Source organism: Simochromis diagramma, unplaced genomic scaffold (genome assembly GCF_900408965.1).
Source record: "Simochromis diagramma unplaced genomic scaffold, fSimDia1.1 OVJJ01000753.1, whole genome shotgun sequence".
NCBI classification, from domain to species: Eukaryota; Metazoa; Chordata; class Actinopteri; order Cichliformes; family Cichlidae; genus Simochromis; species Simochromis diagramma.
The window spans coordinates 3504131-3576219 of NW_024387523.1; the positions used below are offsets into that span (position 1 = coordinate 3504131).

Genomic DNA, 72089 nt, shown 5'->3' on the forward strand with positions numbered 1-72089 from the left:
TCTATGATTGAAAGATCCCTGCTAATCGCTTTCAGTGTGCATGTAGCTTAATAGCTACTGGTCCGAGTTTGTTTCTGTTGTGTTACATCTATTGTTAATGCACTGTGATGTCTATTCTTCCACTTTAAGGTTGTCTTACATTAAATCTAAGAGAAATGCTATTTCACCTTTACTGTATATAGAAAGACTGACAATGAACACATGTCTTGAAGGTTGAATGATCTTCAGTATGAAAGCCAGGTCAGTTTGAGAGAGACGCTCATGTTTGAGGTCAATGCTAAAACTCAAGGATGTCCAAAACAAACTAATGGGCTTGAAATGTGATCCTGGCCTACAGTCCAAGGCTCAAGGACTCCACAGTCAGAATTACCGAGCCGGTTAAAGACAAGAAACAGTTGGTTACTTAAGGAAAGAAGCAATTAATTGTGGGTTACTCTTGTATTTCCTAAAGACAGAATTTCCAACCACCTTGATAGGCTTTGTGTTAGTGAGGAGAGAATTTCCACACGAAGTCCTGGGAATACAACTTTCAGTCTTTTCCTTTCCAAGGAGTTGTTGCATCCATCAGGCTGGCCTCAGGGTTCCTCCAACACTCTGGACTAGAGTGGCATCTCGAATCCCTGTGCTGGTTTTATTTCATGCAGGTTGCTGCTTTGTTTTGTCTGTCTGCAGGTAATACCTGCTTGACCCCACAGGACATAAAGTCTCTTTTATAAAGCTTTTAGTAGAGCTGCAGTGTCACCTCTATTGCTGAGAACCCTGTTTGATTTAAGAGAATGACTCTTTAAACCGCATGTATTCAGAGTTTAAAAGACAAACGACAGAAAAGGATCAGCTAAGTAAGCGCACTCATATTTTTTCAGTAGTCGTCTTGTCTTGTGTGTTTTGTGCATTCCTTTGCTGCTCCTCGGACACGAGGCTGCCATAGGTCACAGGGACTGGGTGGAGGTGGTGTTGGTGGTGGGGACTCGCCTGTCTGAGCAACAAGGGTTGGTGGAGCATCTATAAATCTGCCTCAGCTAGTTTACGAGAGTTTGAGGGACGTTTTTTCACGGGGAGCAGTGAGGGGGCTATCTCAACCTGGCCTGCACAGAAGAGCTTTTGTCAGGAACCACCAACACCTCCACCTCCTGCTCCCGTCCATCCACCCAAGCAGCAGTGAGCATAGCCCCCCACCCCCACCCCTCATGATCTCTACTTCTGGCTGCTCTGCACTCTGATGAAACCTGGGGCCGTATCTGCAGGGGTGCTTATGTAACCAAAACATCACAGACACCTGGCGGAGATGAAAGGCGTCCGGCTCGTTTTTCACCCGCACTATTACCGGCTATTTCCGTGCTGAAATGTGCCGTAATAACACTCTGAGACCTCTGCAACTCCAGAGATGGGAGGCCCTTTCAGCTCTTGTAATACAGTAGGTGAGAGGCCACAAATACTGCAGCCATGGTGGCGGTTGTCATGGCGACTTGAGCCCTTGATGCCAGTGCAAATCTTCCCCTGGCTTCTCTGCTTAGATCCAAAAGCAGGATCCTGGGCTGCAACCAACGCTGAAGAGGATCATTTTTTTTCTCTTATTCGCTCATTCCTGCCAATGAGCTGATGATGCATGTCGGGGTAGAGTAAAAGCCAGCTGAAATGGCACGCTCAGTCGAGACTGAAGACTAATGGACTCATTCAGTGCAGCCAAATGTTGTGCGAAGAGGATAAACAACCTTTTTGGCTTTTTTCTCTCTCTCTCTTTCAGGCTGCTTTCTTCCCGGCGCTGATATAAACAGATGGGAAAATGAGTTTTGTTTATCATAGGAAACAGGTGCTTGCATGCACATAATCACATGCCATACACAGAAGAATAGCCCCCCCGTGCCCACTTGTGGCTCGGAGAATGGGCTCCAGCTGGGCATGGTGTATGTTTCACAAACGAGTGTTTTGAGCGCCCTTACAGGAGCCATTCATCTGAGGATATGACTGTTCACGGGGGACAATGAGAGCCGATAGGGTCCCTGTGATTGTGATAAATGAGCTGACACAAATTAGAGCATGAGATGCAGGCTAATTACAGGAGATTTCAGCCCCTTTAAAGTAATAGCACACAGGTCCACAGAAGGCAGCCCACTGCAACAGACAGACCTCCACGAGCCCTGCTGTCATAGCGAGGGGGCTTTTTTCTGTGTGGTGTGTGTGTTTGCGTGTGTGTGGTGTGTGAGGTCACGAGATGCACATTTTGAGCGCATGCGAGCATAGGTGTGAGAAAAGAGAGGAAGGCTTTCCTGCTTGTTTGTCAGCTTGTCAGATATCATACTGGGTGTTTTTTCTCACCTCCGTTACATTGGAGCTCACATTAAAGAAGTGACATCGCAACTTCGTCTTTCCTTCGTTTGGGGTAAGCACAAAAGTTAACCTTAAAATAATGTAAATTGACCTTTTTTCTGGCCTGTGAGGACAATAAATTGCATTTTGGTGAGTTTTAAAATATATTTTTATGGTATCTGAGTATTCTGAGTTGCGATAGTTTTATAGGGAGCCAGTTTCATGCATACAGAGACTTTTTCAGACTTTAGCAATGTTTTACTTTTCATATAAAGCTTTTGTGACTTACAGAAACATATATGGTAAGAGCTGCTGGATCATACTGCTGTATGCACTGATCAGTTTATTTAATTCTTCCATTAAGGTGATTTATTGTGTTTACAGTCAAAAATAATCAGTCATTGTTTTCAAACTGTACGAAACTCTTTTTGAGATCATTCAGTCATGACTGAATCTGAAAACTGTCTCCTGTCTGCATAGCTAAATCATTCCTACATACGTTTGCACTTGAGAACAGCCGTGGCAAAAGCTATTCTTTTTTCTGTTTATCTATTTAACAGAAAGATGAAAGTGTTAAGAAGCAGTTTTATTAGGTGTTGCCATTCTGAATTTACAGTAACATCAAAGCACAGGGGAAAATGTTGCATAGTCGCAGTTTCCTGACACCCTTCTGCTGTCACCATTTCTAAGAATAACAACCAGCACACTTTCTTCTTGCTGAACTTACAAACGTGTATCAGCAGGATTGTGCCACATGTTAACTATAATGGAGAAAATGTTTTTAAGTTGGATGTATCTCCAATTTTTTCAATTTACTTACATTTACAGAGTGCAGGCAGGGTGGGGCAGGTGGAGACGAGTGTCAATGGTGATTTGTGTCAGAAAGATGGCCGCAAAAGTGATAGAGAAGATGTCTATGATGTCTAGAAGTGGCAGAGTTGAAGATGTTGAAATTCTTATTGAGAGTGACCAGGATGGACAGGATTAGAAATGAGTACACAGTACACGGTTACAGCTCAGGCAGATGATCCACCGTGCTGATAACTGCTTGTCCAGTTCAGGGTTGTGGAATAGCTAGTCTATCCCAGCTGTCACAGAGCAATAGGCTCTAGCTTTCCCATGACAAATTAAGAGTGAGTCATAGGTTTGACACAGAAACGTAGACAGCCATTCACACCTACACCCCACTAGTAACCAAAGCACCCACAGCAGGGCCCCAAACAATCTGCAGATTCAAAACCAGAACCTTCCTCTTGTGGGATAACACAAGCCACCCTTTTCTTCTTTCGTTCTTCAAACTTTAAGGGTTAGCTAAGCGGATATAGTGGTTTATTATACAAAAACTCTTTTCTCTCTTATTTATATTTGGATACATTTGGATGCGCTTTCGTAAATTGTGTATCAAGCTACCAGAATGTGTGGCCCCCTCATATCTGATAAGGATCCTGCATTATTGGTATTCACATCAAGCTATGCAACTTTGATGAGACTGGAGTGATTGTTCCCTCTAATTTTCCATGTGTATTAGCCAACGCACAAACTCCCTGAGCGGCCCCTTGGACCACTGTGAGCAACAGGAGACGTGTGCACTGTGGTCATCAAATCCATCCAAATTACATGGTTGATTAAAATAATCAAATTACAGCATTTACATTTATGTTAGACTACTTTTAATTAACTGCTTTAGCCTACTTACAATGAAAATGAAAAAAAATCTTGTTCATGACCTTTGTAGTATATTAACACTATTGGAAGTAAAAATAACTTGAACTCCAATTTTGAAAACACAACTTTTTTTTTTTTTTTTTTTTTAATAAAGCTCTGACTTGTATTATGAGTCTGTGGTCTGGGAGAGAGTCTGTAACTCTCTGTCTGCAAAATACAGTATATAATGACCAGTGTTGGGCAATTAATTATATAGTTACTTCTTCAAAAAAGTAACTGAGTTATGCAAACAAAGTTTTTTGCAGCCGTTTACCTAAAAATGCAGCCAAGGTGTTTTTTAAATAAACATTTAAAACTATTTACAGAACAATCAGCTGTTCTGCATCAAATCTGATGCCACACAAATTATTTGTGCCGCTCCAAAAAATCATTTCTGTCCACTATGAAATAAAGGAGAACAACAGCCTCATACCTGCAGGCAGAGTTGGTCAAGTTACTTGAAAAAAGTAATAAGTAACTAATTACTGATTACTTCCCGCCAAAAGTAATCCCATTACTTTACTGGTTACTTATTTTCAAAAGTAATTAATTACTTAGTTACTTAGTTACTTTTTAAAAACACGATTTACAACTGAATAGGTGATAAAGCAATAGATCTTTCAGCCCAATTCTACTTTTTCTGCATAATCCATCATACAAAATGTAATCAAATGGAAAAGTCTCTTTTTAAAACTTGTTTTATTAGTTTTAATCTTTTAACTTTATGGATCAAGCAAACATTAAATTATATGCAACATTCTCTGACTGGAAGAAATTTGTTTAATATTTAAACCTATTTTCCGCACATTCCAGCACATAAAATAAAATATCTTTTTGGTGTTTACACTCAGTCTTTCAAATAGATGCAAGTAAAACACAGCAGAAAATAAATAAAGTCAAAGACTAGCGGTCCTGTTGCTCTATTTTCACCTGTAAAGTAGGGTAGGCGGAGGTTTACCCTGGTGCAGGTGTGCTGCAGCGGTCAGTGGAAGAATCTGCGAGTTTCTCTGTGAATTTCCCATTACGTTGTAGCGCACTCTGTGTTTGCTTGGAAGTTTAGGGTTTTTTTTCGCTCTCCCCACTCCATATATTATCCATTGTTGATCTGCACACAGCTGTTGTCACAAACTTCGCACTCACTTAGGTCACTGTCATGAGACATTCTCGCAAAAAACTCACGGTTTTAGTAACGCAGTAACGCAGCGTTCCTACGGGAATGTAACGGTAATCTGATTACCGTTTTTGCAATAGTAATCCCTTACTTTACTCGTTACTTGACAAAAGTAATCGGAGATGGGCAGTAATGCGTTACTTGTAATGAATTTGATTTAGTTCTTTTGTCTCCTGCTCAAGCTGTGGTTTGCAGTACAATGTTGAATTTAACACTAAAAAGAGTGTAATAATGAGCGCCTCATGTAAAGAGGACTGGTAGCAAACTATTTACTGATTCTGTTTGGGAGGTAAAGTTTTAAATGTAGTGACTTTAAGTTAGTTATTTAACTCATGTCATCAGAAATGATGGCCAATGTTGTAAACTTTATGCACAAACAAATATGCTAGTCTGTAATTTCTACAGGTGCACAGATGATGTTAAAATAACTCTTTTTTTAGAGACTGTTGTACTGTACTTTATGCAGCACATTTGTGGTGCACTTACAGTATACCATAACAAAGCGTCAGGTAGCATATAATTACTTAGGCTTCCATGATGGGACAAGTGCAAGACAAATGTTGGTGACTGGTAATGTTTCATATGTAAATGTATGTGTTCATTAATTGATTCAGAAAAGCTGGTCACAGTGATTTTAGCTGTACCATCTTTAAGTGATACGAGAAACTTAAATATAGATGTTATACATTATATATGATATCATAGATATTTCTCGTTCGTCTAGACAATTGTCTGTTCACACTGTAACTTATAACGATTGCATTTTTGTGGTGTCTTTTATTAACTTTTATTAAAAAAAATAAAGATCACTTTATATCAGTTGTAAATGTGCAGAATAAATGGAGAAAAAAAAATAATGCCTTTTTAATGATATTTTGTTTTACGCCTGGCATTAAGTTATGCTACAATTAACATTTCTATACCCTGAAAAACCGACAGAAAGTTGAGAGAATAATTTTTTTTCTTCATATTCTACTGTTTATTATTATTTTTATATAATATTTTTAGATTTTTAGAATTCTTGTTTTAATTCAATTTTTTAATTTATTTTTTGGCTATTTAATTTTTAAAATATTTTCTTTCTACTCTATTTTTTTCCTTTATTTTATTTTGATACGACGATGACGTCGCAGATTTCTAGCAGACCGTAAGCGGGCGTGGTTAGAGGGTTTTAGTTGGGCCAATCAGGAGCGCCTAATGTTAATGAGCTGCAGGAGTCGGTGTGGTGAGCGGTTCTCCGGAGTAGAGGAGTAGAAAGCTGCGGACTGGAGTCAGCTAGATCATTGCGTGTTTCTCTGCATATGAATCTCTGGATGGCTGGTTAACCGCACAGGAAGAAGAAGAAGAAAAACTCTTAATAGTGCCTCCGGTTATTCCGACGTGCCGCTGTTTGTCGCGGTAAAGCGGATATTTCTCACTTTAACTGGAGTCAGAAAGAAAAGCGGCAAGATGAAATACAAAGTAAGTGAAGCGCCGCGGGCTGGATTTGATGCTACATCTCAGTTTTTTGTGTTATTAAGGCTGGATATTTGTTGTGTTGTTTAACCTGGATAATGACAACAAATCTTGATGCTGTCGGAGACTTCTTTTTGAGTCGACGTGAATGTGGAATGTTAACGCTTCTGTATTCGTGGCGGTAATCACAACTTATTTCAGTGAATACATCCGGGTTGCTTTTTTCTTATGAACTGGTTAAAAAAAGAAGGGGAAACTGCACTAATGACTTGCTGAAATGTGCCTTTTTTGTTTCTGCTTGATGTGTGTGTGTGTGTGTGTGTAAATGTGCTGCACAAGTCAGTATGCGTCACTTTAAATCTGCAGGTTACGTTTTCCATCACAGGGGCGTAAAGAGAATTAAAATGAAAACAACTTTGAGGCCCCCTCCTTGGACTCACCACTACATTAGATTAGACAATGTCAGAAAATTGTATTTTTTTGAAATCTAAAACCTGAAGATATCAGGTTATGACAAAGAAATTTGTGACAAATACACATTACAGGAGGTGTAATTAGCAAATACTTAGAGATATTGTTTAAAAATGTTTTTAAAAAGGAGTATTGGGTTATGAAAGTGGTTGTAAAAAAATAAATAAATTAAAAAAATATATATCTTTAGAGAAGATTCATGGTAGTGGATGTGGAGTGACATTACATTGTTGTTTGGCTTGGCTCCTTGGAGATCAAAATGCTCAGCTAACCGCAGGTCATTTCCACAACAGCTGAAAGCCCCCCGCAGAGATATTTAGTTTAGTGCTATAAATCTGTGATTCTTATCCTGTTTTTGATGCTGTGGATGTTTTATGGTAGTGGGTTTTCTTTTGTGAGTAAAGCTCGCTGTAATGTGGTTTAGGATGCTGTAAAATCAGACCAGCTCTCAAACAGACAGAAAAGACTGTTGTTAATGCTGTCAAATGCAGTTACTGGGATTAAAAGGGAAAGTCACCTCTGCATCATCGGCTACAACCACAGGTCTTTACATCAGGGTGTAGACAATTGGAGGCTTCGACAGTGATGGATGGAACAGCTGGATGTCACTTCATCAGGAGGAAGCTTTGAATTTATTCTGGATGTGATTGCATTTTAGCACTTTTCCTTTGCTTCATGTTCTTGGGTCTGAGGTCTTCCTTCCCCGTTAAAGGGGCAATAGTCTTTGTGAGGATTTTGGGGGTTTTGAGGGCACTTGATTCAGTTTTCACTGGCTGTTTTCTGATGTGTGAAGTAGCTGTTTGCCTCAGTGTTGGCTGGGATTCTCTCTGCTATGAGGTTTGGCTTTTTTTCTTCAGTCTTCTGGTCACTCTTCAGCAGATTTGTGACTGGAGGGCGTGCTCGCTGCATATGTGCGTCATGCTCACTGACTCATTGTCCTGTCAAGTACACAGTTCACAGAGCCAAGGGTGATAGTTTGGGTGTGAGGCCAGAGGAGGATTTGAAAGTGGGGAAATAACTTCGAGCATGTCTCCACGGTCACTGTATTCACCCTGAACAATGAGACTGATCAGTGCATGCTCATAAATATGATAAACACCACCGTTTCAGGCCGCTATCAGCCTGTAGGGAGGATATCTGTGCAGTATACACACTCCGCTCTCTGACGTCTGACTCCTTTGTTTGTCACATTCAGAAGATAGCCAGAGCACAGAGATCATGTAGACGGCGCTCTGTGTTTACAATAAACATATCCACGTTATGCAAGGCTGTGGCAGAGGAAAGGAGGGTGGGAAATCAGCCCAAGGCTCCGGTTAGGTGACACATTTCACGTCACTACTGCGATTATCTAGTTTCAGCCGGTCACAGCTCTACTGCATCACATCCCGACAGCCACTCGATATTTACAGCTATATTAAGAGCGTCCCTGTCCTCGCAGAGTGGTAGTGTTTCAACACATGCTTAACAAGCGAGGCCGACCCCTCCCCGTCATGTGGTTCACGTGACCTGAGGTGAGGCGCCGCGGTCTGATCAGACGCCTCTAGAGATGGTTTCCAACAGGTGTTCAGGTGTGAAACAGAGTGCCTTTTTCCATAGGTCACCAAATGTGTGTAATCCCCATGATGATCCTCACAGAGGCGGAGCTCTTCCAGGGAAATGGAGGACAAAGAAAGATGAGACATAAATTAGTATGAAGGGGACCTATTTTGCTTTTTCCTTATTTTCTGTCTTGTCACTGTTACAGAGGCGGATGGTTATATTTTTAGTTTCACTTAATGAGGTCTGTGTTTAGTGAGTAATCCCTGTGAGCCAAAAGTTCGGGCTCTAAACGCTCAGATTCAGACAGTTTTTTTCTACCTTTGGGTCTGAGTGATGTCATAGAGCGGAGATATTCCTCTTACAGCCACCACAGTCACACAGCTATGGTTCTTAGTACATAAAGCCCCACCCACCTACAGTTTGAGCCTTCTGTTTGTGAGGGGCAGCCAGTCAGAACAAAGTTGGCCTCAAGGGGGAGGAGCTAAAACAGCTCGTTTCAGACTGAGCAAAGCTGTTCTGTAGAGTTCAAGAACAAAATATGGAGATAGAGAGGATCATGAGAGATTCAATTTGCTTATTGGCTTGGAGATACTTCGCATACCATAGTATAACGACTGGAAACAGGAGGAAACTGCCAGCCAGGCTCTGTCCAGTGCTAACAAACGCCAACAGTAACGCTAAAGCTCCATAATTAACCTGCTGCTTTTGTGATAACAGGTAAAAACGATCAACTTCTTTAATGCTTTTGAGTTAAAGCTCTCTATATGATGCCTTAAATGAAAGATGTCCCTGCTGGAAGTTGGACTTGGACATGGAGAATGTACTTGCCCAGAACTGTCCTTTTAAAGGGTCGTGACACAGTTTTAAACACCCAGGTCTCATTCCTTTGTAGCTGATGTAACCGTTGTAGAAATAGCTCCACAACCAGAGTGAAGAGTGATTAGATGAAGCCAAACTCTGGCCCAAAATGTGCTTTTCAAAGTGTTTGTATTTTTTTTTAATGGGTTCAGGTTCTAGGCAGTCAGCCAGCACTGAAGGGAACAGGAGGAGAGAGCATAGCAGACATTGTTCTAAGAGTGAGGAGGAGGATCTGTGGTGCTGAAAGGGCCTGCAGAAAATGAAAAGGAGAGGAAGTTGCGGGAAAAACGAGAGGGCAAACAGAGTTGGCTGGATAGTGGGGGTCGAGCCGTTGGGGTGGGGTTGATGGGAGTCGGGGAGGTCGAGGAGCGCCCCGTGAGAATGAGTGCATTCCAGGCGATCGTGCATGGGAAGGTTGTTCAGAGGATGCACATGATTGTTTCAAGGTGGCCCTTCACATTGATAATGAGCCTTACAGCAGGGGTTCTTTTCTTTTCCCAGCTTGTTTGCTTACGCAGGGGGTGGCATTGTGTAGTCCTTCCAGAAAGAGACATTTGTATTCTTCTGAAAGAAATTCCTTGAGAGGAACCCAGTGCCCTTTTCAAGAGAACTCTGCAAGTTATATGCACTTAAGCATTATTTCACATTGCTTTTTCCCATCTTAACTTCAAAGCATTTATTATTCTGTGCCTGCTCAGATGTCTGAACAGTGACATGTAGCTTTTGTAGCCCATGTGTGTCAGCGATTTCCTGTCCCTTTGCCCAACTTTGCTCCTGTGTAAGATTTTCAGATAGTGCAAAGAGCTACTCCCCCAATGTCAATGAATAGCGACCCCCCAACCTCCCCTCTCTGCACCCTCGCACCGTGAGCCAGCCATTAACATTTGAAAACAGCCAGCGGGGAGACAGACTACAATGTGGACTCGTTTTAGAAACAGACTCACCAACAATGCAAAGAACCATTTCCACGGTTGAGCTCCTCCTTCCTTCCCTCAAGGAATGCCAGCTATTTCACAGGGTCATCCTTCAGGATCTAGTGGGCTCCCGTCAACTCGGTTCGACTGCACGGAGAGTCTGTTTAATAGCTGAGCTGACCTGTGTGCGCTCTGGATATGTGTAGGGTAGAAGCAAAGGTCCTCTAGCAGGCCGACAGCATCGTAGTTTTAAAGCATGTGAGATTGCATTAGTCTTCTTTGTCATGTGGCGAAGCTGAGCAGTGTGTAGACAGTCGTTTGGGGGAAAAGCAATTATAAGAAGCTGCTGTATACAGGTAAAAAAAGAATACTAAACATTGCTAAAGGTTTTAAATAAAGAGGTCAAAGTGTATATAAATTACATGAATTCAGAGTACTCTAAACAACCCATTGGAGGTTTTTATTCGCTGTCCCCCCCCCGCTCTGTATGATGGAGGATGATATGTCCAGTACAGCCATCTAAGGTAAATTTAACTGTTTGTGAGTGCAGAAGCCCCACTCGAAGGGCAGCCAATCAGAACTTTGTTATAACTTAGTTCACCCAATGTCTGTTCTAGACAGTGGGTGAACTAAGGGGCTACCCCATGGTGGAGTCTAAGATCATTATTATTTTTTTATGCATGAATCATGTTGTTGAAATAAACCTAGTAAGTCCTCTTAAACCACTTCCTTCATCCTTTTAAACAGTTACTCATTCATTTCCACACACATCATTTTCAACGCTTTCCCTTGAGCAACGGCCACAGAGACGTGGATGCGGACGAAGAAAAGCAGAATCAAAGAAAACAGAATCTGAATGTTTTTCTACACAAGATTCGTCTATGAAAGTTGGTATAAAATGAAAAGACGGCTCATTTTGGGAAAACAATCTGAAGTTTACGATCGATAAGCAAGATAACTTGACATATTCATATGTCATTAAACTTCTTTTTATCAGTCAGGAAAGTTGATGTTTATTAATGAAAATATTCCTGATATTGCCTTTTTGGATTTTTTTTTTCCCCATTTGTTGGCCAAAACAACCCATAGCTGTTGGTTATTGAATCTATTTGACATTTCATACACCAAATTATCCATTCAAATATAAAAATAAATATATATATATATATATATATATATATATATATATATATATATCTCATCTAATCATAATGAGAGTATCCCTTAGTTTAAAAAGCACTTAATCAAATGCAGTAAAGTGTTAAAAGGGGGAATCTTTCTCCTTTTATCTCTGATGCCCTTCATGTTTCAAAGGGGAAAGATGGCAGCCTCTGTTGTTTGGGCTGTGAGATCTTTGTGTGGCGTGAAATCGAAGGGACATTGGAGTGAATCTCCATCTCATTGACTATTCCTATATGTAAAACCAATCAATGTGGCCCTGCAGAGATACCCCGAAACATATTTCACATGTCGGCTAATGCCCCCTGGAGGGATTAGTGCTCTTGTCTCTGGGGGTTACTATGATGCACTCATGTACCCTCGCTTGGCATCAGCACCAAGCTTGGAAGTAATCCACAAGTCTCCTTTGCCAAAACTGAGCGTCTGTTGGCTGGAGGCCCCGTGAATACCATTTGTATTCACAGGACTGTTGTACATTTGTGTTGCCGGTGCTCCTCGACCCGTTTAGGTGCAGTAAATTATATTTTCAGGTCAAAAGTCGGTGTCAAGCTCGCAGTTATTCACCGCTTTGCTCAGGCGCTGAGCCAGACTCGCGGAACAGTTTCCTCTCATAGCCCTGGATTGTCCTGGCAGAATGCAAAAGCTGCACAAGCCGTTACACTTTTGAGAGAATATCTCCAGTTTCAGGCCTAATTATAGGTAAGGCTCCAGGACCACAGCGAGGGAGTCCAAGATGTGACAAGATAGCACAAGCTCGGTGGTAGCCTGGATCTATCTGGGTCGTGCAGGAGCCAGGAAGCGCTGCAGGCTAAGGAGTGGGTCAGAAACGCAGGAGATGTCAGGTTACCTTATAGTTTGTGTGACAGTAAAAAACAAAAACAAAAAAAAGACAACTGAGATGAATGGACAGAATAAGGAGGAGCCGCGGGATAACAGTCATTTTACCCAAGACGTTACACAAATCAGATCATTTCCTGTGACCTCACCTAAAGTGGTTGAGTGTTGCAGTTGAGTCCTGCCCACGTTGTATTTCATCACAGTTTTTACTGCTATAAATTACTGTGAGTGCACTCAAAGTAAACAGAGTGGCAGACGTACTGCCGCAGGAATGAAGAGACTACAACAATGTAACAAAGCATTACTGTTTTAATAACCTTAACATTAGAAGCAGAAGCTGGGTGAAAGCCACACCCCCTTAAATCCCTAATCTGCATTCAGTGACCTTTTTTATCTGCTTTGGGCAGCAAATAACAACTAATAACAGTAACTAATAACATTCTCATTACTATAATGATGAGTCAAATTTCTGTAAACCTGGTGAAGTGAAACCCAAAATCGACAACTCCTAAGTGTACTGGTTCTCTAACAGCTTTATTTAGCTCTTTAGCTTCATGTGGTTATCAGTTTTTGTGACATTTGGACAGTTTTCAGAGATATTTGTACAAGAAGCAGTCGTCCATTGTGTCTAGTAGTTAATAGTAGAAAGAAATGAAAGATGATTTTGACTTAAATAAAGGATCAAACTAGCTTGGCAAAAGGCTTTTGGGCAAACTTGTAAATCGTACGATTTACAAATGTGTCTGGAAAGCATCTCAGTAATCCCAGGTCATGGCAGTCTTAAGAGTTTAAAAAAACAAAAACAAGTATCTGGACTTCCTTAAGTTTACCCCCACTAGGGTTTACATATCTGGGACTCTTCACCTTAACTTAAGAACACAGACAGGAAGGCGTCCAGTTATCTTCTTTCTTTTCAAGATCCTAAGATTATTACTTTTCCACAGTTCAGAAGCACTTGAATGATTTATATCGAGCACAATTCTTAGCAAATGCATCTAGAGAGGAGAAAGTAGCTGAATGCAGTGAAAATATAAAAGCTTTACTGTTGATTATGAATGTGATCGTCATCTCCTAAATAAGAGTGAAACTGACATTTTCCAGGGGAAGGCCATGATTGTGACACACTTTTCATCATTCTCTGACTAGACAGTTCAACTGAGATATTTTTTGAGGATCTGAGGTTTGTTGGAGCTTGCGGCATCATGGCACATCACATCCCATCAAAGCTGCAGCTGCCATGCTGTTGCTGTTTATGTTTTAGGGTGTGGAGATTTCCTCGCAGCTCGTGAATCATAAATGAAGGAGAAGGTGTTGGTGGTGGGGGTGTCATATTTACACTGTGGATACAATAGTCCTTTTTATTCAGCGCTTGGCAGGTTGAATTTACCCTTCTTTCCACATCTTCTGGCAGAATTAAAGTCTTTACACAAGAAAAATGAATGTTTACAATCAGTCACAAAGAACCCCTGAAACAGTTTGTTCTAACCACAAAACTAAAATAAGCTATCGATTGATTACATGCAGCTACAGCGCCCAGTTGCACTGTAACTGTGTCGTAACCGTGTATTGATTTACACTTGCTTGCATAAGATATCAATCATTGCGAAGCTGCAGGGAATGTGCTGGGTCACGTTCCCCTGTGTGCTGGCTTTAAATGACACCGGCCTTTTTCGACAGGATTTTCTCAGAAATAGCCGAGGTGAGATTTCACCGAGCCTGCTGTGTAATTATGTTAATACACGGCCACTGGCAGGGCTTGTAAGGAGGCTGTAATCAGAGGGTCAACCTTCCTGAAAACTGTCCAAATGAAGAAATTACCATGTACTCTGAGCTCTGAACCGCTTCCCATGAGCCCTTCCTACCCAGAACCCAACACACGGCCCATTTATTTGAACTGGCTCTCACCCGCAGCAGGCCGCGCTCTGAGGAACGGCTTGTAAAAGTCATCAGGTCCTCATTACCGTCATTACTATAATTATTTTCTATATTTAACCATGCAAAATGAGGCCAAATGAGCGTGTACAAACCACCCCGGGACACGTGTTACAGTGGTACGGCCCTAATTGTGGCACCAGTGTTCTCACAGTCAGAGCGTACCACTTTTTTTGGAGCAGGTTGTTTGTTTGGGCTGAGAACGTCCTCGTCGCTTTGAAAGCCGAGGCACTCTCATTGCTGTGGGGACGCGGGTTTCTTCTATGTGGTGTGGCTGTGGCAGTAAGGGAATTCAAGTATTTGTGAGCTTGTTTAGCCAAAGCCACCTTCATTATTATTAGACTGATGTGTACCCCGGAGAGGCAGAGCCAAAACCACCCAGAGAGCTCTTACTGAAAGCAAAGGTGGGGCCCTTTTCAGCAAGTGGTGAAGTTACGTAAGGGTTTTTTTTTTTTGTAAATTTCGGGAAAGGTCAGAACAGGCTCGCAGATGGGATGACGTTTTAAACTGCTTGTGTTCAGGCAAGACACTGATGGGAAGAGGGGAAAGAAAAGCCTTGGTGATGTAGAGGTTTGAGTCAGAGGGGATTCAGACAGACTGGACAAACTAGGACAGACTAATAAAACATACCAGATGGGAAGGAGAGCTGTTTTAGTGCCACATGTTTTAAAAGACAGTAAACAAAAAACAAACATGTGGAAATAAAACAAACCTGTCAGCCTCAACATTAAAACACCTTCCATGTGAAGAAAAGACATCAACCATCTACGCACCTATGCAACCCTTGCATTGCATTGCAGTGATGCACCCCAATGGTAGTGGTCTCCCTTTTCAAGGCATTGCACCTCACCATGCATTAAAACCTGAATCCCATGGCACTGATCTGGCCCCTCAACTCCCCAGATTTCAATCTAGTTGAGCACTGGAAATGTCCCGGAGCAAGTCAGATACATGGAAGCTGACGTCTGGGTCAAAGCTGTTTAGGCACAGCAAAGCTGGTTGGTCTTTCTACTTGGGTTTAGTCTTTTGACTTTAGATACATTTTAGGGTAGTTTAATTTTAAGGCCTTTTTTGTTTGTCCTTCACATTTTATTCTCCTGTGGTAATGCAGTAGCAGCTCTCTGCTTTCTCAGAGTCCAGACCAGAATTTGCTCACTAAAATACAATTTCTTCTGCTTGTGATTATTCCGGTTTGTCAGCAAGATTGCAAGTTACACCAAAAAACTCATTAAAGAGGTGGAGCACGGGTCGAAGAAATCACCCATAAAATGTTGTTGCGGCTCAGATTACTTCCTTGAACTTGTTAAACAGGACATTAGCCCTCAGCGACCTTCTGCTTACTGTCTGGCTTTAGCTAAAGATACACTAAAAAGTTGTGATGTGGTGGATGTCAAACCTGACACTGATGCTTTTTTTTCTTTGTTTTTTTTACATTAATCTTACATTTATATCATCTTATACATAAACTTGGTAAACTCACCAAACCAACTGTTCAAACCTTCTGTTTGTAAGAGGCAGCCAATGAGAAGAAAAACAGCTAAAACAGCTAGTTTCAGGAAGATGATGATCTGAGGGGCTGTAGTATAATAAGGATTATCTTAAAGTGATGATTCAGGGTTCAAGAAAAACTAAACGTGGAGTTGGGGTCATCACATTAGGTCCGCTCTCAGTGTCATCAGTATAGACTGTACCTGAACAAGGTTTCGATGACTCATCTGAAGCTGTATGCCAATTAAAAGGTCTGAAACTACGCAAATATAGATACATTACATAAACAAATAGATACAATAGTGATACATCTAAGTCACTGCTTCAAGACGATTCGAGGTCATGAGCAGAAATGTGGTACTTGCAATAGGAAGCAGCTGAGCGCCTTTCGCCTCGCTGAGTGATAACTTCCTGGAAGCTCATACACATGTGTGTGTGGATGCAGCAGAAGCACCCCTCTCTGACACATGGCAAACACACGTGTTTACAGGAGGATCAGTGGCAAGCGATGGAGTCTCCGTGCTGCGGCTAAGTGCTGTTTATGACGCCCGGTTTAATAGCCGGGTTCACCTGCTCTGGGTGAAGACAAAAACACGACTCTTCCCCTTCTGCATCACTTCAAAAAGGGCCCGCGTGTAGCTGGCAGTCATTACAGCCGACAAGCTGTTTGTTTAGTGTGATTAAAGGTCATGTTTGGTGTCTCGCATGACCCTTCACATCCCAAATACCATGCTTGAAATCTGCTGTGGCTCACTGTTTTTCGACTCAGATGCTCTTTAACCGTTCATTGATTTATATTGCATGAATCTTTACAGACAAGCTGCGGCACTCTAATGCGAAGTAAACTGCAGCGTGTGTGTGAAGAGGAGGGTGTGAAAATGTGTCAATCAGGCTGCTTCCTGTTAGGATCTCTGTGGTACCAGGCTCACCACAACGGATGATACATATATTTATATATATATATATAATATATAAGTGTTCATGCTTTTTTTTCTACAGTATCACAGTCATGTCAGACTTCCGCAGAATCCAGATGCAGAAGTTTACTCACAGCTTCCACTGATCACTAGTTATTAAAGTGCAAATGTTTGCAATGCTTATCAGTCTATTAGTGATCCTGTGCAGCCTCTGGGAGCTGGCAGTGGTACTGTGATTATGGTAGCTTCTACTATTACCCCTCTTTGTTTTGTTAATATTACCTTTACTTCCTCATGAACTTTTGCATAACTGGAAAGAACAGCAATAGAAGGGGAAAAATCAATGTGTTTTAAACTTCACTAACACCTGTGACGGGTGATAAGTGAACATCATTTTTGGTAAAAGGCTGGAGTACCATAGACACTATCACCCCTTGGTGTATGAAATATACTTTGAAGCCTCCAATTTGGTATTTGTGGCTGTTTCAGTCATGAGTTTCTTTGTTTTTAAGAAAACACAACGTTACTTACATTAGAAGCAGTCCTTAGAAACACTGTAACCACCTGTCATCCAAGAGAGCCACACCCCTAAGTTTGTATTACTTTAAGCTTTGATGGCAGTAAAACCAAACGATAATACACAAAAGCAGGTGAACAATCAAAGATGCCACACAGGTATATGTGTCATCATCTTGCCTAGCGACCTCTTATCAGTAGGCTAAAATGACCAGTTTGTGGCGTTTATGCACCTATAATGTTATTTTAATTTCACGACAGTAACATTTAATTTGTATCTACAAAACATGAATATTAGGATATGTTTCATATATGATGATACCATCATGTTGCCAGGCAACCATATAATGGCAAGCTAAAATGACTTTTCAATAGTAGAGCAGGGCTTGGGCTTGGATATTGCTGTACAGCTATTACAGAGAAGCGAATCAGCCACAGAGACCAAAACAGTTTCTTGCAGCAGGCTGTAAACGTTTTTATTTCTGCTGTAAAGTTGGACTGTCTTTTAATAACAGAGTCTGTGGGACTGACCTTTGGAGCCAGGCTCAAGTGGCCACTAGTGGAACTGCAGTCAATCACACTTCTTTGTTGGGTTTGTTTTTTTAGCTCTGATGGCTACTGCTTGCATCATAAAATTAAAGTCATAGAGACTTGTGGTGAAATATGTTTTCGATCTGCTAAAGATTTCCCGTTAGGGTTCATTTATGTCCTAAGATTAGTATTAAATCTGCACCGAAGCCTTATTAAAGCATATGTACGAACTACAAAAGGCAGCGGAGTGTGGTTTAGACGACAGATGCAGGGTGACAGTTCCTGTTGCACATTTTCCTCGACCGGCTTGCATCTCTGCAGACTGAAATTGCTGGGTGTGCTCATACTGGTGGTTTTCAGTACCTTTTTCACGTGAAGGCACGGCTCAGTTTGTGATCATGCGCGTATGCGGTCTGCAAAACGGGTGCTTTCATTTCGGCAGCTGGTCACAGTGATCACTAATTAGCAGAGACAAAGGAGCACGATGCGTGCAATTCTGTCTGTCGGGTGATTTAATTTCTCTTCTGAGCATCAAACACAAAGCAGTCAACCACAGCAGCAGACCTGGCCTCATGCAAATACCTACAGCTTTGGCCTTAAGCTGAAAGACGACGACTTATTTAAGATCTAAGTTAAATAAAACCGTGTAGTTTGTCTGCTATGGCTTCCAAATCATCTACACTGTGACCTAATTTAAAGAAAAACAAAAATCTAACCACAGTATGGCTGTATTCATGTCTATCAGATCTTTCATTAGACGGTAGCCACAGCCTTCTATTGCTGATAGAGCAGGTGACACCACAGTAGCCACAAACGACCTAGATCAGTTTTCCTGCTGGGGTCACTTTTTTATTTTACTCTGGTCTTGAATATTAGGCATGCAACATGCAAACAGATCTGCAAAGGACAAGGAAAGATCACGATTCTAGAGGCTGCTCATCAGATATTCACAGCTCTCAACAATAAAATGATAAACTCAAATCAGTGTGTTTGAGCAACCTATATAATCCTATTTTAAACCTTAACTTTATGGACTCTGGACTTTCAGTAGTAATAAAACTGTAAATATTCAGCACTCTATTGTGCTTTCGACTTGTCTTTGTGTCCAAAGGTCGTCCTTATGGGGCACTTGTTTACTCTTTTTGTGTGTGGCTGTTTTAGAGGCCAAAGGCAGTGGAGGAAACGCTCATTCACTGTTACAGCAAATGTTCATAAAAACAACAGTCGCCATTCGTTTTAAATAAAGAGGTCGTTGCACGTGCAAGCGATTAGTTTTAGACTGCTCTGTTTGTGCTTACAGAAGCCCCACCCACCTGTTGTTCTTACCTTGTGTTTGTTAGGGGTAGCCAATCACAAAAGGGTTGGCTTAAAAGGAGGAGGAATGAAGCTAGATAGTTTTCCTTTCATTTTTTACACACAGAGGATGGAGGAAAAAAGAAAGGATGGAGTGGGCGATAAATAAGCATTATTTTTAAGTGGCATGCTGGTATAGTGTGTTTTCCTTGTGAATCAATGAAAAAAAGCAAACACTTAGAGGTTTAAACAATCTAACAGTAATCAAAAGCTTCAGTTCAAAATCTGTGCTGATCTAGACGGCTGTATTTCCTCATATATTCAGACTTTAATTGGAGCGGGAGCAGTCATCAGCATTTTTGTTTCCTCCTGGACAACTCTTGGACATCCAGGTCTGCTCCCGTTGGATGGCATTGACCTCTAGGGCTCATGCTCAAGCTCTTCGCAGCTAGTTAGGTGGCAGTGGGTGATAGTGAGGGTGTAACTGTGCTCTGGGTGTTGCTGGCTAATGGCTCCGACAGCACACTGAGACAATAGCCAGGGAGGCCCGCCCCACAGAGAGCGAGAGAGATAACGATGTTACTAACAGCGAGTTTCACATGGGAACTGCTTGAATCGGGCTGATAGGAAAGAGGAAGGCCGAAGAAGGTTCAAGAAAGCCCCAAAGTAGAAACTGCCACAAAGTAGGCTTCCTTATTCCCACGGTGAACCGATGAAAGGTGAGATACAGAAAGAAGAGATCAGAAAAAAGGTGGAGTGGAGAGATAAACAAGAACTGAGTGGCTGTCCTGTGTGGAGCTCTGTTTGGCTGCTTGAAGTCAGTTTTTAATCTAAATGGGCATGTAATCCAAATAAAAATATCATTTTCATCCTCCAATCAGCTCGTTTCATCTCATGTAAATGTAATCCAGCTCAGAAAGATTATAGCTGGTGCTGACTCGGAGGCAGTCAGAGCTACTTTATCGCTACTGTGCCTCTGTTGGTTATTCATTACATATTTTTTTCATTTTATCGCTTAAGAAGAGTCATAACTGAACAAATAGGAGGCGTGTTGCTTCTTCTTACTGTGTTATGAGGCTCATCTGACTGGTGAAGGTTTTTGTTCATGAACTGATGATTTTGAGTTATTTTAAGCTGTTATAGAAAGTTGTGGACTGGCTTTGTTTGTCCCTAGTTGTTGAGTTTTTGTACTTTTCATTACTGGGAGATATATTGTAGAATACAGAGGCACTGCTACAGTCTTTGAGCTTAAAATGGAGGTTGGATTGGCATTTATGAAGTACTCCTTTAATCTTTTTGACCATTCAAACATGGTGCATAAGCTAAATTTACCCATTCATATGTGTAGGGCTTTAGTCTTTGTACTTTATCCGCCTTACATACTTAACTACATCCACATTAGAATCCCCATGTAGGCTAACATGCATATCTTTGGACTTTTGAAGAAAGCTAAAGTACCTTGGGACCATGCAAGCTCCTCACAGGAAGTTCAACCAGGAGATTTGACTCCAACACGATCAACCTATGAAGCGATAGTGCTAACCTCACTGCACCATCATGCAGCCCAGGATGTCAAGATCACAAGAGTTTGTGATCTTGACATCCTAGATTCTCTAATCTAATGTGATCGTTGTTGATTTTCTGAAAAGCTAAAAACAAAAGTAAAAACCAGATAATAACCACTCTCCTTTCCCACTTTATTAGATGTTAAAGGCGCACTTGAGCAAGCCGCTTATCCACTAATTGTATTCATGGACTTTGCATTGATCGCTGTTGCGCCTGGTAGTTCCCAGGATTTAAAGTTGTGGGCATCAGGCAGTTGAAAAGGAGTATTCATGCTCAGTTAACTCCTTCCGTGGTTGAATAAAGGCTAAAGGAAGAAAGACTGAGGCAATTAGTCTTAAATGCCCCTCTCAGACACAGCGGCACGCTCCGGGGCTTTTTCTATCTCCAAAATCTGCTGTTTTGAGTCATTATCCCTCAACCCTCCGTAGACCTTTAGATAGCTGTGCCCTGAAGCACGAGCTGAGCTGAGAAAATCCCATCAAGTTCAGATTTGGTTTGAAAGACATCTGGTGTGGAGCTGCCGACCAATGGCAGCGCAGCGAGTTCACCAGCATGTCATTCACTGGAGTATTTAAAACCTGGCGTGGCAGACGGCAGTCATGTGTAGTATTAGGTTAGTTTTGATGCTTCAGATAATAAGTGATTGATACTGTTCTCATGATTGTTGCTGGAGCTCGTTAATTCAGCTTCCTCTGGAGCTTTTTATTAATAAAATCCACAAAACTTCTATATGAACGTGTGGGTTTATGGGTGCGTATGTGTGTGTAGGTGATTGTTTTTTTTTTTTTTTTTTCCTTTGGTTTAGCATTGTGTCCTGCAGATAACCCGCCTGTAAAACCGCCACTGTTGTTTTTCCACTCAAACCTGACAAACAGCACGCAGCAGGAGCGAACAGCTGTTGTAACCACGTGCTTGTTGTGTTATAATTAAGCCGACACGTATCTAAACACAGTCTGACCTTTGCTCCCGCAGAACCTGATGGCCAAAGCGTTGTACGACAACGTGCCGGAGTCCCCCGAGGAGCTGGCCTTCCGGAAAGGGGACATCCTGACCGTCATTGAGCAGAACACAGGCGGCCTGGAGGGCTGGTGGCTCTGCTCCCTGCACGGCCGCCAGGGCATCGCCCCCGGGAACCGCTTGAAGCTGCTGATCGGACCCATGTTCGAGGCTCAGTCGTCGGGCGCCGCCGCCGCCCCTTCTCCATCTCAGAGCTATCAGCAGAAGGCTAACTCGGGGTCTCAGGGCCTCTACCAGGTGCCCCCGTCCCTCCAGAGCCCACAGCAGCAGAGTCAGCAGAGCATCTACCAGGTCCCACCGGGACAGGACGTCTACCAGGTCCCACCGAGGAGTACTCTAGCAACTGATAACACACCAAGCAAGGTGAGACAGAGCTCATCAGTCAATCTGTCAGCTAGTTTGGGTTTCCTTTATTGACTCAGCCCAAGAAAGATACATCACTATGGAGCACAGCAATCAATAGTGACCATCTGATTTCACTGATTAGTCCTCCTTTAAAGCAAAGTTGAGGGCTCATCAGTGAAACCACCTGGTAAGATGATTGGAGAGAAAAACTGTTATTACTGAGTCGTACTTTTTTTCCTAGTGCGCATTTTGCATTTAAATGCACTTTTACACACTTTCATCTGTAGCAAAGGGTCGCACATTAATATTTATCAGAGCGTCAGAAGAAGAGGAAATAACAAAATGGAAAAGGTTTAGAGTAACAGAAATCGGAGTCTGGCCTGTTCCCCAAACTCTGGATATTTGGGATCACATTGGATTTCTAAGGTAACATCAGCTGTGGCGGGTGTGGGAATGAGATGTGATGGGAAATGGCATTTGCGCGTTTACACCGTGATCCGTCAGGCTCGGCTCTCACCAGCGCGCGCACGGAAAGCAGAAAGGCCAAAGAGGAGATTGCAGCTCTGCCATGCGAAATGTGTGCAGGGTGTGCCGGGCCTGGCGCTCACCACAGAGCAGGGTAGTGTTTTTGTGCACGGCTCCCATTTGGCTTTATTCCTGTATTGGCACACTGTGTTCAGCAGAGCCAGTCTAACCCGCAGAAAGGCTGCGAGTATGGAGAGAAATTGTGGAAAAGCAAACAGTACAGAGCTGTTTTTTGGATTTTGGTGGAGCACAGCTGCATTTAAATGCTTTAAACATGGTCACTGGCAAACACACTGGACTTGGTCATTTGCAGTATAGCTATATATACACAATTCTCCAAACAGCGTATCCATGTATTCATCATTTTATGGCCTAGATCGCATATCATTTAAAGTATATATCTTAATTTGCCTGCTGAAAAAAGCATTTACTAGTCTTAAATCACCTAGTTATCAGTTTATCAGTATTTATACTCATAATTATAATCGAATTATTATTATTTCATTGTCATTTTAATTTCTGCACCAAACACTTTCCTAACTATGCGGTAATAAGTCTTCTCTTGTGTTCGGTGTCTCCAGTTACCGATACTGCTGAGCCAGCTGAAGCCTTCTTTACTTGCTCTTGTTTTACACCACCAGACGTCTCGTACACTTGATTTAAATGCATTAAACAAGGGTGAGCAGTTAGCATGTCATTACCTCATTACACATGGAAGTCACTGGCAGGTGTGCGCTAAAATACGACGGGAGGAAATTTCCCTGGTTATTCAAGCGTTTAACTAGTACGAGCATCTCAGACCAAGTCTTCCCTTCAGGAGGTGGATGGTAATTACATGCTGAATGAGCTTTTGATATCCCAAGGGCTATTTCCTTTAAAACAAATCAGCCCCAGCCATCATAGAAATGAGCTAAGGTGTTCATTTTAGTGGATAAACAGGCAGCAGGCGCCAGGGGCTTAGAGGACTTACTGTGATTCACTGCACAGGAGTTGCTGTGATAAAGTCAGTGGGAGCCAGGGGGCTGTGGGGAGAGACCTGTCAATCAGACACACACACACACACACACACACACACACACACACACACACACACACACACACACACAGCAGTAGCAGACCTGTCAAGCAACACCTCTCTTTTTCCGTAACAGGCTGCGAGGCTTAGCCGAGGAGCGGTATTAAAAAGGCTTTGCGATAACATGGAAAATGAAATGCGCTCCTAATGAGAGTGTATTTCTGTGCCGTAATCGTGTTATTGGAGAGATTATATTAAGTCTTGGACGTTCGACTGGTCCTCCAATCTGCGGTTATCAAAGCGCTGCAATTTTCGGCGGTTGTTCCCGTCTATTGAATAGAAAGATTTCGGCTGCGTGTGTGTCGGTGCGTCATGACAAGGATCCGCTGTTTTCCAGCGCTGTCTGAATCTTGGACAGAAGCACAATCGCCTTCAGTCGCCACAGACTGTTCCGTTAGATCTGGTTATCTCTAGTGAAACACTAAGAGAAAGGAGAGATATTGTTGGTTCGTGCTCACCAATTAGCTTTCCAAGATTTAAGGAGGAGCACCTCCAAAGCTTGAGTAGACCTGAAGCTCTCCTGATTCAATCAGATTAATTTAACCCTGCATAAAACATTTATAGAAATAATCACACAAAAAAAACCTACAAGTTGGTTCATTTTCAGGTTTATGGCTAACTAAACAGAACAGTTTGCCTCGGTTGTTGTTTTCACTATAAAATTTTTCATTTCAACCAGTTACTGACCAATTAGAGCAATGCTCCATTTACAGTCATATAAAAATAGCGTTCAGCTCTTTCAAATACTCCATTTTATCCCTTTTCTTAGCAGTAATTAAGAAGCTACTCTATTGTTTAGCTGAATTTTATTTGAACTAATGTTCTGTTTTGAAGCCAAAACTCGTGTGTGGTTTGTGTTTTAAATTTGCTTTAATTCTGACAGTGAAAAATAGCTCAGGCTCAGTGTTTGGAGCCATTTATTATGTCCCAAGTGACAGAAAAACATCATCTCTCAAAGCTAAATTAAAGTGAAGGCTGTGATAGAAACCTATAGTTATGTTAAGCCATCCTGGATATACAGGCCTCAGGTTTGGAGTCACTGTATGTTTTTGGTAGAGCGGAGACGTTTACTTTCATCACAGCACACTTTTTAAGGGCGTCTAATTATGAAATTAAGGTAAACGCTGTTTTAAAAAGAAGAGCCTCTGATTGTTTGCTCTGAGCTCCACGGTGTTGCGCACCAATGAAATCCCGATCGGTCGAACGGTGTGCGCCCTGCGTCAGAGTATTTATGGAAATATTTGTTGCTGATGTGAAACCCCGGCTCTGGCCTTTGCTCTTGAAAAGCAGCAAAGACAGGCTTGTTTACTACAGCTCGTCAGTGTTGATGACAGGCTGGGCTCGCTGACTTATGGCCTCGTGCTGTTTTAACAGCGGCCGTTTTCATGTCGTCACGCGCAAACATGCGTTTGGTTTCCCAAATGGTTTTTGAGACTGATGCCGGCTTCCTAGACTGATAATCCCCTCTCGTATTACTCCGAAGCCTTCATCCCCTCCCGTGGAGAGAGGCCCCCGTATGTCATGAATGTGTCCTCGGAGTGGGGGGCGGAGGCGGGGGGTGTTGCGTGCCAGGCCTGCAGTGCAAATCCAGATTGGCGACTGGCTGTTTTCCCTTTCATGTGGCGTGGGGCTCCGGTATATAAGGCACACTGAGGTTTGGCGCTCGCTGCCACTCTGGCTCTTCGGTTTGGTGCTGCGGCCTTGTCCTTGGGTGACCCTCCTGGGAGGGTGAGCTACAGCCGCCCCACCTCCCCCTCCCGTCCCCTCACATAGCCTTAAAGCTGGGTCCGTGTGGGACGGACGCCATGGAGCTCTCGGCCACACAAAGAGCCTCCTCACATGGAAGCCAGGAGCAGCCTTTTATCATGTGGCTCCCAGAGGCCCGTGTTTCATCTCAGCCTTGATTTCCTCCTCCTCCTCCTTCTTCTTCACCATCTCTGAAAGGTGTGTCTGTTTTCGCCCCGGTCACTGTTGTGACTCAGGCGCTGAGGTCACGGCGCCCAGTGATGGGCTGGGTTCAGAGTTCAAATATCTGCCCTTATCTGCTCCTTTCAGGCGGCCTTTTCATTCCTCCCTTCCTGCCTTCATGAAGTCTGCTCCTTGTATAGGCATTTCCTCCTCTCACCACGTCGTAGCCGTAGATGCAATCTGTTCATTGGTGCCGTAAAGAGCACAACAAAGGGTTTAATGAACTCAACACACAACTCAAGGAAGTGCCCCGATAGCGCTTTGTAGACTGCGAGGGTGTGCTCGTGTACCTTGATAAAGCAGTGCTTTTTGAAGTAACCAGGTTATGTGAGAAGAATGTCTTGTTTGTTTGCCTCGGCCATATTTTCTCTGCCTAATCACGTGCACGGCAGTCTCAGCAGCAGATAAGTGAGTTATTTCTTCCTGGAGGAGGCCGGCTCCTTCAAACGCTCGCCATTGTCACATTAGTGATGAATCGCTGGCCGGCGAGATTCGACCAAGAGGGCACGACCATAAATCAGTCGCACCAAAAGTAATCTGCTCTGGGGTGAGCGCACTGACAGGACTTTCTCCTCTGGAAAAGTTTAAAGCAGACAGTGTGATAAAGTTGCAGAGGAAGGCCAAGAGAAGACAGGAAATGCTTTCTTGAAAGCATTTATAAAAACCAGAGCTTACATATTTTATCTTCTTTCTTTTTTTTTTTTAAGCCAGCCAACAATCCAAAAAACCAAAACAGATTCAGTTTCACATCACAGAAGGCAAACAAAACCAGGAGGTATTTACATTTAAGAAGCCAACCCTGGTTTCATTTTGGCATTTTCAGCCACACTAGCAGCTCTTTGGTTTACAGTGTGGGTCTGTCACTCCGCTGCTGGACAAAAATATCTCTCTGACCACGGGATGATTGGCATTAGATCTACTGCAGACATTCGCCTCCCCTCGATGATGAACCCTCATACTTGCACGGCACTTTTCTACTCTAACTGAACAGTCAAAGCACTTTTATTACAAGCTGCATCCAACCATATAATAATTTATACTACATTTCAAGTGCTTTTGAACCAACAAACACTCATATAGTCCAGGGTTCAGTAGTACACAGAAGAGTTTTAAATAGATGCACAGTTTCAAGTAAACCTTTAAAGTGTTTTTTAAATGAGGATAATACACTGACATAAGTGTCCTCACACACACCCAAAAACACACCTGTTATATCCTCATTAGATCCTGTTAGATCTTCATTTCCGGAGTGGGACTGTGAAGAAGTGCAACAGAAGAAGAGTGTTAAAGTACAACGATAAGCAAACATTTGAGCCGCATAACTTATAAAAAAGGAGCAAACACATTTTTTCCTTGTCAATAAATAAAGTTACGCAGGTGAAAAGTATTCCATATCCTGGCTACTCACTACTTCACCTGTGAGGTATAAAAAGCTTTCCGCTGGTGAGCACCACCTGCCTTCTTCATTTACATCCAACCAAAGTTTCAGGTCATAAATCCACTGTGACTGTGAGGTGCTGCTACAGCTAATCATTTGTTGTCTCAACAACTTTAAAAATTAACTGCCGTGTTTTGTTTAGATTTTTATTGCGAATTGATTAAAAACAAATGTGTCCACTTGTGCTATTTCCATTCATTTTGGAAGCCTTAGCCTCAGCTGTGTAGGGGAGGAAGGGGCAGGTGAAATAAGAGCTAAGGGACTGTTATGTTTTTTCATAATGTATGGTTTCAAAATCTAAAGTTTGAGAATAAAATTCTGGATATTTTTTTTGGGGGGGGCGCAGTTGTGTGTGGGCCCTTGCCCAAAATGTCTCTTGGATAATCCAAGAGCTTAAAAGCTTCCTCACTCCACATTATCCTGCTTTTTCCCAGAATTCAGAGGATTTTTTCCCGGTATATTTTTCTTAGAAAGTAAACACGAAGTGTCGGAGTCATCTTTCGTCTTCTCAGATATTCATGCCACAGGATTAAGTGCCGCTTTGATCACAGAGAATGAACAATGATCCCTATTAGAACTGAGAATCAGCCCATTCTCTTTTCACGCTCCTCATTAAGCCCGCTGTCTGTTTGGGTTTAGTCGCTCGGACGTGCTTCGGAGACGGACGGTGGCCTCTCGGGATTCGAGGCTTAATTACCTGCATTAATTAGTTTGGCGCTTTAATGGGCTGGTGCAGCTCTGAGTGGCAGAGGGGAACTTTACCAAGTTGCAAAACACATCTCTGCGCTGTGAATCAGCAGGAGCCAAACACATGCAGTCATATACAAAATCACGCTCTTACCTAACATATGACATATACCTAACACATGCTTCCTGTGCCCTCAGGTGACCTTCATTTAAAAGTAAGCTAGCGGCGCTGTGCTGACAGAGCTGCAGATAGGAGCAGAGCGGAGATGAGGAGGTGTGAATGAGGAGACGGGTGGAGGAAATTCAATAAAGCTGTTGCTACATTACCGGCGGTGTCATTGTCACCATCGTTTTATATGCCGCGCTGTGGTGAAAAGCCTCATTTGGGTTGTTGATGTTGATGTGTCAGCAGCCCATTAGTGTGGGTGCAGATGGGGGTGGCATTGTGTGTGTGCAAGTAACCAATGAAAGGGTGTGAAAGGATGATATCCGGGGAAGTGTTGCCACACAAAGATGCCATAATTCACCCCGAGGCAGTCAAGAAGAAATGAACTTACTCGGATGAGTGAAGGACAAACCAACATAAGGTGTCTTAGCAACCTGGGCAGGTTTCCAAAATGGCTTTATGTGATCTTGGCTGCAGGAACACAAATATTTTTTTGGAGAAGACCTACCCCTCCTTTGTTGTTTTGACTTTGCCGGTGGCGAGCGCGGTGTCCAAAAACTACTATTTGGGTTTGTCTGGGTCGAGATTAACTCTGCGCGCCAGATGGTTTTAACACAGAACCATCTGGGAAGTCGTCCTGGGAAACGGTTTGGAAAATGACGGGCACGTTCAAAAAATACTTGGCAGGTGATTGAGCAGTCTGTCTATCACTGAGTGTGACCAGCGGAGCCAGCTGGTGAAGCGAACTCTTTTCAAAACCAGATGGGAGAAGAGGGAAGACCTTCGCCGTCTGAGCTCTTCTTCTAGGCCGTCTGCAGGCCCTTAAAGTTATCTTGATTACACTTTCACTTGGAAAAGGAAAAGGCCTTAAAATATCACAAATTTAGCTGGTGGAATCCCCGAAGATGTTGAAGATGACGCTAATCAGACTGTTTGTTGTTAGTCTGCAGAAATGTGAAGAATTAAAAATCTGCTTATTGTTCCTGGTGGATAAAGCCTGTGCCTGGAAAGAGGGAATAAGATATCTTCTTGAGCTCAATTACTAGTCATTTTAAAATAGCATAGCAAGTATGGTCTCACTTTAATTGTGTATTTTGTTCTTTAAAGTTGTTTGGACAGGTAACCTGCAACCCACTTGTCCCCCATGACCACTGAGATAGACTCTTGCTTTCAACTGCGAGTTGGTTAAGCAGTTAAGAAAATAGATGGATCTTTTATAGAAGGTCTTAAAAACGTATACTTTTACTTTCCTGTTACCCGCCGACCACATCTGTTCTTCTTTTAGAGAAGAAATACTCTCAGGTTCAGCCTTATCTGAATCCGTAGCAGCACATTTTCTCAAGAGAAGGAAATACAGTGACATTTTTACAAGCTGATTTCTTTTGCTATTCTCCAAACTGTTAATAGTTTACCTAAAACTTCACTCCAGCTTTGTTTTTATGCTTTGGAGACCAAACTATTAATATGTGCTAGTACTTAGTAGTTTGGTTATATCTTAAGATGTGAATACCAGTAAAACCTGACATATATACAGAGTAATTCATTGCCCATCAGTACATAAAACCTGAGAGAGTATATAACAAGCCCATGAGGTAGTTGTTGATGCTATGACAAGACCTCTCAAATGACCCTGAAGTAAAGCTTTAAAGGTCTACCTTCCAAAATCTGATCCTGCCAGCAGGCTAAGTAAACAGGGTCCTGCTGAAAGAGACATGAGTCACTCGCCACAACGCGTAGGAGTGTTAACAAGCCATCTATTTGCCTCCTCTTGCCGCTCGTTTAAGTCGCCGACGTTGCCCTTCATCTTCCATGAAGGTATCCTGAGCTCCCCTCACCTGAGTGGGAACAAATGTTTGCTCAGCGCCCTCCCTCCTTTTGGCTCGGCTGTTCGTGATGTCATCGTTCTCTGAAAGGCCACGCACCGCCGTCATGCAAGCGACAACCTCATTGGATGTGGTAAATATTTGCCCGGCGGCAATTATAGCTGCGCCAAGTGTCCTCAGAGCAACAGCCTGCTGGGTAAACAGAAGGGAAATAAATGAGCAGTGTGCATCTGGCATAGGCTGAAAGAAGCCACTGATGGGCGCTCAGAGCGATGACATGTACCTGTGGAAAAGGTCACCGAGGTCTTCAGCGGACACCTCGCTGTCATCTGCATGTGACAGCTGGGTCCAGGCTTCCCTTAAACCCAGAGGGAAGGTAGCCCGGCTGAGTGACCTTTTAAACAAGCAGGAGGCTGGCTTGTTATCTCCTGAGTCTGGTTGCTCTGAGAGATTTAATATGCCTACTGCTTTTCACATTTCAGCACATTTTCACTGGGCAGAAAATAGAAAATATGAAAAGGCATTAAAGCTGCTCTCAAGCCGGGCCAATAGAAAGACAATAAATCAGATAAACCAGATGAATCTTTTTAACCGATGCTACTGCGCTCCACTAAGCTCTCGTCTTTCATTGTCTGAATAGTCACGAGTCCCCAAAACCATTCAGCTGTCGTCTCTAAAAGTAATAATAAAACTATTTATATGTAGCGTGTGTTTAAACTAAGCTTTTAAAAACTCGCAGTACAATAAACTAATGAATAACCTCAGACATTTTATTAGCTGAAGGTTTGCCTGTTTTCAGTGTCGTCTTCCTGCCTTTCGATGGCATTCGTCTCTCCCCATTGGAGAGAACAATCTAACTCTCGTCCTCCACCTTCCCTGTCCTGATGTGTTTTTATTAACCTAACAATAACACTGGAGGTAGCCAGCAGGCAGCACATCGTTATATGTCAAAGAGCACAACTTCACTAGCCCTCCAAACATCGTTAAATTTTGTTTTTTGTCTTATTTAGTATCAAAAGTTACATTTTAGATTTTTAGAAATAGGCAGGTCTTTAGGTTACTTTAGTATTAAAGTACACTGTAAAAAAACAGGAACCCGTATTGGCTAAGTAGGCTGACATTTAATGGTACCAAGGTTTAAGATGAACAAAAGAGCCCACAAAACAAAAACAAAGTGTTAAATTAACAGTAACCCTTTTCCTGCTGGCAGTATTGCTATTTTTTGAGAGTAATAAGGGGCCCAGATTTAAAAACTTCAGATCTAAGTCATGCAGTAACAAATGGTTTACATCACTTGACTGTGTATGCTTTTAAGCAGATAAAACCTTAAAAATAATCAGTCCAGAGTGAGGAGAGCCAGAAGCAGCTGTTTATTCCTCTTCTGGTTTATTTCAGAGAGTATTTAAAGCCCGCAGTATACGTTTTCAGCTCTGACCCCAAAGGCCTCGCTGGGATGATGTCTGCTGTGGCGCGAGCGCCAACAGTGAACACCTTAAATCACCACGGGCTTGTTCAGATTGGACTCATAAGAACCATATGGACTACTGTTAGTCAGATGAATGGCATTCCTTTCCATACTAGGCAACTCTTTTTCCGTTCCCCTCTCTTTCCCTTTCTTCCACTTGAGTTACCTTTTTTCATAAATCTCTTTTACAAACCAGTTCCTCTGGAGCACTAATCCCATTCTGAGGTTACGTCTCCTACTGCTCATGCTCCGATAAATGTCTCAGGACGAGAGATGCTATTGGGTTATTGTGCTATAAAGTGACTCATGAGTGGATGCAGGGACTGAGGTCTTTCATGTCCCTGGGGACTCGGCCCTTTGCCAGGGAGCCGTGCGTATGGTTCCTATTTTCGAGCCCTGCTAATGAACCCTGTTTGTTCCAGTGTAGCGATAGCGTTGCGCGGGGGCAAAAGAGGAGTACTGGGCTCAGGGAAGGACATTCCCGGCATTCCTCCGTCTGTCTGACGCATCAAGGAGGTCGGCTGCTCTGCTGCTTTTAGGAGATGTGAATCAGCCTGAGGGTTTGAGAACGGGGGGATTAGGAGGTGTGAAGGAGCTGATTGCCTCTGACGGGAAAAGAGGAGGAAAAATGTGTTAAATAATTAACAGGGTTAAAAATGTCAAGGGCGTAGGTGAGGCCCGCAGCATGTGTTTGTATTTTGTTTCGTTTTTTTCCCCAAGCAGTAATCGTGCCATTATTCTTAACCCTGTCTACACCGCAGTGTAAAATATTTTAAAGGTGTATTAAATCCTACAGCACCAAATGCTTCAGTTTAAGAGTGTTGTTCATCAATACCAGTGACCCGGTGATTACTTCACCAGAGATTTCTGGATTTAGAAACTCACAGTCCTGCCAGCACTACGATAAAATTCCTTCTCCAATGCCATTTCGGCTATAAAACCATCTTCCATTCAGATGAAGTCCTTGCTAAAAACTCTCCCAAAGCACTGCTGAAGGTTGACCTATTTTTATTGCTTGACTGAATCACATTAGTTTTATGTTTTATTTAGTTTTTATTAGTTGAGCTCTAGTATTGTGGGATATGTGTTTTCCAAGTGAGCAGAGATATAACGATCTCACATGTGTCAGTTGGTCTTGCTTCCATTGCCTAATTCTTCTGGTATAAGTAACAGTTACAGTGAAATGAAAAGCTTATATTACAAAAACAAGTTGTTTGTGCAGCAACCTCCAGTGCCTCCAGTACTAACCAGTCAAAATACATTTTTCCCTAGATAGCAGTGTTTACCAACCAGTCTCTATGGCCTGCGTTAATTCAAGCTAACAAAAAAATCTAACTTCTGTGGTTTGGTTTGTACATTTTTAATGGGACAAATTGCATTTCTCACTGTTTATATAAGCCAAAAATCAGTTTCATATGTTTAATAATTTTGTTTCCCCTCTTACAGTTTTTAAATAAGTAGCTATTTCAGGGTAACATTAGCTAGCGTTACTCTTTCATGTTATGTATCTCTATGAAAACTAAAGCAAAAAGTTGAAATCTTAACAAACAAAAAATAAACCCTTTTATAATGAAGTGTTGTGTCAAGACTTTCTTTTACGGTATTTTGAAGTAGCTTTAGGCTAAGGCTACTTAACTTTAGTGCCCCTAAAAACCTTTCCTTAGTATTTAACTTTGTTTTTAGTATTGTAAACTGAACTACATAGCATGCTTCATGGGAATAAAAAGGGAAGTTTATGGATGAGAAACACAGCCTTGCTGAGTTTATTATATTCAAATACTTCTTGTTACATTTTTTTGATGTGGCATGAGTAAGCTAATTCAGGCTAATAAAAGCTAATATTAGCTGCTGGGGTTTTTTTCATAATCAGTAGTTTAACTTTAAGCTTTTAAAGAAAAACTATACAACAAAGGTACAAATAATAAAGCAGTTTCTCAATGTTTAGATAACCCATTGATCAGTTTAGTAGTTGCCTGTTTTGGCGTTACGTTAGTCCTCATTAGCAACCTTATCTGGTTTAGCTAGTACTGTAGGCTTATGTTAACTGTGTTTTTCAAGCTGTTTTTTTTAGGCCTGACTATTTCGGCTTCTAAACAAAGACACCGCTGTTTTAAAATTAGAAAGCTACATGATCAAACGTAACCATTCGCAACTTCTTAAAATATATGACCTTAGTTGCTGTTATGGTATATTTCAGCACTTTTGTAACCATGTTAGGATTTTAATAAGGGAAACTGACTGAATTGGCTGTCATGTCATTTTACAATGGTGTAAAATCTATGTCACCTTTTTGTCTTTAGAAATCTGTTTTGGGCAGTTTGCTGCTATTCTATAGACAATGGAAAATGGCCCCCAGTCATTTTCAATCCAGAGATACATCCGTGCCTGCAATGCTTTCAAAACAGCTGCCTAAGGAGATTTTTGCAGGGTTGTGTTTATAACTTCATTCCCTGGGTCCTTTGTAAACAGCCTGGCACAGGGAGGATGTTGTTAGAAAATATCTGCCTTGACTGTAATCACTTACTATCCCTGGGTCATTCAGGGACTAGAAATGGAAAACAGGAAAAACAAATAAAAGCCGGCACACATGCATGTAGAGACGCTTGAGAGTTGGGTGGCAGCAGGGCTGCTAGGTTGTGAGTCAGAGCATTTGTCCTCTTACCCTGGACGACAACTGATTGTTTGTCTTCCTGCTGTTTTCGGACAGGTGGTGACCCCAACCAGAGTGGGACAGACCTACACTTACAGCCCAGGACAGCATAACCAGCAGGACCTCTATGACGTCCCACCCATCAGATCACAAGGGGTAGGTTCCTCATGCACCATAACACCAGGATCTTTTTTCTTTTTCTTTTTTTTTTTTAGCAACCAAAGAAGCTTTGATATAATCTGCCAAACAGTGAACCCAATAATACAGTGCACTCTATGACTTAGAATAAAGGAATTTGTTTAAAATTAACCAATATAGGTTCCTAAAACTCCTTAAAATTATTGTTTTTCAAAACCAAAAAAAGCCATTAAACCCATTAATTTCCAGTAATGAGGTCATTTTCTAGTAATAGCTGTGAGGCATACGTTAAGGTTACAAGCTGTACTAAAAACACAGCTTGAAGTGTTTTTTCCCCTCTCTTTTTTTCTAATCTTTGGTCTGTATGATGTCAGAGAGAGAGAATGTTATGGTTATCTCTGGTACCGAAACCACACCCACCTTCTGTTTGCAAATGTGGGTGGAGCTAAAGCTGCTGGTTTCAAAAAGAGGATGACCTGAGGGGCTGAGCCAAAGTACAGATAAAGTTATGAACAAGGATTATTTTGAACTGTGGCTCATGCAAAGCTACACTAGGAAACGCCAAGCATAAAAATAAGCTGGATAAATATCTTTAACACTATATTGCATCTGAGAATGTACAAATATAATCTTTAGTTTACCTACACATTGATATCAATCGAATCTGTTAGCATGTTTTCACCTCATATCAAGCATCTTCGTTTTAAAAACAAGCCATCCAGGTGAGCTTTTGATGCAGCACACAGTGCCTGGGCAAATGCATTTCATTTCTCAAAACAAGAAAGCCAATTCTCTGATCTGCATCGTGCTATTCTGCCTACCACATTTCCTGTTCTGTGCAGAGATGAGAGAGGATTCTTCACACTTCATTTTCTCTCATGCTGTTGAAACCTGCAGTGCGGCAGTAGTGTTTGCACATTTTGAGAACTGTACTGTATTGTTTTAAAACGCTCAAATAGATATTTTTAGAATTACAGACAAGGTACAGTGTGAAAACAACTCGAGTTGCTTACAGAGATGGAGTTACAGGAAGTCATCACCTGATTGTGCAGTTAGCCTCAATTTCACATTGCTTTGTAGTGAGTTTCAGCTTTGGTCTCTGTTCTCACCGTTTTCATAAACTCTTACCGCTCTTTAAGTTTTGTTCTCAGCCAAAACAGCCTTCTGTTTTTAGCCAAAAAACCACTGAAAACTACTTCAAAACAGCTGACAGACAGGTGGAAACTAGCAAAATATGGAAGTGGAGCATTTAGCATCTGAAGGGCAGCTGGTAGAGACCAAAAATGGAGCAAAAAGAGAAAATACTGTGCAAAGAAAAACTCCAATCAGTGACCGTGTTGCTCTATAACTATTCACCATATCAAACGGACTTATCGTGCATTTTTTCCTGTCATATATACAAACTTTGTTGTGATGCTGGATGCTGACACTAAACGCAGCCGGAGATTCAAATAATGAGGCCGGCGTACGTACGAGTCAGAAAAGAAGCCCAGGCTTCAGCTGTCAGTGAGAACAGTTGTAACTAATGTGACCACCTCAGGCCAGCCAATCAAAAGCAAGTTGGCCTTACAGCCACCTTTGTGGTAAAGAACTCTCACTTTAGATAGGAGCGCTGCACCGAGGAACCTGTGCAAATAGAAATATGAAGCTTTTAACTTAGCAGTGACTTATTGTCACCTTTCACTGAGCACTAAATTTGATTTTATTTACTTTGTGTCACATTTGCTTCTTCATACATGTTCATATATATTTCTTTTAATGCTTCCTAACTATTACAATCAAACTTCACTGAGTATTACCCCCAACTCTCCCTCAGCCTGGTTCAGGCGAAGTTTCTTCCTGTTAAAAGGAAGTTTTTCCTTCCCACTGTTGCCAACTATATAAAAAAAAAATGTAATGACTTTAGTGGCAATTTGGCGAGTAGTATTTTCCTCCGAGCCAATTTGGCATGTGGACTTGAGAAGTCTGCGATTGAACTGCGACCTTCTGATTACTAGACATCCCACATACGGCCAAACAGAAACTAATAGTGTGCTACAAAATCAGATCAAGTCAGCTACAGTCAAATAATATGAAGACCAAACTTTGTGTGATTGTTTTTCTGAAACAAGTAGTGATCATTTCACTTCCCTCTTTCAGGTGTACGATATTCCACCTGGTCAGATGTTCCCTGGTCAGCAAGGCGGAGCCAGAAACCAAGGAGTCTATGATGTTCCCCCATCACCAATGGACCCTAGGTCACAAGGCATCTATGACATCCCTCCAACCTCTCAAGGGGTAAGAGAAACTTCCAGAAGCAAAATGAAAGGGCACATCAGTCAGCCACTCCATTTGTTTAAGCCACATGAAGCTGAATTGAGGAGGCTGCGTATGTCCGGAAAATTTTATTTTTATGTTTATTGATACAGCTCCTAGAATTTCTCTTAATTGACTATATTAAATGAATAATACGTCAAATATCATATTTATTGCATTCCTGCGGCCAGTTTAAATGAAAGCCTCGCCTGCCAGGAGAGTTTAACCAAAACGGCTCCGTGTTTAAACTCGCCAGCAGGGGAAAAAAACAAAAAATCAAGGACAAGGACATAACTCTTCTTTTGCCAGACCCTCTAAGATTTCACCAGAGCTGACCAGGCAGCGCGCCACCAGTTTGTTTGTAATAACCTGAAATATGCTGGGACCTGTTATTTGCGTCGTTCCTAATTACAGTTTGGGCAGGCCTGTCTAGCTGTAAAGAGTGCGTTTGGAGGCTGATGGAAATCAGTTTTATTGCCCCCGTTGCGCTCCCATCGTGCTCCGTGCCATGTACGTCAGCGCACACTCTGCTGCGTCGAGCCCGAGGGAGGGTGAAAGCTTCGTTGCATTAGAGGAAGGAATCAAGAGGCTGAAAGTTTGAGGTTTCAAATATAGTATCTCCCCAAGCCAGAAGGTCTTTCACTTCCTCAATCTCTAACTGCAGGACTGCTGTGCAAACACACTGCATCCAGTAAAAACCCACTGAGGTGCATTTACAGTCCAAATTCTGTGTTTAGCACATTTTTTGAATGTCATAAACTCGAGTCTCCCGGGGGGAGGGGATTAAAAGAAAACGATCTCCTCTGCAGGAATCCAGGTTTCTAACTGCTAATCTTATGATGGTCATGAATTTAAAACATGTCACTTTTCTGGTGAGTTCTTAACGAGCTGTGTTTTAGGAAGGGGAGCCTTCTTTGTCGATGACTTTCCAATCCCCTAAGACTAGTCGGCCCGAATGCGGGACCGAGCGCACATTTTAGTGCTGTGCCTTTAAACGGAACCTCAGAAGAGGCCAAAGCTGAACATTGAAATGTCATAAACCATTTTAGGAAACCAGTACCGCAGCAGTGATAGTTCCTCACTTTGTTATGAGACTGCATGCACATGCAAAGAGTCAGTCAGTCAGTTTATGACTGTTTCTGTCAACTGTAGAGGCAAATGTTTGCTCACTCGCTGTGTGCTGCACTCTTTCACATTAAGTGGACTAAATGCGTCCAAGCCTTTAGTTTAGAAGAATTTGTTATATCCACATCTGGCTAAGCAGTCGTGTGCACACTCCAGCTCCAAGAATGCCTCAGAGGCCCCTTATTTTCAGAGCCCACGGTCGATGCTTCACAAAGCACGATCGATCCTAGTGCGATATAAGTGTTTACATTTTCAAGTTGAGAAAGCGTGACAGCACCTCTCAGGTGCGGATGGCGCCACGTGACTGCAGAAGGAGTGCAGAGGAGGTGTTTGTGTGCAGGAGGCGGAAAAAAAATGAGTCATATCGCAGGTGTTTCCACATCTGTTTAGGAGGGTAGCAGCAAGAGAGTGGGATGCACAGTTCTAATAGTGCAAATAAATGAATGTCTGAGATATGAAATGCTCTGTAGAGGTGCAGCAGAGCATTTTGTATGATGACGGGGATTTCACAACAAGGAAAAAAATAGTCCTGTGAGGCCACTGGTTAGGTGAAAGCTCCACTGTTTGATAATAATATACATGTTAACAAAAATAATAACAGTCTGATTACTGTCCTCGCCCACAGGTCTACTCAGTGCCTCCCTGCAGGACCAACTCTGCCCAGCAGGAGGGGAACTACGACTTCCCGCAGCCCCTCAAGAGCAAACAGGAAGGCATCTACGACGTACCCCCACCTGTCCTCGCCAAGCCCGCCCAGAGCTCGCAGTCACATTACGACTTCCCACCGAACGTGGAGCCTCCGGCTCATCAGCCGCACCCGAACACCAACGGCAATGAAGGCATTTACGATGTGCCACCGCCTGCCTTTCATTCAGGGGCGGGGTCTCGCAACGACGTGTACGACATCCCGCGGGTCATGCAGACCTCCCAGCACAGAAGCTCGCCCGCCGACAGAGACGGCAGCAAAGGCATCTACGACATCCCCGCTCAGGATGCCCGCGCAGTAGCGGACGTGACGGACGGCGTGAACCGCCTGTCGTTCTCCAGCACGGGCAGCACGCGCAGTAGCATGTCCACCTCCTCGTCCTCCACTGGCTCCAGCTCTGAGGGCCGCCTCGCTCTGGATGTGGACACCGCCATCCAGAAGCTGTATCGCCTTCAGCAAGCAGTGGACAGCTCAGTCGGGAATTTGCATTCAATGGCAGCTTCCCCTCACTGGAGGACTTTTCCTTTCATGGAACGCCACGCCAACGACGTCCGCACAGTTCTGGACAGAGTCCGGGCCGGTCTGGGAGACTTCATTGTGTTTGGCAGAGGTGCCGCGGTGAACGCTACGTCTCTGTCAGACAACAGTCTGCACAGTAAGCTTCGAAGGCAGCTGGGACGCCTGGAGGACTCACAGCAGATCCTTCTGCAGATCTACCAAGCTCTGGAAAACTGCAGCTGGGCGCTTAACACCCTGGCCTTGTCTGGAAGGCACCACAACAAGACCGACGACCTGGACCGCTTCGTCATGGTCTCCAGGACTGTTCCCGACGACGCCAAGCAGCTGGCCTCCACGATAGGCAGCAGCGCCGAGCTGCTGTTCAGGCGGACGCATGTGGACGGATCTTTCTCTGTGGGCAGCACGCCTGACGAGAACGTGATCCACCCGCTCACCTCCCCCTCGTCGGACAACGACAACAACGGGGGCCAGACCAAACCTTTCCCCGTGCCCTCGATCCCAGACAAGGACAACATGAACAATAGCGAGAAGTGCGTGAAAAGCTGGATGGAGGACTACGATTATGTACATTTGCAGGTAAACAATTAAATCCACAGTTAGTAGAGTTATTTACTTTAAGTGACTTTACCCAACAGATAAGAATTTATGTGTCGTGTATCAAAGATCAGACCTACGTGAGTCTGGTTTCTCACCCTGTTTAAAACATTTTTTTTTACCTCCCTTCAGGGCAAAGAAGACTTTGAACGGCAGCAGAAGGAGCTGTTGGAGAAAGAAAACATAATCAAGCAGAGTCAAGTTCAGCTGGGTCAGGAACAGGTGAGGCTTTGTGTTTGTTTGGGCCTCGCAGGTGGAGCGCACACTGTGCGGGGGAGTCAAATACCTCACAGTCTTAAACAAAACAGATGATAACACTGAGCGATTAGGGGCCCTTCGAGGTTCTTACGAAGGCCTCTGCAGACCTCGGCGCTCAGATCTGATTCTAACATCATTCTCTCGATGGAGGCCAGCGTCAGATTACAAGGTGGAGCGGTCACGGCCCTGAAGTGACCCACATGTGCAAAAATATATAAAACAAATGCTGCCGTACAAATGTAAACATGGAGTCTAGAGTTTTAGGTTTATTTTATTTATCTCGTGGTGCTATTTTCATACGAAGGCGTTTGTGGATGTGGAGTTGCAGCCAGCAGTGGTGGGATTGTTGGTGTGAAACTGATTTCTTCTACATTTTTAGGATGAAATGTAAAGGGTGGCTGTTTCATTTTGGTCATTTAATTTCTAATTTCTTCGAAGTAACAGCGTTTTCCAGTAAATTTAACATTAAACATTTTCTCAGAGACTCAGTTTGATACTTTTAAGACAGCAAAAGTTTGCTGTTAAAAAGGAGAAAAGCCATAAAATGCTTTGCAAAAAGGAAAGTGTTTTTATGTTGATTTTTCTGCTTAAATTTACATATTTATAAAACGCAATTTGGCCTTGTGACCCTGAACTGGAGGATAAGTGGTTAAGAAAATGGATAAGCCAAATGGGAAACATGTTTGCTTTGAAATGAAATGAACAATCAGTGTGCAATCAAAGCTTAGACACGCGTCCTTCCTCCAAAACGTGTTTATACTTCCCTCTGTCAGGTTAATAAAGGGAACTCTGTTGATCTTTTTCTGCCCCCATTTTTAATCTGTGGGTTAAACCTGATGTTTTTTTAAATGTTCACTTCAAATATTTTCCATTATAAATAATTATGTGTATTTAAAGCTAAACCTTTGCCCTTTGACCTCACATCTGTACTGCTTCTACAGATCAATCAGTTCAAGAAGCTGGAGCAGGAAGTGAGCAAACCCGTGGAGAATGACATCACGCAGTGGATTTCACACCAACACTCGGCGCCGCCCTCAGACTCCTCGTCCTCCTCCACCTCCCTCTCCCCGTCCGCCCACCTGTGCGCTCGGGACCGCCAGCTGCTCAGCTTCTACTCGGAGCAGTGCGAGCAGCACTTCGTCACGCTCCTCAGCGCCGTGGACGCCTTCTTCGGCTGCGTCAGCGCCGGCCAGCCCCCCCGCATCTTCGTGGCACACAGCAAGTTCGTGATCCTCAGCGCCCACAAACTGGTCTTCATCGGGGACACGCTGTCCCGGCAGGCCTCGGTGCCTGAGGTGGCAAACAGGGTGATGAACTCGAGCAACGTGCTGTGCGACCTGTTAAAGACGGTGGTGTGCGCGACTAAAACGGCCGCCCTGAACTACCCGAACACAGCCGCCATCCAGGAGATGGTGGACAGAGTCACCGACCTGTCGCACCACGCTCAGCAGTTTAAAGAACAGTTGCTGCAGATGGCTAATTTGTGATTTTCACCCTCATGGCTCCTGCACATCACTCCGTTTGTACATCTGCCATAAAAATATATATATATTTGCAGTATATGTATGTCGCTCTCCATCTTTAAGCCCGTTTAAGATGTTGTAAATAGTCTGTGTTCTGTAAATATTTGCTCTATTTTTATGTACATTGTTCTATATTATGATATGGACACATATATAGATGCAGTACTGGTGCCTCTGTAGGAACATGTGGACATTTTTCATAACATTCCCATTGCATATTATGAAGCACCTTATGAGATGTCCTGTTATTTCATTTATAACTGTAGAGTGTCGTTTCTGTGTCTTCCTGCTGGATGTGACAGTTAAAAGTTCCTTGTAAATCAAGTCAGTGTCCGTGTGTGTGTGTCCGTGTGTGTGTGTGTGTGGAGCTCTCCACAAAGTAAAGGACTGTTCTTCACCACAGGGGTTTGTCATCCTTATGTCGTCCAAGAAGTGAAGCAGTCAGAGGGGTTTGGATGATAAATAGTGATATTTTCTTAAAAAATATATATATTTTCATGTCAAACATGATATTTGTTGCAAAGATGATAAGATTTATATGTGAGCATAGAAAAAACTTTCAGGTGTTTACTGTGTCCATGTATTGATCAATAGACACCACTGGCTCCAGTTTTACGCCAAGCTGCTTAAAAATATTACAGTACAATACATCTCATGGTCTCCGTCGGCTGATGGTAATAGATGGTATGCACACATTTAGTTTAAAATTCCTAAGGTCCCGGGAGAGGACGCGGCTCCTGCATCTTTGGGGTTGGCGTGCGGTGTAAAAACCACAGCAAATCAAACATGCGGAGTGACCTGCTGTGGTGACCGCTTGTGAATAAGAAAGCAGCTGAAGGCAGCTTTTTCATTTCAAAGGTCAGAAGTGAAATTTACAACATAAATCCTGTTTGCTGAGCTCCTCTTGGGCTTTCGGCCACATCTCACTGTCTTCCTCAGCTGATTGCTTGATTCAAAGTCTTACAGAGGAATACCAGATAGTTAAGAAACTATCCAGTCACATTCCCCCGAAGACATTCGTGCATAGACATAATTTTACCTGCTCCATATAAACAGTTTGTGGATCTGTTGAGCCTTTCCTTACTCTCTGTCACATATGCACTGCTACATTTGTGGAAGTTCATATTAAACATGGTCAGTTTGCATAATCCCTGTGAGCCAAAAGCTCCGCCTTCCCACTGATCTAAAAATTTTATACTATTGACTCTATATGACATCTGAAAGAGGGGATATCCCAAATATGGCCATATAATGCACACAAGCACCACCCACCTGCTGTTCAGACCTCCTGCCAGTAGAAATCTGGCTTTAAAGGGGGAGGAGCTTAAACAGTGTCTTCCAGTCAGGATTATTTCTAACTGTGAATTATGCAAAGCTACACTAGTATAGCCCAATACTAGAAAAACAAAACATCCACATTAACTGTCAACTACAGTGTATGTTGACTTTTTCCAAGGCTTTCGGTTGTGTTTCATGGTCTATATCTGCAGCACTGAAGCTCATGTCCTTGTCTAAAGGTGGCCAAAAGTGCCAAAACAACTGCCGGTGCACCTTGGTGTCATGCACCTCTTGATTTTTGTAAGCCAGCATAGCGGCACTAAGTCTGGCACTAATATCAGCACAAGAGCTCAGACATTCACAGGAGATACGGAGGAAAACTGATTTCTTTGCTTCTGGTTTCAACTGGTTTTACTCCTCATTGAGTGCTGATGCAGAGGTTTTGTCTGAGTGGCGACACATTTCTGCCGTTCTGCAGCAAGCCCAGCTAGTGGTGATGTCATAGGTGGTGTGCAACAACCCTGAAAAAAGGCATTATTGTTGAAACTACTGTTTCAAACTGCCTCTCGTAGTCTTCATCAGACTGATGGGGAGCAAACACTAACAGAAGGATCTTAAGGTGTAGATTAATCATTCCAGGATCTAGACTGAGCGCTTAGATGAAGGGTTCATTCATCCGAAGCGTGATTCAGCGTTTAAGTAATATAAAAATCTCACCTTAGGTTATTGTTCTGGTTGATTTTTTATCCAATCGCATGCTTGTCTCATCGTTAAGTCATATCTGATCACATTAAACACAGAGCTGAGAGGATTTCATTGAGCGGGACTGGGCAGGTGGAGAAGGAGCCAAACTATTCTTCACTTTGCTTGTAGCGCATTAGACATGACACAAAGAGTAATGAGGGTGAGTAGAGGACAAGACTCTGCTACAGATGTTGTGAGAATCGTCTCTCTGAGCCACCGGCTAATCTGCAGCACATTTCTCTGCTTCAAGGTGCAGTGAATTGATCAGATAAACGACAGAGCTGAAAACAGCCTCTGTTTTCTCCTCATCTCCTCTTCGCTGTGTTTCATTATAGTCTGAGTGACTATAACCGCTCCCTGAGGGGTAGCTGCTCTATAGATAGATGGATAGATGGAACTGCGTAACGGCGAGATGTCCATGAGCACAGCGAGACTCCCGCCTCCCCCTTCAGCTTCCAATCTCAGAATCTCATTAAAAAATCCTCGCTGCTCTCACAGACTGGCACTCACAGGCAATCTCCCTGTTTTTATTATTCACTGCATTCCTCTCTGCGCTCTCCAGGGAGAGGAGAATGACTTTTAAAAAGGTTCCCGTTTTGCAGGCAGGGTGCAATGAGTCTGTCCACAGCAGAGATGTGCTCTCTGTTAATCTGCCCCACAAAGGCAGGGGCTTAAAGTTTTTAGCCAGGCTGGAAAAAGAGAAGCTGTTTTAGTCCGACTATTTGAACTTGAAAAATAAATCCATGCTGAAAAGGTCAAAAACATTTCACCTGAAGCACAGCGGTGGCTGTCCTTAGATCCAAAAATATATGACTCTGCAAATCTGAATGTTTGATCATAAATAGTGTAGAAAACTTGATTTTCAAGCTCATGTGCACCCCTGAGCTTTATAACATCTAAAAATATCTGACATACTAAGGTTCAAATGCAAAGTAAAACACAAAATTAGGCAATTATAATTCAGGCCTGAATCCACACACTGAGACAAAAGTCTAAAATAGAAACAAAAGGAAAACAGAGACGCTAACAAATCAAAACTGAAGAAAACCAAGGAATGGACGGAAGCCTACAGGCAAGAGCAACAATATTATTTGACTGGAAACAAGGGAAAGCTCAGGAGTAAATATATCCCAAGCAGACGCAGGAGAGCAGAGAGGGAACAGGTGTGGAAGAAGGCACAGGTGGGACAGACGATTACCAAAGAGAGCCAACAAAGCGAGGAAGTAAAACTCACAGGAACGCACAAAGACCACAATCTAACCTAAGTATTTATACTTGTTGCCTTTACTACTTTAGTAATACCACAAAAGTTAACTATAAACTATTGTTTACCTGCATAAGAAAAGACACTTTATGTCTGTTGATTTATCAATTTTATTTTTATAAAGTGAAATCAATAAACAAGTGAAAGCCAAGTCAGAAACTTGAGCTCTTTGTCCTGCTGCCGAAACTGTTCCCAGAGCAGATTTTGCGTCTCATGCCTTCCGGTATTTGTAGTGGCCAGCAGGGGGCGATTCATCTGGTTACAAAAATAAAGAGGTGGTGGCTACATCTATCTTTGATATAAAGTCCATTGTTATTTAGTCATATTTGGAGGTGGCATTTAGAGGTAAGGTGAAATCGGCAACTTTTTAACAGACTTTTTTAGAAATTTGGTGATTTTATAGGTGTTGTCTTTATGTCCTGGTCACCATTAAAATTCAAGTTAATTTAGGAAAATGCTTGAAAATAAAACTGCCAAAATAAGTGCCCAGAGGTGCTTCAAAGACAGCTGGCAAGTGTTAAGTTTAACATTAACATCCACCCGATTTTCCCGGCATACTACGGAAGAGGATTAGGGCCACTGGGGGAAAAAAAGTGGGAACGTCTTTTTTTCTTTTTTTCCTGAATTCGGTGAAAAAAGTCAGAATTCTGTTACGACTGTGACCGTAATTGTGTGTGAATCTGAGTGTCCAGGTGCTCCTCCGGGATTGGTGCATCCAGGGTGGATGGCTCACACCGATTGGCTGAGGACTGGGAGGCAGCGGATAAGAAGAGACCGCCAGGGACTGCCAATTCATTCATCCTCGGCCCAACCCAACCGGCAGACCGTTCACTGTGTCAAATATTATGTTAATGTAAGAGCATGTAGGGGTGGACCGCCTTTTGTTCGTTTAAATAAGTCACGATGCGTTCCGGCAAACACTTTTTAAACTCCTGATCGAAGGAGAAAACTGAGGGTTTGCCACGTTAACATGCTTAAACGCTATGTTTCCAGAGAGGACGCGGCAGCTGAAAAAACCTCTCCCATAGCGCCTGTCTCTGTGTGTTCGGCACCACCATTGTATGTTTTGCAAGATGATGACTCCGTTTCCACTGGAGGATCCAAGGGGCCCGTCCAGCCATCAGCGTCGCCTGCAGAACAGCAGCCGGTGCCGTATGTGCTGGGCATGAATCAAACATTTTCTTTGGGGTTACATGTATTAAATGTTTGATTTTTGGGTGGGGGGAACTGTTACGATTCGGTGTTGTCAGTGTTTTGTTTTAGGCGTGACTGTTATGTGTTTCCCGCTTTACTTTGAAAGTCTGTCTTATCTCAGCGTGTTCAGTTTACGCTTCCTTGTCTCGTCAGTTGTGATGGTCGCGATCTTTCCCCCCGGTTGTAAATAGTTTGGTGTTTTGATGTAAATAAATGTCTTATTTTGCTTTGATGTAAATAGCTGTCGATACTTTCGTTTTGGGATATTTTTGTGGAAAACCGTAGTAGTTGTTCTGTTTTTTTCCCCCTTATTTTTATTTTTCCTATGTTGCACGCCGGTTGCCTAGGCCGGGGTGTAACAATTCTGAGAAAAGTCTGACTTTTTTTTTTTTTCTCAGATTTTTTTTTCCAGTGGCCCTTATCCTCTTCCGTAGCATACCTTTGAATTGTAACACAAGATGAATTATGCACTTCACCTGTGCTTTTAATCTCTTGGCAGATTGGTGTTTGTTATATTAAAAAAAAAAAAGTAATTACATTTTCATATATTTAAAAAAAAAAAAAAAAAAGTCTATTACGTGAAATTAAAAATGTAAGAACTCTTTTAGCTTCCACAGCTTTCTTTGTTTAGTCGTTTTGCCTTCGCCGGGCTTGGATAATGGTACCTCTGGACGACTTGCGGCTCCAAACAAGTGAGAGAAATAGCTTCTGGGTGATGTTAATGCTTCAGACCCAGGGAGAGCTCAGTGAATCAATGAGTTATTTTGGTCTTGGCAGCTCTAATTCATCCACTCAGGCCAGAACACACAGTCCTGGACGCAGCAGCAGCAGCGGCGGCGGCTTCTGTGACCAGAGGCAGCGAGCCAGACATCTTATAAATGACTGTCTCTGGTTCACTGCAGTTGCACAACAACGTAAGGTGCTGCAGAGACGAGCGAGCAGAAGCTGCACTTCCATCAGCTCCCCGGGGCAGACGTCTCCACGATCCCGAATGAGATATCGTCTGGCCGAGCTGAGAAACAGCAAACAGGTGTTTGGGCCGCCAAGATGGAAATGTGCACGAGAAGAGCGATCAAACCGTGGGCGAGCAAACGGGGTGAAAGGTCATCAGAGAGGGGGCGTGCAGTACCTGCAGCCAACGACAGGAGCAGAGAGCAAAGCCCGGCTCTCGCGTTATAAGTTACAGAGGAGAGCTGCAGAGTTGGTGTCATTTCCTTGGCTTACCACAATCATTTCCTGTGAAGTATTTGCAGGCTCTGAAATTACAGCTTCTTCGCTCAGCAGGGCCCCTTTGTGCCCCAGCTGCAGGCAGAGACGTCATCAGCCAGATCTGAGGTAGATGTGGCATCAGCGTTACCAACACAGCTAAGGGCGAAGGTTTTCCTCAAAGTCGGTTTAGTGTGAGAGCGGTTTCTTAACTTTACCTGCATCCAGCGCAGATTCTCAGCATGTGACTCATGCATAACCCAGTGTGTCATTCAGCTACTTTACTCTAAATAATCCAGATTATTTCCTCTTTATTAGGTTTATCATGATCTTTGCGGCAGTGGATGAAGCATTCTGAAGTTTCCTACAGTATTAACAGGTAGAAAAAATATTCAGTCTTTAGCCACACTGACCTCAGTGCTGTATTTCTGGAGTGCATCTCAGCTGCAGATGTGTCGGCTTCTTGAAACCAGAAGTGACCATATTTGGGTGGAAAGCTGAAGCTGTTTCATTAGCAACTGAAGATGTAAACAGTTTCCTGGCCACCAGTGACCAGCAGGGGGCAGGCCTCAGCTCCTTCACTCTGTGACATCAGCAAACTGCTAACCCCGATCATCTTAAGCAGGCCGCCTGGAATGATTTTGTTTTAGCTGTAAAACTGTCATTAAAAAAAAATCAGCTGAGAGCATGAGATTTGGTCTCTTTTTTCAGGACAATTACTTCTTTCAACATCTGGAAGTTGTTTTGCTGTATACTATAAGAGTGTAATCAGCGATTAAGAACATAAAAAACAAAATTAAAATGTTACAGTTTTTACGGAATAAGACACTCAGAACTTACATGAATAATAGACTGATAAATAATCCCCCTGGTAGAGCTCCAAAAAACAGTTCCTGCCAAGCTGTAGGCGAAGGCCTGCGCTGGACTGCTGACACTTGTGCTCACCTTTATTTTTCCTGAGTGGATCATAAACCCACTCTGCTCTACAATCCCTCAAAGCCCTGCTTTTTCAGGGGTTGGAAGAGGGCTGGGTAGTGTATGTTTGCTAATGGTGACATTTCATATATGGAATTAAAAAACAAAAACATGGCATGAAACGCTAAAAACAGAGAAAGAATAAAAGAATATTAAAAAAATGACAGGAAAAAAAAAACCAAAATGTCTGATAAAATGCTCTCTCTCCACATTCATCTTCCCGGGGCCGCTGTGACGCGGTCATTGGGATTACCATAATGCCTCTAATATCCCTGAAAAATGCAGAGTCACTGTTTTCAGGATCCGTTGGATTTTTTTTTACATTGCACAAACTGTTCAAGAGTTATGGTAGTTTAAAGAAACGTTACAGAAACCTGTCGCCAGGCATGGGTTAAGGCTAAAGGGCATAAGGCTCGGGGGCTTTTCCTACTTTTCCCATTAACGATGCACCAAAGTAATTAAATGATAGGTTTCTTTCATTTTATACACAAACTTCTCAGAATTTAAGCCCCAAAAGTCATACTGACAGATTACTTTAAATTTACTACAGAGGCATTTCTTTATCACTTAGAACAGCGGTCCCCAACCCCCGGGCCTCGGACCGGTACCGGGCCGCGAGAGTTGGGGCTCAGGTGTGAAATGTATGGTTTTCGGGGTTTTTATCGGTTTTCAGCGTTATTTTGTTATCGTTTTTATCGTTAACTCGGTTTTCCTGGGTCTTTTCACGTGTGTTATGAATAAATCTTCTTTTTTTCGGTACCGGTACTAGTTTTATTTTGTTGTATTTATCCGCGACACCTTAAAGGCCGGTCCGTGAAAATATTGTCGGGCATAAACCGGTCCGTGGCGCAAAAAAGGTTGGAGACCGCTGACTTAGAAAACCTGAGACAGTTGAAATTGCACTCTTTTGTCTTATATTAAGATCTCTCACTGATTAAATGTGTGGTTAGACTTCTTCACTCTGACAGAAGTTGGAGTTTAAGTGGTCCAGCCCACGTACGATCAAAGTGGGGATTCCCAGTCACAATCATTTCTCTTTGAATCTCCATATTTGACCTTTATTAATAAATTATCTTTAAATCACCAAAATGTAGCTGCACATAATTTAACTCATTCCAGGAAGAGAGCCCTCAGATTTTAAAAGGTCTTCGCTGGCTTCCTGCAATTTCCAGTATTTTTTAAATTATTTTTTTAATTGGTGTTCCTAATGCAGATTTATTCTTGAAAAGTGGAGCTGCATAAGAATCTAAACCCGATCTTATGACGATTAGTTAATTTGCAAAGTAAAATAAAGTATTTAGCACCTATGTAAAAGTTATGATCATATTTAAGTAGCATTACAGTTCACAGGTTGCATATTCAAATAAATAATACATTTTTTAAAAAGTAGCTAAAGTACCTCATGTATCATTTCACATGAGTGAATCATGTCCATAATATTATTGGGTTATAATTATTGATGTCTGTATCTCTTTAATGTTGCAGCTGGTTATAATTTTAGTTGCCCTGTAGCTCAATCAAACTAAAAGGAAAGCAAAGTTTTAAAATAAGTAGTACAGTGTACAGAAAAATATACAGTGCATGGAAGTACTTAAAGTACAAGTCCATTGAAAGTGAGTAAAGTACTTGAGTAAATGTACTCAGTTACATTCCCACTGGTGCTTTTATTTAATGGTGTTGGGGACAGTAAGATTAACAATACTCTAGTCCAATGGCTTTGACTGTAAGATACAAATAGAGATTCTGGCGTCCTGTTAGCTTTAGAATTAGTTTTAAAAATCTTATTTTTTAACATTTTTTAACAAACCTTGAATTGTCCAGTAACTCTCAGGGCTTTTACTGGCTTTCCATTCCATCATGTGTAAGTTAAAAACACCAGGACAGTCATGGTGAAAACTCGTGGCTGAGCTCATTAACCAATGGGTGGCATAACAGTAGCCATGGCCGTCCTTTATACTGGCTTGGTTAGCATGCTGCATCCATGAACTGTACGGCTGCAGCAGACACCTGCTAATAAAGACCTCTGCTTCATAAAGAGAGGCTTTGAGGAGAAGCTGTTGGCAGAATTAACAGCACAGCAAGCAAAATATTTCTCAGATAATTCCATTAAAAATGCTCCAAAAGACCCCAAAAAAAATCTATAGAATTTTATGTCTATTTTTTAATTTTATTATTTTATGTCTCGATTTTATTACTGTTTAAATCAGGTACTGGTTACACTTTATGACCTTGAACTGTTTCTTTAATGGATTGTTCTGTCTTGTTTGGTGGTGGTTTTCAATTTTGCACTTACCTGGGCTGTGAGACACATAATTTCATCTCTTTGTCTTTTAAGATGACTAGAATGACAAATAAAGCGAACTTGAACACTACATTGACACACCCATAATTCTAAGAGTTACAAAGGAAACCAACACTCATACAGTAGATATGAAGGGGGAAATGAGCAGTGAGCTTGAGTTTATTTCTGCTGCTCTAACTTGGACATTTTAACATGTGAGTCAATAGGGACTGACTTGCCTTTGGAGTCGGCCCCTGCTGGCCACCAGAGGAACTGCAGTTTTGCTTCATTTTCTGCCCAATCTCGACATTTCCCTCTTCTGGTATTTTCTCGTCTTTCCCCGTCAATAAAGGAGACAGACAAAGATATAAATCCCCAGCAAGTTCAAATAGCTGCCCTCTCCCAGAACTGGAGGTTACTTCCTGTTAAAAGGGAAATTTTTCTTCCCACTGTTGCCAAGTGCTTGCTCAAAGGGGCACATCACTTGTCTTATTTTATTTATTTCCTAACTTGTGAAGCATTTTGATCGAAACTATTGTTTTTAAATGTGCTATATAAATAAATAAATTTTGATTTGATTATGATTTGATCTGATTGCTGGGTTTCTTTCCAGTCATATGGGGTCTTTAGCATACAATTTAAAGCACTTGAAATGATTTTTGGCACTATAGAAATAAAACTGAATAAATATATATGCTCATCATTAAATGTTCCCCTTAAGTGTTTTTAAACATGTGTTAAAATGAAAGGGAAGGATATACCTTACAAGATGTTTACATTCTTCACTATTATATATCCTTCCTCGATCTTTAATAATTATAAAATTATCCGTTTATTGCTTTTATTTTGGCCCAGTGATAGACTGCCAACTGTCCATAGACTGTCCTAGGAGTACTCTGCTCCTATTGTCCCCTCAACCCTGAAGTGGATAAGCTGTTAAGCGCATGGATGTCTGATTAATGCAGTGAGTGCAGTAAGAACTAGCAGTTACCTTCCATGTAAATATTAGTAATCAAACAAATGAAATTACACTCAAATGCAGGAAAAAAAATGAGGAAATTCACTACTTCATGAAATCTTTTTAGTTACTTTCCATCACTGTGCTCTTGGTGCTTTAAATGCACAGTCATGACTGCACGAAGAGGATCAGTGAAGTGCAGAAAAAGCGTGCAGGAACAACACTGTGTGAGGACACATCTTCATTCACTGCTTCACCCTTCACGTGTGCTCAGCTCCTTCTGACAACATCATGGCTCATTTGTAATTTCGCTTTCAGCCCGTTTGCAGTAAAAGTCATTGTGCGAGCATCCAGGAATAAGCTAATGACCCATGTGGCTGAAACAGATTAAGCCTTGTCATAGAATAAAATGGTCTTTTGGAGCTTGACAGACTGTAGATTAAACATCCATCCATCCATCCATTCACTTCCGCTTATCCTTTTCAGGGTCGCGGGGGGCGCTGGAGCCTATCCCAGCTGTCATAGGGCGAGAGGCAGGGTACACCCTGGACAGGTCGCCAGTCTGTTGCAGGGCTAACACACAAGGACAGACAACCATTCACACTCACTCGCACATTCACACCTAGTGACAATTTGGATTATCCAATTAACCTATCCCCACAAGCTGCATGTCTTTGGACGGTGGGAGGAAGCCGGAGTACCCGGAGAGAACCCACGCAAACACGGGGAGAACATGCAAACTCCACACAGAAAGACCCCAGCCTGATGGTGGAATTGAACTCAGGACCTTCTTGCTGTGAGGCAACAGTGCTAACCACCGTGCCACCGTGCTGCCCCTTAGGTGCATTAATTCACTGCATTGAGGTCGTGGACAGTAATTTATGGCAGCAATTTAAAATCCTCCAGCAGAGTCTAAAACACTTTACAGAGACTGGTTAATGGAGGAGTTCACTGGAGGAAGGACATGTCTCTTTACTGTCTTTTAGCATCTGTTCTTAAAAACAAACCAGCTGCACAGTTTGTTGCAGGCTCTGCAGCAAACCTGAAGCCCTCTATGGAGCTTTAAAATCAGTCCTTTAACACATCTTAAGGTTTAATTTGAATCAAAAAGACGAATGTTACCAAATAAAACCAAGGGAGGTACAAAAGTACAACATTTATTGCAGAATACAGTTAAGTAAATAGAGATACTTGAGTAAAGTAGAATCTAAGCTGGGGCGCTTCTGCTGTTGGTTTGTTTTCTATCAGTGCAACACTGCCACCCTGTGTTTAAACTGTGGGGGGACAAGGGAAAAGTGAAATTTGGATCTTCTCCAGCTTTGATGGCACCATGCATTTGCTTCACTTCAGTCTATCCACAGTCAGGTTAATTTCTCACCAAGATCTTGCACTGATGAAGCACATCCCAAAGATTCTCAAAGGGGTCAAAGTATGGACTTGATGATCCAAGTGTGAAAATGATGCCTCCTGCTCCCCAAACCACTCTTTCATGGTTTGGTCCTGGTTAATCATTTTGGAACACACACACACACACACACACACACACACACACACACACACACACACACACACACACACGAAAACCATAAGAAGTCCTGTTTGCAGTTTGCCACAAGCCATGTGGGGGACACAGCAAACATGTGAAGAAGGTGCTCTGGTCAGATGAGACCAAAATGGAACTTTTTGGCCAAAATGCAAAACACAAATTTCACTGTTCAAAAACTTGCAAACTATATACTGTGTGGACAGTGTGGACTGATCATATCTGTTACGGCCCTAGCTGGGCCTCCTGATACTGCCCTTGTGTGGGCGTGGTGTTTTTCTCCGCCTCCTCCTCTTTTGCTCCACCCCTCTGTCTCTCTCTTGCTCTCTCTCTCCCCAGGACACAGCTGCTGCTCATTGGACTCACTTACCACCTGGGCCCAGTCAGCAATCACCTCTCTGAGGTCATATAAGCTGGGGATGAGCTGTGAGCAGGGCGTGGGGTGTCTCTGCTTGGTGTGTAGGTGGCCTGCCTGAAGTGTGGAGTTGTGGAAGCAGTATAGCTGCTTTATGTGAGTAGTGTGGGCTTGTGGGCCTTGGCAGCAGTAAAGCCAGCTGCTGTTAGTGACAGGGTGAGCTTGCGGGCCCCTGGAAGTGCCTCCTCGTGGTGTGGAGTTTTTGTTTGGTTGTTGTGTTCTTTGTTGTTGCAACCTTTTTTCCCTTTTTCGGCATGTTATTGGTAATACGGCGTTGCCGGCTCCTTATGTTATGATGATCTATAATAAAGACTATTTTATTTATTAAAAACACTGGTCTGTTTTCCTTTCATTCTGTTCTGGACTCATTTGTTACTGGTCCCCTCACTCGCATGCCTAGACCCCTTCGGGGGGGGACGTAACAATATCCCACAAACTAAGTTTGTGCAGACTAAACTGTCTTTGTATTCACTTACACAACATGTCTCTCAGGATTAACTGGAGTCATCAGCAACAGCATAGAGCAATCAGGTCTCAAGTCTAATAACAGAAGACAGGAAAAGATCAATAAAGAAACAACTTCCCCAAACCAAAGCACAAATGAAACAATAAGTAAAACAGGTTGATCTAAAGTATAATTAAAGCTCAGCCTGATTAATATAAATGTCACTGACAATTATTAATATATTGGAAAACCAAAATAGTTACCACTCAGTTGATGACTTTCTGTCCAACTGCTTCTTCTTACAGACTTGTAAGGGTTTGATGTAACCTGGGGAGTGCTGGTCCCGAGCCTCAAAGACCGTAAGAAGCAAGCAGAGGGAGAAAAAACAGAAAATTATTTAGAAACTGATTTGATCCTTAATGGCTGTGCAGCAGTTATAACTTACAACACAGAAGGTCAATGTAGTAGACCTCATACAACCAAATTAGACTAGCACATATAGTACTAAAATGATCCTCTATTACTGTGTCTGAATTTGTGGCTTTAACACTGTTAGTTTAGGCCTAAAGAGATGTGTTTAAAGAAAAGACCATCTAACTTAAATGTAATCATTGCACGCTTGTTAAAAGCTAACTTCCAATATATAAAGTCTCTAATAAGCGCAATTACCAGATAAAACATATGGAAGTGTTTATATGTGACACAGGCAACCCCAACATGTTCTGATGATTCAACTGTGGGATTTAACTTCATTATTTAGAATATAGAAGAAGCTATAAAGCCAACATAGACTTTAACCATTTAGCAAGCCACGAATCTGGTTTATGGCTTTGGACTTTCACAACAAAAAATCAGTCTAAACACATGTTTTAACAAAACAAATACTGTTGTTGTTGTTCTTCTTCTTATTGTTTAAAATGTAATTACACAGATATGTTTGTTAAATGTAAAAGCAGTTTGCTTATGGCTAAAGGCTAGATTTGACATTAATAGATGCCACAGATGTTCAAAAGCTGCCTCAAAGCATTCAAATAAATACAGGGGTTAAGAATAAACGGTTCATATGTTAGAAAGTTTTATATGGACTAAAAACAAGCCCCCAACCTTAACGGCTGCACCTTTCGAAAAGGTTTCTTCTGGGCTCTTATATAATAGCTGCTCACTTTTGTATTTCAATTAATCAAAATAAAGTTTCACTTTTTAAAACTGTGGGGTTAATTTTAAGTAACAGGAGCCGAGAGGCAGCAGCAACGTTAGGCTAACACTAGCTAGCTAGCAAGATCATAAATCTGGTGCTAAACTGAGAGAAGGCACAAAAGCAGTTTGAATAACAGTAAACATTTACTCACCAAATCAGTATATAACGTAAGGAATCACAGCAATGACAAGCGGCTCGATAAAACCATTCTCCACAACGACTTTCCATGAAGTTCGTCTTGAATCGCTAACGAAGAAGAATAAAACCAGCCAAGTGCAGATGAAGTGGGCCAAGATGAAGCAGGGCAGCACGGAGGCGAAAGGAGCGAGGGCAGTGAGACGAGATGAGAAACAGTGTGACGGCCTTTAAGTTCTGGAAAAATATAAGCAAATATCAACCCAATAATTTCTCACAACTGAAACATAAACGAAAGTTAACTTAATCTGATTCAACAACTTCAGAAAGTGGTTAAAAAAAAATGATTTTAAACCCTCCCGTCGCCCCATCTGACATTTGGCAAACAAAACATTTCCACCACACACCTCTCCAGGGGGCTCTTAATCCCTAATTATTGGGAGGGTCCAGAAGTTAACAAACTAATCACTTTTACAAACCTTTTCCAAAAGTAAAATTAATTACAAATTTACATAGCAAAACAAGGTAAGCTTATTCTTACTGTTATAACAAACAGGACTTTTTAAACAAATGTCTATTTTTATTGCAGGGAATAGGTAAGGTTAAAGTTTAACAACAAACACTGAGCCTCACTTTTGATATTTGCACACAACATGAATAAACTGAGATCCAAACTCTGTCTCGCAGCCTTTTCTATTAAAATACCTCATATAGCACTAAATCTGGTACCTGAACACACTGAAATATCTTCATTTCTAACATATTTATGGCTGTGATGAATCAGCATCTCTCTCATGTGTTTTAATACCTGTGACATGACGGTCATGAGCCTGCACACAGACGTCTTGTTGAACAGATGGCGCTGTGGTGAGGTCAGAATAACTAAGAGCTGATTGCGCTCAAAAATGAGACTTTTTTGTATGATTGTAAACAGCCTTCAAAGTTAAATGTTGCTACCAGGGGCGTCATAGTGGAGGCTAAAGTGATGCTCGGATAAAGACACCCACGGAGCCAAAGGAAGGAGGCAGCCGCAGATCTCTCTCTTAAGGATGTAACACAAGATGAGTTCATACAACGGCAATGAAACATTATTAAAACAGCAAATAGCTTTTATCGGTGGAAGTGAAGAGAGCGGAAAATAAAAGGTTTTCTACCACAGAGAAGAGCTTTTCTCTAAGTGGTGAAAATGGTTTTCGGGTAAATGAAGAGGGATGAATTCTACTAAATTTAAATGGATATATTTCTAATTAATTTCTACTTTATTATTTCTAACTATGAATTCAATTGTAAAAATCTGTTCTTTGTGGGCGTTACCTATTTTTAATAAGACAATGGGGAACGTTGTTGTGGGCGGGGCCTGTTTCAAAGATGAAAGGCAAGAGAATCAGGCTTGTGACATCACAGTCAACCCAACTCTATAAATAGCAGGTGAGACCCACACAGGACAAGCACGTTTCTTACAGTCACGAGCGATTCACTGGATGAACTTTTGTTCTGCTGCCCTCAGTCATATCTGAATATCTGTTTCATTGTAACACCGTAGCGTTGTTTCAAATGTCAAAAATGAGCAACCAAAAAGCAAACCCACAATTTGTGTGCACTTTGCCAAAGAGTACAGTGGACAGCCTTATTAAGGTGAGGAAAGCCTTCCAAAACACTCTCTCTGAAAATAACATTTTAAAAGAGGATACAAAGACAGCCAGACAGCAAATCAAACAGCTGATGGCCCAAATTTCCCTGATGCGTGCTGAGCTGGACCAGTATGAGATCCAAGCTGGAGAACTCACTGATGAATCAGTGTCACGCAAAGTGGAAATGAGCAGCGCCACCAAAGAAAAAGGGGATCAGACTTGTTCAGGTCAGACCAACAACTTTGACCTCGGCATGGACCATCTGAAACAGCAGCTTCAGCAGAGGGACAGCGAAATCCTGACCCTGAAACAGGAGAAGGACAGTCTGTCTCCCGAACCTGCACAGCTTCAGACACACGAGAATCCCAAAGTTGTGTTCACGCTGCCAAAGAGTACACTGGACGACCTTGTTCGGGTTAGGAAAGCCTTCCTAAAAGCTCTGTCCGAAAATAAACTTTTAAAAGAGGATTCAAAGACAGCCAGACAGCAAATCAAACAGCTGATGGCCCAAACATCAATGATGCGTACCAAGCTGGACCAATATAAGATCCAAGCTGGAGAAGAAAAGGAGGAACAGAACATCACCTTTGACCTTGAAATGAACTGTGTGAAAGAGCAGCTTGGGCAGAGGGACAGCGAAATCCTGATCCTGAAACAGGAGAAGGAAAGTCTGTCTGCTGAGCTCGCACAGCTTCAGCAACACCAGGCCTCTCTGGCAGACACTCTGTGGAATGAGAGAAAACACACAGAGAATCTGGAGCAGGAGAAGAAAGTCCTGGAGGAAGAAAGTAAAGTCCTGGAAGAGCAGAAAGTGGTGAAGGACACAAAAGAAATTCAGAAAAATCTGGACGAGCAGACTCAAGAATTAGCGGAGGCAAAGACTGAGACAGTAGAGACGGCAACCCCAGAGTCGTCCTCATCAGAAACCCTCCAGGTGTATCACAGTGCAGATGAGACCAACCAAATACTGGAGACAAAGGCTGAAACATCAACACTGGAGAAAACACTGAAAATGGAGGATAAGTTGCGCGTCAACAGACTGATCCAGTCGGTGGTTTCTCAGGCCATAGAAAAAGTCTCCTCTAAATACAAGCTCTTCACAGAGCGCCTCACTCCCGACTGCATCAGCGATCGCCTGCTTGAGAAAATCTGGCCTGATGTTGAGAAGAAACATTTGGATCTGTCCCCAAAACGTCTGAAAAATCTAGACAAGGCCATTCTCAAGGATCTTTCCAAAGCACATAACTGCAAGGAAAAATATTTGATTTTTAATTTGAGGGAACAGCTTGATAGTATTACTGTCCCAGCCTTCACCGAAAAGCTGTTGTCATTACCAAGAAGAGTCCTCAGTGTCTCTAAACACAGAGAAGAGTACAAGGAAGTGGTGAAAAACATCACTAAAGATCTGGTAATGCACGCTATGAGCCAAGAAAATGAGACGACAACATGGCGTCCAGGAACATCAGATTTTATTATACAGAAGCTTTCCCATAAGATCTGGAACAAAATTCTGTCCAAAAACTACAAAATGTCCTTGGAGAACATTGAACAACTCGCCCTGACGGTGTACAACGAACTCCATGACAGGTGGAATTCTCCAGCACTCTTATTGAAGTCAAGCAACCCAGTGGTTGACGAAGCAATCGTCAAAACCTTCAAAAAACACGCCAAACTGAGGAGCCAAAACATCATCTTTAGGGCTTTCTCGTGTGCACGCTAAAATTGAACTGACACGTGCATGCCACTATGTGGCAAAACTCTTAAAGTGGCTTAAAATATTCATTGAAATTGGGCATCTAAATTTAATTTTAAAACCAGGTGGTTAAAAAGAACCCCTCTTCTTCTCCCAACTTCCTTCCCTCATCACCAACTGGCCGAGGCAGATGGCCACCCCATCCCAGAGCCTGGGTCTGCCGGAGGTTTCTCTCTTTTCAAAGAGAGTTTTTCCTTCCCACTGTCGCCAAAGTGCTTGCTCTAGGGGGTTGGACTTTTTGTGCAATATTGTAGGGTCTTGACCTTACAATATAAAGCACCATGAGGGAAGTGTTGTTGGAGTTTGGTGCTGTTTCTTAGCTCAAAATGTCCAATTACAACAGGACATTTTGAGTTCAGAAACAGCACCAAACCACAAAACAAAATAAAATAAAAATAAAAAATAAAAAAAAAACTTTGAATTTGTGCTTTGTTCTATTTGCTGTAAATTTGCTAAGAATGTCATATCAGATTAGAATTGTGTGTCTCAATATCATGTATCGTAGCATCGCCCTGTAGTTCAATTTGAAGTGGATGTCACAGTAATGTCTTTCTGTATGTGTGAAAAACACGGGAGATACTCAAAGTATAACCGGTGTTTGAGGTTAGCTGGTTGCATTTGTTTAGATATTCTACTCTCCGTGTTCCAGATCCCCAGAATTGATATTTTCACCAAATGGTCTTTTCTGCCTGCCAGTGTGTCATGCAGTTTTCCAGATTAAAGACTTTGGATAAGAAGAAAAAAAATCCCCACTCCTGGAAATGCATCTAGCCTTCATAACAATATTATTTACAGACAATTAATTATTCTAATTTTGAATAGAAAGCCTTCAACCTGGTTTTATTTAGATTTGTTTAGATTGTGTTCCCCCTCAGACTGACACATCTGAATTAAAACTGATAAACAGGATTTAAAAGGACACTGAGCAGCAGATCAGTCCGTGTAGAAACAGGACATAAGGTTAAGGAACAGGGGGGATCATTTGATTGTGATCATTTTTTGATCTGACTCAGTGATGCTGGCTTCTCTCCTGGACACATCTTCCCTTTGCATGCAATTCACTGATGTAGAATAGGTGTAACACGGTGAAGGACCAGGGCGCCTGACTGTAGCATGATAAATAATAAGCTAATCAGAATTGCTTCGCCTACGGAGGCCGAATGTTTGAATAAAACACAGGAAACAGAAATAGAGCCCAAAAATAAATATATTATTTATGTTAAGTTGATGCTGAGTTTATAGACAGATATACAAAAAATAAATATGCAAATATATCACAACAAAAACAATAGTAATAATACAAAACAGCTCATTCCTCATTTCCCCTTTAATTTAATGACTGATATGTTGAAATGGTTTGACACACAGTGAAATGATTTAATGCACAGCAGAAAGTGCATATTCAAATTCATCTCCACATTAAGATGAGTGTAGCCTGGAAAATGGTTAGCCACACAGGACACAAATACTGGGGTTCTTAATGTGCAGTTTTAATTTTCAATAAACAAAAATGTCCTTTGACCTTTACTTTTGTCAAACAGCAGCCATATGGACTTGTACTGAACACTGACAACATGAGAGGTAACGTGGCAAAGTAACAGAATAAACGATTTAAAAAAAAAAGATGTGCCGGCACAATATGAGGAAGAAAGGAAATGAAATAAAATACAAAACACAAAAATACGGCAGTGGCCTCTGTCTGTGCAGAACAAAATACAAAGAGCTAAATCACACAAGGCTCCTTTAAAAGAAAAGAAAAAGTGGAAGTGTTACATACATTTTCCATAAACACTGACATTCCACAGCAATCTCAGCTCACTTGGAATACTGCAGCACACAGCTCACAACTTATCCCTTGCATGCAGAAAGTAGCCGCTCATACACATACAGGTCCTTTGCATCATCCATTTCAGAAACACATCATCTTGTTAAAATACTGATGTTTTACCACTGCACTACAATTATACCAATATGTTTCAACGAGTTATGTGCATATTTAACAATTCCTTACCAACAATTTAACTTCTTCACAACAATCCGATCCACATCCACAAATAAAAGTAAACAGGAAGTCCCAAGATGCATTTCTTGGTAAGTTTTTTTGGGGAAACTGCAGGTAAAGCCTTAAGCACTGCTCCCCCCGCGACCACAATATGTAACTACACAAACCAATAAAATTAACAGGTTCAAGTGCACATAACATGCAGATAACATGCAGATAACAAAAGAAATAGCACAAGAAATAACATAAAATTACTCAATAACATTGTTGTCTTAACATACATGGAAATAAAGAAACAACATTTTAAGACCCTGTTTTGAACCTTATATGGATATTTGGTTAACTGAAGGTTAACTGGCATGTTTTCTGCTACTGCAAACATACGAAATCCCATCTCATCTTTAGGTTGCTGCTCTGCGCTGGCCCCTTTCAGCTCATCTTTGTCAGGATTTGGATGGAAGACTTTATAATAAATAACTTTAAGTATTAGACCGAGGACGTAAACTGCAATAACACAGGCAGCTGTGATTAAAGCGTACATGGGCTGTATCACAAAATCAGGAGGATGTTTGCTCATCTTCCAGCACCACACAGCACACACGATGCAAATATCAGTCATTATCAGTCAATAACCAGCATTTTTCCGTCTACAGAAAATGAAAATGGACTTTCTTTTGGTACTGTCACGAATACCTCGTACATTAAGGGATAGTATTTTTAAGGAACTGAAATGTAAGTCTGCCATAGGGGAAGAAGGGAACAAATAAAGTGAACTGGATGTCTGTTATTAAATTAACTGGAAACTTGTAACGTGCTAAGGTATAAACACCTAAAGAAGATGCTCTCAAAATGGAACAATAAGTTTTCAGTACCTAAGTAAAATTTATCAGACTGTTTTTTCTTTTTTCAATGAAGTGACCAAAATGCAAATTAATCGAGCCATGACGTCAGAAACTCTGTTCTTTGTGGGCGTTACCTATTTTCAATCAGACAATGGGGAACGTTGTTGTGGGCGGGGCCTGTTTCAAAGATGAAAGGCAAGAGAATCAGGCTTGTGACATCACAGTCAACCCAACTCTATAAATAGCAGGTGAGACCCACACTGGACAAGCACGTTTCTTACAGTCACGAGCGATTCACTGGATGAACTTTTGTTCTGCTGCCCTCAGTCATATCTGAATATCTGTTTCATTGTAACACCGTAGCGTTGTTTCAAATGTCAAAAATGAGCAACCAAAAAGCAAACCCACAATTTGTGTGCACTTTGCCAAAGAGTACAGTGGACAGCCTTATTCAGGTGAGGAAAGCCTTCCAAAACACTCTCTCTGAAAATAACATTTTAAAAGAGGATACAAAGACAGCCAGACAGCAAATCAAACAGCTGATGGCCCAAATTTCCCTGATGCGTGTGGAGCTGGACCAGTATGAGAGCCAAGCTGGAGAACTCACTGATGAATCAGTGTCACGCAAAGTGGAAATGAGCAGTGCCACCAAAGAAAAAGGGGATCAGACTTGTTCAGGTCAGACCAACAACTTTGACCTTGACATGAACCCTCTGAAACAGCAGCTTCAGCAGAGGGACAGCGAAATCCTGACCCTGAAACAGGAGAAGGACAGTCTGTCTCCCGAACCTGCACAGCTTCAGACACACGAGAATCCCAAAGTTGTGTTCACGCTGCCAAAGAGTACACTGGACGACCTTGTTCGGGTTAGGAAAGCCTTCCTAAAAGCTCTGTCCGAAAATAAACATTTAAAAGAGGATTCAAAGACAGCCAGACAGCAAATCAAACAGCTGATGGCCCAAACATCAATGATGCGTACCAAGCTGGAACAATATAAGATCCAAGCTGGAGAAGAAAAGGAGGAACAGACCATCACCTTTGACCTTGAAATGAACTGTGTGAAAGAGCAGCTTGGGCAGAGGGACAGCGAAATCCTGATCCTGAAACAGGAGAAGGAAAGTCTGTCTGCTGAGCTCGCACAGCTTCAGCAACACCAGGCCTCTCTGGCAGACACTCTGTGGAATGAGAGAAAACACAGAGAGAATCTGGAGCAGGAGAAGAAAGTCCTGGAGGAAGAAAGTAAAGTCCTGGAAGAGCAGAATGTGGTGAAGGACACAAAAGAAATTCAGAAAAATCTGGACGAGCAGACTCAAGAATTAGCGGAGGCAAAGACTGAGACAGTAGAGACGGCAACCCCAGAGTCGTCCTCATCAGAAACCCTCCAGGTGTATCACAGTGCAGATGAGACCAACCACATACTGGAGACAAAGGCTGAAACATCAACACTGGAGAAAACACTGAAAATGGAGGATAAGTTGCGCGTCAACAGACTGATCCAGTCGGTGGTTTCTCAGGCCATAGAAAAAGTCTCCTCTAAATACAAGCTCTTCACAGAGCGCCTCACTCCCGACTGCATCAGCGATCGCCTGATTGAGAAAATCTGGCCTGATGTTGAGAAGAAACATTTGGATCTGTCCCCAAAACGTCTGAAAAATCTAGACAAGGCCATTCTCAAGGATCTTTCCAAAGCACATAACTGCAAGGAAAAATATGTGATTTTTAATTTGAGGGAACAGCTTGATAGTATTACTGTCCCAGCCTTCACCGAAAAGCTGTTGTCATTACCAAGAAGAGTCCTCAGTGTCTCTAAACACAGAGAAGAGTACAAGGAAGTGGTGAAAAACATCACTAAAGATCTGGTAATGCACGCTATGAGCCAAGAAAATGAGACGACAACATGGCGTCCAGGAACATCAGATTTTATTATACAGAAGCTTTCCCATAAGATCTGGAACAAAATTCTGTCCAAAAACTACAAAATGTCCTTGGAGAACATTGAACAACTCGCCGTGACGGTGTACAACGAACTCCATGACAGGTGGAATTCTCCAGCACTCTTATTGAAGTCAAGCAACCCAGTGGTTGACGAAGCAATCGTCAAAACCTTCAAAAAACACGCCAAACTGAGGAGCCAAAACATCATCTTTAGGGCTTTCTCGTGTGCACGCTAAAATTGAACTGACACGTGCATGCCACTATGTGGCAAAACTGTTAAAGTGGCTTAAAATATTCATTTAAATTGGGCATCTAAATTTAATTTTAAAACCAGGTGGTTAAAAAGAACCCCTCTTCTTCTCCCAACTTCCTTCCCTCATCACCAACTGGCCGAGGCAGATGGCCACCCCATCCCAGAGCCTGGGTCTGCCGGAGGTTTCTCTCTTTTCAAAGAGAGTTTTTCCTTCCCACTGTCGCCAAAGTGCTTGCTCTAGGGGGTTGGACTTTTTGTGCAATATTGTAGGGTCTTGACCTTACAATATAAAGCACCATGAGGGAAGTGTTGTTGGAGTTTGGTGCTGTTTCTTAGCTCAAAATGTCCAATTACAACAGGACATTTTGAGTTCAGAAACAGCACCAAACCACAAAACAAAATAAAATAAAAATAAAAATAAAAAAAAACTTTGAATTTGTGCTTTGTTCTATTTGCTGTAAATTTGCTAAGAATGTCATATCAGATTAGAATTGTGTGTCTCAATATCATGTATCGTAGCATCGCCCTGTAGTTCAATTTGAAGTGGATGTCACAGTAATGTCTTTCTGTATGTGTGAAAAACACGGGAGATACTCAAAGTATAACCGGTGTTTGAGGTTAGCTGGTTGCATTTGTTTAGATATTCTACTCTCCGTGTTCCAGATCCCCAGAATTGATATTTTCACCAAATGGTCTTTTCTGCCTGCCAGTGTGTCATGCAGTTTTCAAGATTAAAGACTTTGGATAAGAAGAAAAAAAAATCCCCACTCCTGGAAATGCATCTAGCCTTCATAACAATATTATTTACAGACAATTAATTATTCTAATTTTGAATAGAAAGCCTTCAACCTGGTTTTATTTAGATTTATTTAGATTGTGTTCCCCCTCAGACTGACACATCTGAATTAAAACTGATAAACAGGATTTAAAAGGACACTGAGCAGCAGATCAGTCCGTGTAGAAACAGGACATAAGGTTAAGGAACAGGGGGGATCATTTGATTGTGGTCATTTTTTGATCTGACTCAGTGATGCTGGCTTCTCTCCTGGACACATCTTCCCTTTGCATGCAATTCACTGATGTAGAATAGGTGTAACACGGTGAAGGACCAGGGCGCCTGACTGTAGCATGATAAATAATAAGCTAATCAGAATTGCTTCGCCTACGGAGGCCGAATGTTTGAATAAAACACGGGAAACAGAAATAGAGCCCAAAAATAAATATATTATTTATGTTAAGTTGATGCTGAGTTTATAGACAGATATACAAAAAATAAATATGCATATATCACAACAAAAACAATAGTAATAATACAAAACAGCTCATTCCTCATTTCCCCTTTAATTTAATGACTGATATGTTGAAATGGTTTGACACACAGTGAAATGATTTAATGCACAGCAGAAAGTGCATATTCAAATTCATCTCCACATTAAGATGAGTGTAGCCTGGAAAATGGTTAGCCACACAGGACACAAATACTGGGGTTCTTAATGTGCAGTTTTTATTTTCAATAAACAAAAATGTCCTTTGACCTTTACTTTTGTCAAACAGCAGCCATATGGACTTGTACTGAACACTGACAACATGAGAGGTAACGTGGCCAAGTAACAGAATAAACGATTTAAAAAAAAAAGATGTGCCGGCACAATATGAGGAAGAAAGGAAATGAAATAAAATACAAAACACAAAAATACTGCAGTGGCCTCTGTCTGTGCAGAACAAAATACAAAGAGCTAAATCACACAAGGCTCCTTTAAAAAAAAAAAAAAAAAGTGGAAGTGTTACATACACTTTCTATAAACACTGATATTCCACAGCAATCTCAGCTCACTTGGAATACTGCAGCACACAGCTCACAACTTATCCCTTGCATGCAGAAAATAGCCGCTCATACACATACAGGTCCTTTGCATCATCCATTTCAGAAACACATCATCTTGTTAAAATACTGATGTTTTACCACTGCACTACAATTATACCAATATGTTTCAACGAGTTATGTGCATATTTAACAATTCCTTACCAACAATTTAACTTCTTCACAACAATCCGATCCACATCCACAAATAAAAGTAAACAGGAAGTCCCAAGATGCATTTCTTGGTAAGTTTTTTTGGGGAAACTGCAGGTAAAGCCTTAAGCACTGCTCCCCCCGCGACCACAATATGTAACTACACAAACCAATAAAATTAACAGGTTCAAGTGCACATAACATGCAGATAACATGCAGATAACATGCAGATAACAAAAGAAATAGCACAAGAAATAACATAAAATTACTCAATAACATTGTTGTCTTAACATACATGGAAATAAAGAAACAACATTTTAAGACCCTGTTTTGAACCTTATATGGATATTTGGTTAATTGAAGGTTAACTGGCATGTTTTCTGCTACTGCAAACATACGAAATCCCATCTCATCTTTAGGTTGCTGCTCTGCGCTGGCCCCTTTCAGCTCATCTTTGTCAGGATTTGGATGGAAGACTTTATAATAAATAACTTTAAGTATTAGACCGAGGACGTAAACTGCAATAACACAGGCAGCTGTGATTAAAGCGTACATGGGCTGTATCACAAAATCAGGAGGATGTTTGCTCATCTTCCAGCACCACACAGCACACACGATGCAAATATCAGTCATTATCAGTCAATAATCAGCATTTTTCCGTCTACAGAAAATGAAAATGGACTTTCTTTTGGTACTGTCACGAATACCTCGTACATTAAGGGATAGTATTTTTAAGGAACTGAAATGTAAGTCTGCCATAGGGGAAGAAGGGAACAAATAAAGTGAACTGGATGTCTGTTATTAAATTAACTGGAAACTTGTAACGTGCTAAGGTATAAACACCTAAAGAAGATGCTCTCAAAATGGAACAATAAGTTTTCAGTACCTAAGTAAAATTTATCAGACTGTTTTTTCTTTTTTCAATGAAGTGACCAAAATGCAAATTAATCGAGCCATGACGTCAGAAACTCTGTTCTTTGTGGGCGTTACCTATTTTCAATCAGACAATGGGGAACGTTGTTGTGGGCGGGGCCTGTTTCAAAGATGAAAGGCAAGAGAATCAGGCTTGTGACATCACAGTCAACCCAACTCTATAAATAGCAGGTGAGACCCACACAGGACAAGCACGTTTCTTACAGTCACGAGCGATTCACTGGATGAACTTTTGTTCTGCTGCCCTCAGTCATATCTGAATATCTGTTTCATTGTAACACCGTAGCGTTGTTTCAAATGTCAAAAATGAGCAACCAAAAAGCAAACCCACAATTTGTGTGCACTTTGCCAAAGAGTACAGTGGACAGCCTTATTAAGGTGAGGAAAGCCTTCCAAAACACTCTCTTTGAAAATAACATTTTAAAAGAGGATACAAAGACAGCCAGACAGCAAATCAAACAGCTGATGGCCCAAATTTCCCTGATGCGTGTGGAGCTGGACCAGTATGAGATCCAAGCTGGAGAAGTCACTGATGAATCAGTGTCACGCAAAGTGGAAATGAGCAGCGCCACCAAAGAAAAAGGGGATCAGACTTGTTCAGGTCAGACCAACAACTTTGACCTCGACATGAACCCTCTGAAACAGCAGCTTCAGCAGAGGGACAGCGAAATCCTGACCCTGAAACAGGAGAAGGACAGTCTGTCTCCCGAACCTGCACAGCTTCAGACACACGAGAATCCCAAAGTTGTGTTCACGCTGCCAAAGAGTACACTGGACGACCTTGTTTGGGTTAGGAAAGCCTTCCTAAAAGCTCTGTCCGAAAATAAAATTTTAAAAGAGGATTCAAAGACAGCCAGACAGCAAATCAAACAGCTGATGGCCCAAACATCAATGATGCGTACCAAGCTGGAACAATATAAGATCCAAGCTGGAGAAGAAAAGGAGGAACAGACCATCACCTTTGACCTTGAAATGAACTGTGTGAAAGAGCAGCTTGGGCAGAGGGACAGTGAAATCCTGATCCTGAAACAGGAGAAGGAAAGTCTGTCTGCTGAGCTCGCACAGCTTCAGCAACACCAGGCCTCTCTGGCAGACACTCTGTGGAATGAGAGAAAACACACAGAGAATCTGGAGCAGGAGAAGAAAGTCCTGGAGGAAGAAAGTAAAGTCCTGGAAGAGCAGAAAGTGGTGAAGGACACAAAAGAAATTCAGAAAAATCTGGACGAGCAGACTCAAGAATTAGCGGAGGCAAAGACTGAGACAGTAGAGACGGCAACCCCAGAGTCGTCCTCATCAGAAACCCTCCAGGTGTATCACAGTGCAGATGAGACCAACCAAATACTGGAGACAAAGGCTGAAACATCAACACTGGAGAAAACACTGAAAATGGAGGATAAGTTGCGCGTCAACAGACTGATCCAGTCGGTGGTTTCTCAGGCCATAGAAAAAGTCTCCTCTAAATACAAGCTCTTCACAGAGCGCCTCACTCCCGACTGCATCAGCGATCGCCTGCTTGAGAAAATCTGGCCTGATGTTGAGAAGAAACATTTGGATCTGTCCCCAAAACGTCTGAAAAATCTAGACAAGGCCATTCTCAAGGATCTTTCCAAAGCACATAACTGCAAGGAAAAATATTTGATTTTTAATTTGAGGGAACAGCTTGATAGTATTACTGTCCCAGCCTTCACCGAAAAGCTGTTGTCATTACCAAGAAGAGTCCTCAGTGTCTCTAAACACAGAGAAGAGTACAAGGAAGTGGTGAAAAACATCACTAAAGATCTGGTAATGCACGCTATGAGCCAAGAAAATGAGACGACAACATGGCGTCCAGGAACATCAGATTTTATTATACAGAAGCTTTCCCATAAGATCTGGAACAAAATTCTGTCCAAAAACTACAAAATGTCCTTGGAGAACATTGAACAACTCGCCCTGACGGTGTACAACGAACTCCATGACAGGTGGAATTCTCCAGCACTCTTATTGAAGTCAAGCAACCCAGTGGTTGACGAAGCAATCGTCAAAACCTTCAAAAAACACGCCAAACTGAGGAGCCAAAACATCATCTTTAGGGCTTTCTCGTGTGCACGCTAAAATTGAACTGACACGTGCATGCCACTATGTGGCAAAACTCTTAAAGTGGCTTAAAATATTCATTGAAATTGGGCATCTAAATTTAATTTTAAAACCAGGTGGTTAAAAAGAACCCCTCTTCTTCTCCCAACTTCCTTCCCTCATCACCAACTGGCCGAGGCAGATGGCCACCCCATCCCAGAGCCTGGGTCTGCCGGAGGTTTCTCTCTTTTCAAAGAGAGTTTTTCCTTCCCACTGTCGCCAAAGTGCTTGCTCTAGGGGGTTGGACTTTTTGTGCAATATTGTAGGGTCTTGACCTTACAATATAAAGCACCATGAGGGAAGTGTTGTTGGAGTTTGGTGCTGTTTCTTAGCTCAAAATGTCCAATTACAACAGGACATTTTGAGTTCAGAAACAGCACCAAACCACAAAATAAAATAAAATAAAAAATAAAAAAAAACTTTGAATTTGTGCTTTGTTCTATTTGCTGTAAATTTGCTAAGAATGTCATATCAGATTAGAATTGTGTGTCTCAATATCATGTATCGTAGCATCGCCCTGTAGTTCAATTTGAAGTGGATGTCACAGTAATGTCTTTCTGTATGTGTGAAAAACACGGGAGATACTCAAAGTATAACCGGTGTTTGAGGTTAGCTGGTTGCATTTGTTTAGATATTCTACTCTCCGTGTTCCAGATCCCCAGAATTGATATTTTCACCAAATGGTCTTTTCTGCCTGCCAGTGTGTCATGCAGTTTTCAAGATTAAAGACTTTGGATAAGAAGAAAAAAAAATCCCCACTCCTGGAAATGCATCTAGCCTTCATAACAATATTATTTACAGACAATTAATTATTTTAATTTTGAATAGTGAAATGCCAAACATTGAAATGATTTAATGCACAGGAGAAAGTGCATATTCAAATTCATCTCCACACTACGATGAGTAATACCTTCAGATATTATATCTGTGGCTAATCAGACAAAAGGTCAGAGTGCTACAAAACAGAGCCACATATCTCTATAAAACATTCTACATGACTCGGTCTCTTTCCAGTCGTCCTGTGGATGTCAAGTGCACGTCAGGAGTAGAAGTTCTCGGCCAGCTTCCTCATTCTTTTATTGCAGTGTGCTGATGGGGCAGACGGACAGTGGTCTGCTATGTTTTCTCCAACTGCAAACATGCAAAATCCCACCTCATCTTCAGGTTGCTGCTCTGTGTTGGCTCCTTTTAGCTCATCTTTGCCAGGGCTTGATTTGCTTTGGTACCTGGTCAAACTTAAGCTCTACTCTGTCTGCAGCAAACTCGCAGGCAGCAGCTTCTCCCCCCTCACTCACATGCGTTAGTGCTCAGTCGCCTAGTGTCTGATCTTGAATTATACCAAAATAGGGGGGGATTTACGACTGTGCGCTATGTGCTTCGAATATTGTGTCGTTTTTGTTTTATACAGTTGTCAGTCAGGCATCTAACTATGAAACAAATTCGAAGATCCTGGGCTTCTGAAACAGCAACCCGGGCTTAAGCCCAGCAGCCCGTCACCACCGATGAAGGCTGCCCCACCCTGAGCCTGGCTCTACTGGAGGCCTCTTCCTGTTAAAATTGAGTTTTTCCTCTCTGCGGTCACCAACTGCTGCTCAGAGGGGATCGTTTTCTCTCTAATATTGTAGGCTCTTTAGCTTACTGAGGATATGACTGAGAAAAAAATGAATTACTGAAATATGAAGACAAAAACTAATTTTTTTATATATATATTTGAGAAAATTGTGTCTTAAATTTTACAGATATTACTACTAATCCTATCTGATTATACACATTATTCCATAAACATGTCATTTGACATCCTCTGCACCCTTAATGATAAGTTTCGACACTTCAGTGTATATATAAATAAAGACAGTGTGATGATGATTAGAATAGGTTCTAGATTTTTCCAAGGCTAGTAAGCTGATCATCCACATTAACTTCTGATGCATGACAGAAACCACTGTGCTCAGAAAACAGAAACGAGTTTACACCTACTTCACGAGGTAAGGAATTAATGATTACGAATCTTTTTTTTTTTTTAAATGCATTGGTCATCCATGTTTCCAGAATCAGATATTTTGTGTAGTTTTGTGTGTATTTATTTCACTGAGAACTTTCTGTCAAAGCTCATTAGAAGTTTGAACTCTAAATGAGCAACATTTCCAAAAGAAGAGGCAAACAGGGAAGAGCTCCACATATATTTATGGCATTATTTATTTGAAGCTACACAGAAGAAGAAAAAATGACTGCTCGTAAAAAGGTGCAAGGATTACATGTAGGAGAATTGTATTACATAAATATCTACTAGGCCCTGGCCAGCTTTGATCTGCCCTGAAGCGGACATGAAGCTACTTAATACGAAAAGGAGGCCATCGATTAAGAGTGGATGCCATCTAGACAGGCACTAATACAGACAGAGGCACGGGGATCTGGGCGGGGAGGTTCAGACATCACTCAGGCAGGTTTTCTGCTAACTACTCTGCTCTTCAACATCATTTCCTCGAAACTTTCTCCTGCCTCTTCAAGTATAAAAGAAGATGATAGAAGAAATAAAGGTCACATTTTACACAGCTGGAATGAAGCCTCATCATTCGTTAACTTCCTCAGAGGCTTTGGGCATTATCTACTGGGTGAAACCGCTTCTACCTCATGGATGCTACTGCAAGTCCATAATACGTTCACTGTACACTCAGCAAAGACATTCCTTTCATTGCACGTCATGTTATAAAGAAAGCTGTCAGTTGCACAAATCTCTGTTCAGTTTTTTTTCTCCTGTTCTTCTTTAAAAAGTTATCTCTGCCTACTTTCTTCAAAGTAGTGCGTTCTTCTGCTAAAAAATACACAATCAAAACACTCCACACCGGTGGCAGGAAACAGCATCACTACTGCAGATAACCAGAGGACCATGATGTTGCTGCTTCTTCAAGCATACAAACAGGTTACATAAAGAAATGGACAGTTATGTACGTCGATGGCTTTTCCCTTTGAAGCCAGGAGATCTGCCTGGTCAGTATAAAGTGTCCTGTGAGAGCGAGGAGGTGGAGGGCTGACTAGCGAGTATCCACGAGGTCCTTGTGTAGTGTCAGGTGAGCGGGAAATATCTGATGATCGCATACAGGTTTCATGTGAAGATGTGGAGGAGAAGCAGCAGTCGTCTGGATGTTCTACGAGGCGCTTTCTGGAAAGGCGACTCTTTGGCGTGCACTCCGGGGTCGATTTCGCGCCGGGGCGCCGGCTGTGCGTTCGCTCTTGGGTTCGGACGGTTGACTTTCAGCCTGCGGGGTGCCGGCGTCACCGACAAGCTCACGCAGGAACTTGAACTTGGACAGGAAGAGCTGCCAGACTACATACCAACCTGAGAGGTAAAAGAAAAAAAAGGGTAAATGCAAATATCTAATGAGCCTATCATATGCCTTTACACACTGACACATGGTTTGAGAACTACACATTATGTGCGGGGAGATTTCACTGACATACTTTGGGCTCTTTAATACCAACTGAGCATTACATAAGCTCTAAATGCAAAGGTTGGTTCCGCTTAATTTAGCAAGGTTTACCTAAGAAAAAGGGCTGACAGTGTATGAAAAAAACAGTCCTAAAAACTAACTGTTGTAGCAAGTATGTATAGCTCCTCAGTCATTCAGGTCATAGTAATCCTAAGGAGTTTGGAAAGAAAGCGACTGGACTGTTTCTTCATTATCCAGTTTCTTTTCGCTCCGGGAACGTCTGTGCATAATTTCGTTTCACCCCATGATGCAAATGACAATAAAAGCTTCCTTGAATATCTTGAAGTTTCGTGATGGGGTGTCGCCTCTCATCTGAGAGGCTTCTTCAGTTGTAAAACCAAATGGTGGAGAGTCCCAGGTATTTATACTCCAGTGGGGGTTGTCCCTTAAGATGGCTGTTGACCCACTATTAATCACGTGCCTCATCACATTTCCTAGGTGTGAAAAAAAGGCGGGGGACATTACCCACTCTGAGACCTCACCCCAACGTGT

At 42.1% G+C, this 72089-nt stretch overlaps 2 protein-coding genes and 1 long non-coding RNA gene across 5 annotated transcripts in view; 1 reads left to right on the forward strand and 2 right to left on the reverse strand.

The window, feature by feature from the left end:
* The first annotated feature begins 2310 nt into the window (after positions 1–2310).
* On the forward strand, positions 2311–41395 carry nedd9 (neural precursor cell expressed, developmentally down-regulated 9). 3 transcript variants are annotated; one of them, XM_040019960.1, is made up of 8 exons: positions 3886–3898; positions 6454–6643; positions 21651–22058; positions 33895–33993; positions 36115–36252; positions 38021–39196; positions 39347–39436; positions 40414–41395. In XM_040019960.1, exons 2-8 carry the CDS (start codon positions 6632–6634, stop codon positions 40957–40959), a joined length of 2469 nt encoding a protein of 822 aa, XP_039875894.1. In that variant the 5' UTR covers positions 3886–3898; positions 6454–6631; the 3' UTR covers positions 40960–41395. The 3 variants fall into 3 exon arrangements, with proteins under 3 accessions (XP_039875896.1, XP_039875895.1, XP_039875894.1); XM_040019962.1 differs by lacking the exons at positions 3886–3898; positions 6454–6643 and adding an exon at positions 2311–2380; XM_040019961.1 differs by lacking the exons at positions 3886–3898; positions 6454–6643 and adding an exon at positions 2385–2457.
* Positions 41396–51743: 10348 nt separating this feature from the next.
* On the reverse strand, positions 51744–55398 carry LOC120726410. The gene is made up of 5 exons (XR_005694318.1): positions 54648–55398; positions 53562–53647; positions 53330–53393; positions 52274–52395; positions 51744–52169 (listed from the first exon to the last, which is right to left on the reverse strand). It is a non-coding gene; the product is annotated as an uncharacterized LOC120726410 (long non-coding RNA).
* Positions 55399–70277: 14879 nt separating this feature from the next.
* Positions 70278–72089, reverse strand: part of smim13 (small integral membrane protein 13) — a 3156-nt gene continuing 1344 nt past the window's right edge. The window contains exon 2 of the mRNA XM_040019964.1: positions 70278–71446. Within this exon, the coding sequence (XP_039875898.1) occupies positions 71256–71446 (191 nt within the window). The 3' untranslated portion in view covers positions 70278–71255. The remainder of the gene's footprint in view (positions 71447–72089) is intronic.

What these genes read in the sequence shown, in the direction of transcription:
- nedd9 (XM_040019960.1), top strand. An exon ending in CTGATAACACACCAAGCAAG is followed by an intron (nt 22,059 to 33,894) that starts GTGAGACAGAGC and finishes GTTTTCGGACAG; the next exon opens with GTGGTGACCCCAACCAGAGT. An exon ending in TCCCTCCAACCTCTCAAGGG is followed by an intron (nt 36,253 to 38,020) that starts GTAAGAGAAACT and finishes CCTCGCCCACAG; the next exon opens with GTCTACTCAGTGCCTCCCTG.